Genomic DNA, 60948 nt, shown 5'->3' with positions numbered 1-60948 from the left:
AGATTGACAGAATGCCATAGCTCTCAGCAAGAAGAAGTGCCCCGAATGTGTTCGGCCATGAAGGAAGAAATGGATAGGGAGCAAGAAAGGTTTGAATGTAATTTCATGATGGAAGACCTCAACAAATACACTCCATAGAGAAAGAAATTCTTACGAGATAAGTAAAAGGAAATTTTGCGAAAGCATGCCACAAGGAGTATATTTCAAGATGATGAATCATCTTAAGGCTATATCCCTAGTCCACCACCACCAAGTCAATATGGTGGATATCATTATTAACTTTATGAATTATCGATTGTATTAAGTTTATGTGGTTTATGAATTGTCGTTTGTATGAAGTTTATGTAATTTATTAATTGTTGTGTGTATTAAATTTATGGCTTATTAATTATTGTTTCTATTAATCTAGATGCCTTCAATAATTATTGTACTTTGAAGTACAATAGATGTCTTCAATAATTCAAACAGCATTTAATAACTTTGACAACATACTAGATAAAAGATTTTGCACAAGAAGACACTTCAATTTATTACTAGAATATATCAACATAATACACTTAAAATTATTACATAAAATAACAAAATAGCACACTTAAATTTAACACAAGAACACAGAAATACACCAACATCATCAACGTTCACTTTCTCAGCGCCATATATGCTTAACCAAATCCTTGCAGAATGTGTCATGACCTTGAAGAGCTTGGATTCTATTTAAACATCTCATATACTCACTCAATGTGACCCTATCTTGTTGGGTCTCATATGTGGTAGTAGCGAGATATTCAACATCTCTTGTCATAGCTCTTGCATGTGTTGCTTAGTCGTCATCGACATCTTCGTCGGAATCTTCTTCAATTTCAATGTACTCATCTACCACAATCATGTTGTTCAAAATTATGCACGTCATCATGATTGAATGGAAGTCTTCGGCATGCCACAATCGTACAGCCCCTCTAACAATGGCCTATCGAGCTAGTAGGAAAATAATATATTTATAATAAAAACATTTCTAACAAAAACAATACAAGCAAAAGTGTTTCCTTCCAAATGAGCCCTTCAACTAGCCTGGTCACGTGGTGGGGATTAAGAAGAAATTGACTTGAGGTTCGTTTTCCAAAGTTTATAATGTTAAGGCTCATCTAAAAGTGCTTTTAAAAAAAAACACCAAATACACACTTCTTGTATGATACACTTCAAAAGCTTTTCCGGAATCCACTTGATTTTTATTAAGGATTAGTTTTTAAAACGTTTTCACTAAAAACGCTTTTAATCATTTTCAAAACACTTCCAAAACAAGCCCTTTGAGGACTTGGTTTGGCGTCCACAGTGAAAGTTATTAAACCTTGTATTTCCTATTGGTTTCTGATTGGCGGTGGTGTAAATTTGTAACACCCTATTCCCCTCTTATCACCGTCCAAAGAAAAGTGGCCAACAGGAATTTGAAGTCTCAACAACTAATTCTGGAAAAAAAAAAAGGCTACAAATCATAAAAGAGTGAATTTTGACAATCATACAACAGTAATTCAACTAAAAAAAGTTGCAGACGTCGGAGTAAACATCCCGGCCAAATCGCTTTTAATGTTTTAAGTTAACCTGATATTCTGAAAGGGATACGAAAATATGCAGCACATTATCAAAACCGAACATCTCCGGGCAGTATTGGCTTAAGGCCAGGACTCAGTCTCGCTCACTTATAGCAGTCAAGTGCTCATCAATCTCTTCGGTGGACAGTACTCTGAAGACTGGATTCTCCTTTACCACCACTCCAACCTGAAAATGGCAATGGAAAATTAACATACATTTTATTTGATAAAAGTTACTGCTGCTGCAAATGCATTATTATACCATCACCATCGCGATACTCAAAATTTACCATATATTAAATTCCTAGTTCCAAAGGGTTTGGCATATAATGCCCAAATTTTTACGCATGTAGGGGCGTGACATTGATAGAAATTAAGATATACAAAACCATTAAACATAGGATATTGAAAGTAACTTTGCAAAGCAGTTTTCCAGAGAGATCTCACACAATAACAATTTTTACCCAAGAAATATAATTAACAGAACACACTCCTGAGTAGTAGATAGTACACTTCGAAGGTATACGATGCCCAACTGGAAGCAGGTTGCTACAGGAGATGCAAAACTAGATTATTTTCAGACCCTCTTAGGCTCCTATGGAAAATTGAAGACTGAAGGGAAACAATTGGCTTGGATCTTTAGAGGCCTATGGAGTAAAGCACTTACGATCCCAAAGTAACAAACTAAATTGCCTTAGTAAAAGTTATGTGATATAATGTGAAAACTCAATAGAGTGCCATGTCAGGACAAGGTAAAACCTACGTGGGAATATAATGTAGCATCATACGAGCAATGAAAGTTACCAGTATGTCAACAATACATTTAAGGTTCCCATTACAAAACAGTAAAATTTCGAACACTATAAGGGGGTTTTCAAATACCTCAATTTCAGTGGCCTTGAAATCCTCTTGCAGAACTGATTGCAGGGCAGAAACACAAGTCTAAAAATGAAACAAATATGCGAAGTTAGAGGAAGGAACCCAAAATATTATTATTATTATTAGTATTGACATTCCTACTCTTGTTAACTATGACATAATCATAGTTCAATAGCTAACAGCCACCAAAATCTCCAGAATAAATTTAGTCTAACAATATAATATCTTATGCACCCTGTTCAATATATTATGATAAGAAACGTCTACCTGCACGGTCTCGTCATAAGAGAATGAAGGTTCATTCTTCATTTTCTTCTCCAAGAAATTAATGGCCTCTTGCTCTTTCGATCCAGCACTTGTCGCCTAAGATGCATAATAGTTGATCAGTTGAGAACTAGAACCATAGGGCAATGCTCTAAAACAGAGAGATATAACTATGGCAGAGTAGAGCTAATAGTGATGTCTCAAGATAATACATTGTTTTATGTCTCAAGATAATACATTATTCACTCTTTGTTGAAACTATCTACATATTACAGTGGTGCAAATTAACCTTTGTGCTTTCTATAAATGGAAAAGCATGCACTAAAGAGGGAAAAAAACTGCATGAGTGTCTGTTAATTAGAACCAAAATAGGGGTTGCTGCATACTTGAAACTTGTGGAGGTTCTGCTGAAAAATTCATTGATATTGCATACATGAAATTTGTGGAGCTAATGAAACACATTACCTTGTGACCAAAATAATGGCCAGCTGGGTCGCACTTGTAGAGCTGAGGTCCGAGCTCTTCATCAATAACCAAAACCATAGCCACTACGAAAGCAAACATAAATTGTAGACAAATGATAGCATCAGTAGAAGTGCAAAGGCAATTCATCAAGTTATATAGGGTGGAAGATGGAAGAGAAACAATTAATATGCATTATTGCATGATGTACTTTTATGCAAGACAAAAAGGTTATTAACTGCCATAGGAAGGACTGAATACTGACCTACTCCCAGTGGTCTCATATAAGCATGCTGAGTATATATTTGTGATTTGTCTGCAATCCTGTCATACAAATGATATCAATAAAAAGGTCCAAGTTGGTGTCAGTCCTTGCTCTAAGACTTTGAGTACTTTTAGAGTAGATTTCCCCCTGCTGGGGAGAAAAAACCTTTGCTTTTGGGCATTTTAACCTAAGATCCTTGTCTTGAGATAACAAATGTGAACACATATGCCAACCAAAAGAGGATACCTAGACATTGAAACCAAAAAACTTTAACCTAGGGAAATGATTCCCTATCTTTTGACTAGAAGACAAAAATCCCTTGAATTCTAAGCTTAAACAGAAAATGCAATTGCCATCACCTCACCATGAATTCTCGGCACCACAATAATTTCTTTTATCTGAAGGCCAAAATTTATATTTTCTGAGGAAAAAGGAACTAGATTTTTAAGTAATGCGGGTATCACTTGCATACTTACATGTGTGTGTGTGTGTGTGTGTGTGTGTGTGAGAGAGAGAGAGAGAGAGAGAGAGAGAGAGAGATGGAGGCATTTAAAATACATCCCTACACAGACAGTTTGTAATGAAGTAAACCAAATAATAAGCTATCAGTTACGGCAACTGTAGATTCAATGGGACCAGGGCATCCATTATGGTGTTCATCACTACATATCCAAGTAAGAGGAAGGGGTGAACAATTCTTACTTGAACTGGTAAACTCAACAAGACTTGCAAAAAAAAAAAAAAAAAAAAAAAAAAAAAAAAAAAGCCTAAATAAGTGCTAAACATAAAATGGATAAAACTAAACACTCTTTAACTTAAAATATAATACAAGATAGGAATACTGAAAAACTGCATGCTAAAAGTTCAGTTGTATTATAGTATAGCATAATAGTGTATAAACACTTAAGGTGATTACCATTTAGCCAACACATCCACAGGCATCTCGTATCCATATTTGAAACGAAACTCAGCTGCTTCATTCCTTGCTTGAGAAACGAGGGTCCTCGCATCAGCTACAAAATTACATGTCAAGAGGATGAACCAAATGTGAGTTTTTGAACTACAAAAGAACCAACTTTCGCCCAAAAATCAAATGTTCAAGTTAGAGATTCCAATAAATTTCAAAGAAGAAGCAAAAAGGAAACCTGTCATGCCAGTAGCCAGCAACCCTAGGAACTTTGTGATGGGGAAAAGATGTGTGACACTTGTCTGATCCAAAAGCTTGTCCTGCATTAATTTCATGATGTATTTCCAACCCGCAGAAATTCAGATCATGGTATAATACAGACTCAGTTATATTAATCAACAATACTCACCGGAACTTTCTTCTGAGTCACAACACATACGGAATCCTTTCCCCGGACACCAATTGAGGTGATCCCAGCAGCCTTAACAGCCTTAAAAGCATACTCTATCCAATCATCAAAAAACCAAACTCAGAACACAACATCCCTAATATGCTATGCAATATTGACAACATGACATAAAAATTTATCTTAATGTTACACCCCAAGCACATAAAATCAATAAAATAGTGAGATTTAAGTTGGTAATTCTCCTATTTTCCTCAGGTTTCTAAGCATCCAACAAAGGGATCAAGTTCAATAATCGAAATTAAGTCGACTATCTGCTCGTGACTCCAAGAAACCGAAACCCATACAAATTGAGCTACTTCATTTGACTGATGTATAAGTTGAGCTAGCAAATTTACACACCGACCAGAACCCAATACAAACAAATTAAGCATTCGCTTCTATCTTTTTTCCTTCTCTTTCTAAACTGAATGAGATTCATAATCTTCAATTTCTCCCCTCTTCTCCCCAGATTTCAGCATTAAAACAAAATAATAATTAAATGGGTTTCGATCTCGGTGACCCATAAAACCCTGAAAAACCAAAAACCCACAAATATTCCCTATCAGAGGAACTATCCAAGATTCAAATCGGAGAAATCGCACAGGAGGTATTGGTGATTATCTCATACCGACTTGGAAGAGACGACCTTCGGGTGAGAAAATCGTGATGTGGCGATCGTATCCGCCTCCGCTTCCTCGACTCATGCTTGAACTACTTCGAAATGCTGAGCTTCTGCTTCTTCTTCTTCTTCTTCTCTCTGCTTTTAGGGTTCCTCCTGCTTCGCGTATCAGGCTGTAATGGCCACTGCCGTACTGCGAGCGCGAGGGATTTTAATTAGAGGAGGAAACAATGAATGCTTTTTTCCCAAGTTAGCTGAGTGTTGAAATTCGATGAGCCATACGACGGCGTTGCATGGGGCGGGTTTTGCGATGGATCTCAATGTTACTTGTATCGCATATCTTTGGGCTGAGCCCAGAAAGTAAAGATGGGCTAAAACTTGGACCAGCAAGCTTAAGAAAATACTTGAATCACATGTCCAAATAAAAAGGTTTCCTCTTAGGACATGTTTATTAAATAAGAAATGAGTGAGAACGTAGAAATAAAAGAAAAATAAGGAAAGAATTCTCTAATTGATTTGATTTATGATATATAGGTGTTTATCTAAACTACATATTAATAAAATTCACTTTATCAATCAAAAATCAATGAAATTACAATTATAGCCTTTAATACATAACTAAAAAAAATGTGAAAAAAAGAAAAAAATGGGGGTATTAAGTAATTTCGGACAAACCACTTTTTGCCTTTTGTTTTTTTATTTTTTTTATTTTTAAAAGAAACCTCATTGCCATGTTACCTTACGACTACCCTCTAAAATTAAATATAAATAGTATTTAATAAAAACTGATCGTACGATGTACAAATGAACAAACACAATTGATTGATCCTCCAAATCATAAAGAGAATCCTCAGACGTCATCTTCAAGCAATCAAATGAGAGTAAAAAATGACTCTCGAATATCTACTTGTCTTTAGTGCCAAAGTTTATACAAAGGTAGTTGCTTTAAGTGGATCCATCGCTTGTGGTGGGTCTCCTCTTTAGTCAACATTTACACAAAAATCCAAACCTCGCTGGAGACGTAGACTTCGAAATAGGTATCACTCAGTTCTCAATCTCAAGTGGCATGCCACATAACTTTTATGAATTTCTCAATTATAAACGGGGAGAGATCCGGAGAATTTCTCAATTATAAACGGGAAGAGATCCTCTCCGGATCTCTCCCATAAAAGTTCACCAATCAATTAATTCGGACGTTTGAAATTTGATATAATAACTAAAATTATTATAACTTTTAAAAGGGCTTTCTGTTTTTAGCCGTTGGATCATATTTCAAGAACCCGGATTAATTGATTAGTGGGGGAGATCTGGAAGGGATCTCTTCCGGTTATAAACCTACACATGTCATATGTTGTTCAATGCTCATTTGGACGTTGTTACTTGTTAGGAAAATTCCAATTCACCCAAAAAATAATAAAGTTTTTTAGTCAAAATGGTTCATGACCTCAGATTTGAAATCAATAGAAATGGTCACTGAATTTGTCCACCATCAATCATTTTGGCCATTTCGTGAAAAATTATGTTAAATAAGAATCAAAATAACAAGAATATCCTCAATTTAATAAACGATAGACCAAAATGATTTGACAAAAATTAGGAAATTTTTATCATTTAATCATTCTTTAATGAAGATTTTTCATTGAATGACTAAAATGATTGATGGTAGACAAACTCAGGGACCATTTTAGCTTAAAAAACCAAATAATAATAATTGATTTTTCATCTCTAGATTAATATGCATAAAAAGAGTTGAAAAAAGAGTGCTAAAAAAATAAAACTATAAGAACAAAACGAACCAAAAACAACTACTCTATAATGTTTCATCTCCGATGGTGAAGGGACTATATATTATATTCCTCAATATTTTATTATTTTTATATTAAAAATATTAGGGTACAACACTTATACATCTGCTACTATGTACTGTTCATATTAATTAAACTACCATTTACACCTATATAAATATATTTTATGGAACATTTTTGATGTGCTAACAAGGTGTAAAGTTGTAGAATGTAAGATGAGTACATATAGATTATGTGTTGGGGTATTTACAATTTGTTTTACAAAGATATGATTTGATTGAAAAAGAAAATTAAAAGCATAAGTGAGAAGGTTATTAGTACTCTCTTGGTTGGCAAATTTTCACTATTGGGCCATCACCAATGGCCACACGTCAAACAACGGTGGTCCCATTTCATAAATGACTAGTGACCACCCTTCTAATTGCCGGATGGTATTATTGTGAAAAAGTTGCTAGTACTATGCAAGTTAGGCAAATTTCCGAGTGATGGGCCACCACCACCGGCCACATGGCAAACAACGACGGCCCCATTTCATAAATAACTAGTGACCACCCTTCTAATCGCAATTTGGCCGGACGGTACCATTGTGAGAAAGTTGCTAGTAATCCGCAAGTTGGACAAATTTCCAAGTGATGGGCCACCAACACCGGCCATGGGGCAAACGACGGTGGTCCCGTTGATACATGATCAGTGACCATCCTCCTAATTCAGCGGTTTGGCCGGACAGCATCATTGTTGAAAACTTGAAGGTGACATTCTAAGATGTGGTCCTTCCCATATTTTAATCGTGCGGCTTTTGTGGCATTTTCTTAACCACATGTTTCATGAAATTTAGATGTGCGATTTAATAATAAAGAAATATATTCTTTTATCGGAAGAAGCTTTTGAGAAAGTTGAAGCCAAGTTTGTTGGGTTAAAGCAAATTATTATCGTAATCCCACTAACAAACCATCATCATATTTTTTTTTTTTTTTTAAATAATTTCAATATAAAATGAAATAATAATTGGCTTGGTCTAATAAATCTAAACACAGCTGTCATTGCATACAAATTATTATCTTCAGCAGATAGCGCTTTACTGATCATAAGCAATAATGTTTATATACTTTAATAAGAGTTCGATTTCCATGGATTTTACGTCTTAATATTAAACAATTTCAATTATTAAAGGAAATGCTTTTGTAAGCTTTGTGTTAAAGAGTTGATCTTTTGTAATTAGTTTAGTTACTTGTTTCGGTCCTTATAATCAAGATGTAATTAGGATAATTATTTGATGTTTCTTTCCTTGTACAATATATATTTTCCTCTTTGGTGAGAAGAATAGTATCAGTAAATTAAACCCCAAGATAAGCCATAATTAGCATGGTATCAGAGCAGAGATCCTAGGGTTTTTGCTCTGCGTGTTCCCTCAAGCAAACCCAGCCTTCCCATGGAGAACCTGCCACCACTCCACGGTGGAAATAACCTCATCCTAACCGATCCTACCCCTATTCTAAACACTACTACCCTAACCGACCCTACCATGAATCATGCTCCACCTCAACCACAAGTTGTTACACAAATTGTTCATCATGATTCTTTTACGACTTCAATTGGCATCAAACTCAATGGTGCCAATTATGGAGTTTGGTCTCAAATTGTTGACATGTTCGTTGCTGGAAAAGACAAGTTGGGCTTCTTGTTTGGAAGTAATCCCCAACCACCTACCGACGATCCGGCCTTCACCAAATGGCGTACGGAGAATGCCATTATGAAGGGTTGGCTCATCAATTTTATGGAACCCAATTTGATTGGGTATTTTCTTCGACTACTGGCGGCAAAAGAAGTGTAGGACGCAGTTGCTCACACATATTATGACAGCTCCGATATATCTCAAGTCTACAATCTTACCTGCAAAGCCTATTGAATGAGGCGAGACGGATGACATGTGGAGACATACTATAGTGATCTTCAGTTTTTGTGGCAAAAGATTGATTATCGTCGACCCAATCCGATGAAGTGCATTATTGATATTGAAATTTATAATAAAATTGTTCAAACGGATTGTGTGTATACTTTGCTTGCAGAATTGGATGAGATATTTGATAAAATTCATAGTGATATCCTACGAACTGAGCCTCTTCCTTCCGTCGAACAAACCTTTGTCTATGTTCGCCAAGAAGGAATGCGACATGCTGTTATGAATACCGAATGACAGCTACCAAGTGGGCAACGATGGTGGCTCGGCTTGCAGCATGAGTCGTGGCTCCACCTTATTCTCGCATTCCCCAGAAGCCACATGCACTGAGCCTAAGACTGTAACCCCAGGTTACTGCCCCGAGCCCACCACAGGGCTCGCTCTTCGCTGCTAAAACGACATCACAGCGCACTGTGGCCCCTTGCCCTCCTCGTTCCAAACCACATATCCTGGCCGGTGGTTGTACTTACTGTAGTTATGCTTTTAATATGAATCATGATGATACTCAGTCTGGTTGGATCATTGACTCCAGTGCCACGGACCATATGACCTACGACCCCACTGATTTAGCTTATGATAAAAGTGTTTCTTATCTGTTGAACTCTAATAAAAGTGTTATTCCTTTTAGTCATGTTCACTCAGATGTTTAGAGACCATCTTCGATTATTACTTCATCTGTTATTTGGTGGTTTGTTACTTTCATAGATGATTGCACAGGGATGGCATGGTTATACCTTCTTTAAGCATAAAAGTGATGTGTTTTTGGCCTTTAAGACATTCCACACCATGGTTTAGACATGATTTTCTACTAAAATCTGGATTTTGCTTTCTGATAATGGCGGTGAATATGTTAGTAATGATTTTACACATTATTTAACTAATCACGGAATCTTCCACGAGACTACTTGTCCTCATACTCTTCAACAAAATGGGTGGCTAAGCGCAAAAATCGCCATCTTTTAGAAATGGCTCGCTCACTTTTGATTGGGGCGCATGTTCCCCGCTCCTTTTGGGATGTTGCTCTTCAGACAACCACTTATCTTATCAACCGCATGTCATCCAAAGTAGTGGATTTTCTTACACCTTTACAAGTTCTTACTAACTTCATGCCTTTACCATCAGTTTTGGTGTTCCCACCGTGAGTTTTTGGATGTGTTGCATTTGTTCATGTACATAAAAATCAACGGACGAAACTTGACATGTGTGCTCTCCGTTGTATTTTTATAGGATATGGATTACATCATAAAGGGTACCGTTGTTACCACCCTATTTTCCATCAGATGTATACTACAATGGATGTTACTTTTTCTGAGTCCGAGATGTATTACTTTTCAGCTTCTTCCAACCTTACTCTTCAAGAGAGACACTGCATGACTAGCAGGTTGGGACCATGGCTGCTACCACTAATATTCTGCTGCCACTATTAGCCGAGTCTGCAGTGGTTGCACTACTAGGCCAACCAACAGAATCAGCATCGCTGCCCACGGAACCAGCGGTAGGCACAACAGTGTTGTCCTCACCCACGACAATAGTGCTTCCATTTGCCAATCTTGAGACTTCTACTAATACTATTCCCCCTCACTTCCAAATATAGTACCACCAGATGACCATACTATTGAGAATATTTTTGAGGCAAGCTCTACTATCCCTGTTGATGTATCCGATGTTCCGACTTATCAATTAGCTTTCAGGCACATCCGGGGAAAATCACCTAATCGGTATTCACCGAAAACAATGAAATGCTCTAAATACCCCATTGCCAACTATGTGTCATCAGATAAATTATCAGAACCCGGCAAAGCGTTTGTACAACAAATATCCAATGATAACACACCTAGTTCCTTGAAGGAGGCATTATTTGACAATCGATGGACCAAGGCAATGGAGGAAGAGAGTCGGATGTTGATGGGTGTATACCATTAAGTACAAAGATGATGGGTATATTGAACGATACAAAGCACGATCGGTGGCCAAATGATACATTCAGACGTATGGTGTTGATTATCCAGAAACATTTGCCCCGGTAGCAAAGATTAATACGATAAGAGTGTTACTTTCATTGGCGGCTAACTTGGATTAGGCATTACAGCAATTTGATGTAAAAAATGCTTTCTTACATGGTAATCTTAAAGAAGAATTGTCTATGGATATTCCACCTGGTTATGCATCGGTTTCACAACCCAAAGTGGTGTGAAAGTTGAATAAAGCATTGTATGGATTGAAACAATTACCTCGGGCATGGTTTGGTAAGTTCTAGACTACTATGAGGAAGTATTGGTTCAAGCAGAGCAATTCCGATCATACGCTTTTCTTGAAACGTTGAATGGGTAAATTGACGGCACTTATTATTTATGTGGATGACATGATTGTTACAGGTGATGATAAAAAGAAAATCTCAAGGCTAAAAGATTATCTAGCAACCGAGTTCGAGATGAAAGATCTTGGTGTATTAAAATATTTCTTGGAGATAGAAGTAGCTCAATCTAAACAGGGTACATTTCTAGGGGTGTGATATCCACACACCCTTTTTACTTTTCACACACCCTTCTAATTTTCGGCCGTCAAATCGGATGAAATGAAGAAGATCAACGAATAGAAATTAACAAGAGGTGTGTGAGAAGTAAAAAGGGGTGTGTGGATAGCACACCCCTATTTCTATCTCAACGAAAATATGTTCTAGACTTGTTAGCCAAAACAGGAATGCTTGATTGTAAACCGGCTGACACCTCTATTGTCCAAAAATCACCATATTGTCGCGCACCCTGATCAAATTCTCACTAACAAAGATCGTTATCAAAGGTTAGTTGGGAGGTTAATTTATTTATCTCACACCAGGCCTGATATTGCATATGCAGCAAGTGTCGTTAGTCAGTTTATGCATTATCCGAGTCATACACATATGGGTGTGGTTGAACGCATCCTACGATACCTAAAATCCTCCCCAGGTAGAGGCATCATGTTTTCCAATAATGATCATTGCTTAGAAGGTTATATCGATGCAGATTGGGTAGGAAACATCACTGATCGATAGTCCACATCTAGATACTTTACATTTGTAGCAGGAAATTTAATGACTTGGCGAAGTAAGAAACAGAAAGTGGTTGCTTTATCAAGTGCAAAGGCATAATACAAGAGCATGGCAAAAGGAGTATGTGAACTATTATGGCTTCGAAGGTTACTCGCTGAGCACGGGTGTCCTTAGAGTCGGCCTCGGATTTGTTTTGTGACAATAAAGCAGCTATTGATATCTCACACAACCTAATCCAACATGATCGTACAAAACATGTGGAAGTTGACAAACACTTCATTAAGGAGAAGTTGGATGGGAATATTATTCAATTCCCGTTCGTAAAGTCATAGGATCAATTGGCAGACCTCTTAACTAAAGTTGTTGCGAGTCAAGCGTTCTACAACTCTCTCGTCAAGTTGGGCATGACCGACATTTATGCACCAACTTGAGGGGAAGTGTTGGAGAGTTGACCTTTTGTAATTAGTTTAGTTACATGTTTGGGTCCTTATAATTAGGATGTAATTAGGATAGTTATTTGATGTTTCCTTCCTTGTAAATCATCCTTGTACAATATATATTTTCTTCCTTGGTGAGAAGAATAATATCAGTAAATTAAACCCCAAGATAAGCCCTAATTAGCACTTTGTTGTGCATAAACATGTTATTTCAGGTTTATACATGCAAGCCCTTGCTAAGACCACTAAATTCTTGAGAAAAATATGTCACCTCAATACTTCAGACTTTTTTACGTTGCAATGGGAGTATCACACTAAAGAAATTTTACAACTATGAATTAATTAAATATGACATGACAACCAATTATTGCGGTATTTTTTTCTTCTTCCAGTTGGACTCCAAATTAAATAAAACAGGACAACCAATAATTTAGGCTTTTTTATTTCTTCCATTTGAACTTGGAGTGCTATTTTATAAAACTTGTTATTTTTGCAGCAGTTTTGAAAAAAAAGTGAAGACGAAAACTAAAAATAAATTAATTATCAAGGGGGGACCTGACATTGACAACTTATTTCTTGTCCAAAAATTGTGTGGTTGAGTGTTTGTAGAGGTGACTATGGGCACACTCATTTAATTTGATATCTCTATAATATAAAGATTAATTAATAATTATTATGATGACATAAAATGAAATCAAACTAAATACATTTGAATATGTATTTATTAACAATTCAATAAATTGATTTATCACCTCTAAATTACGTCCGATTGACAAATTATTACGTGAAACGGGCCCCACTAGTAACTAGTTAGTATATCCAAAAAATTCTACCTCGCCGCACTGGATTCACCCGGCATCGTAGCTGCTTGTGGCCCACCGATTTGTAGTTATGTCGTGGAAAGTTCAGCTACAGAAGATAACTACCACTTGTACCAGCGTGTCAGCCATTAATTGGCTCTTTCACCATTCAATGCTCCATTAAATCCACAGTTAATTAAAAAGGTTAATTTTCCCTCCACTGTGACTGTTCGTTTCCTCTTCGCCTTCACTCTCTTTCTAACTGCCCTTCAAAAGCCATAATCCAAAAGCTTCGAGCTTCCGTTATTCAGATGACCTTCAGAAACCTCACACCCTAACTCTACGGACACCACCATCGCCGCCGCAACCCAATCTCCTCTGGCGAAATGGCCGCCGAGTTTTCCAGCTGCGTCGAGTACGGCCTCGGCCTCTCCAAGCGGGTGTTCTACGGCAAGGAGTCCGTCCCCGATCCGTTGGCTATGACGAGGTCGTCGAAGTCGTTTTTGCCGGAGGCTCCGATGGTGTACGCGGTGGTTACCAACCCGGAAATCGTGGAAAATCCGGACATTCCGAGCTACCAGCCGTACGTCCACGGCCTGTGTCAACCGCCGGCGTTAATACCTCTGCATATGCACGGGATAGCTATGGAGATCGAGGTTTATCTGGACACTGCGTTTGTTACCCTGAGCGGCACGTGGCGCGTGCATTGTGTTTCCTCCGCGAAGAGGTGCGACTGTCGCGTGGCGGTTCCGATGGGCGACCAGGTAGTTGGAATTTTGACTAATGTTGACCATTGGAATTTCTGGTTCAGTAAAAACAAATGAAAGAAATTTTTGCTAAGTTTAATGGATTTGAAATTGGAAACTTTTTTTCAATTGAAATTTTTTTTTTTTTTTTCTGACTCAGTTAAAAAAAGGAAAGAAATTTGTGTTAGCAATTAGTCTAAATTAAGTTAATTGAAGGCTTGAAATTGGAATTGGAACGACTTCATTAATTTTTTATTTTTTATTTTAAATATTTGGTCCATAATTATATGTAATTTGAAGTTTTTTAGTATATATTTTTAATTTCTTAAGAAAAAACATGATCTGGCTAACAGGGTTCACTTCTAGGTGTTGAGGCTGAAGCCGCCGGAAGATCATATCGGACTCAACTGATCGCGGCAGAGGACTCAACAAATGGGGAGAAAGTGGGCAAAGATGGTTACTTTCTGAAACGCGAGGCATACACTTTAAAAGTCCCACAGGTTGATGGAGGCTCCTTACTTTCATTCAAGATCAGATGGTCTCAGAAATTGTTGTATCATGATGGCCACTTCTCCCTCAGTGTACCTTTTAGTTTTCCGGCATATGTCAATCCCGCTGGGAGGAATGTTTCAAAACGGGAGAAGATCTTCCTGAATGTGAATGCTGGTACTAACATAGACGTTTCATGTAAAAGTACCAGCCATCCTCTTAAGGTAAACTATTTTTTCGTAAGTTCAAGTAAGTCAGTCCTCGGATACACGTGAAGTGATGTTGAATTGTGATTTTCCAGGATGAGAGGCACCAAAGCGGTAAATTGAGTTTTTCGTATGAAGCAGAGGTGCAATCATGGTCAAGTGCGGCCTTTAGTTTTTCATACACTGTAAGGCTTTGAATCATTGATTTCATGATATGCATCAGCTGGGAAAGTTTTTTGAGCAAATGATGGTCACAGAGCAATCATCATACATGTGTTGATTATCTTGATTGGCAACTGTATTTACAGGTTCATACAAATGACTTGTATGGCGGCGTGTTCTTGCAATCTCCAATACTTAGTGATTTTGATGATAGAGAGATGTTCTGCTTCTATCTGATCCCCGGAAATAACCAGACTAGAAGGGTTCGTTTAGCCCTAACACCTATTTCATTCTAACTTTATGTAATGTTGCGTTGAGGTTGTATTCACATTATTATTCGTATTAGATGGTGAATTTTCCTTCATTTGGCTAAATTTCTTGCCCAACGTCCCAAATCAATTTTTATTTTTAAACAGACTTTTATAGCCTTTTGCAATAGTAATTCTAACTATATTGTAAAACGGGAAAAAAACTCTAACTTTGTATCGCTGAATTTATAGGTTTTCAAGAAGCAAATTATATTTATTGTTGATATGAGTGGAAGTATGCTGGGAGACCCTCTTGAAAATGCAAAGAATGCACTGTTGGCATCACTATCTAAACTCAACCAAGAAGATAGTTTCAACATAATAGCTTTTAATGGAGAGGTTCACTTATTCTCATCATCAATGGAGTTGGCAACAAACAAAGCAATTCTAAAAGCTAAGAACTGGGTTGACGCGAATCTTATTGCTAATGGTGGTACAAATATCTTGCTTCCCCTCAGACAGGTATCCCAATTGTTGAACACGCACTCCTAGTGACCACTGACCATTCATGCATATTCAAAATGATTTCTGTCTAATCGAGTTAAAACTATAATCTGTAATTGTTTGGAATGAAAAAACGGAAAGGTTTGTCCATACTTTGATTTTGCATTTTTCGTCTTTGTACATGCTATATGTGATCCATAACTGGTTGTTTGCACGTCTAGCATTCAACAACATCCATACCCCTTGAAGAGTATCTGACTTTGTATCCTGTTGTCTGGTTTGTTTTAGGCTATGATGTTGTTGGCCAAAACGGTTGATTCAATTCCTTTCATCTTTCTCATTACTGATGGGGCAGTTGAAGATGAAAGGGAGATTTGCAATTTTATGAAAGGTTATGCTAGTGCAGGTTCAATTTGTCCTCGCATATCTACTTTTGGCATAGGTAAGGATGTTGTTCGTTTACTTGTTTCCTTTTTTTTGGATCAAGATCGTTCAGTTTGATAAGTATTCTAAATATTGACAATCATATTACCCTTCCTTTCTAGAATTTGTAAATTAATTTTTCTGAAATATCATGCCAGGTTTATATTGTAATCATTACTTCCTGCAAATGCTAGCTCAAATTGGGAAGGGTTACTATGATGCTGCTTATGATTCAGGTCAGTTCCTTCCCTCTTTCTTTTTACTGTAATTTCATCACTGATCACCAAGATATAAGGTTGTCAATACAAAATACGATAAATATTTGTTTTGTTAGTAATGGTGCTAAGCTTGTGTTGGTAATGGTTCTAATCTTGTATGATGGTATAAAACTAAGGAATTTTTAGTCACACACACATACTCTCTCTCTCTCTCTCTCTCTCTCTCTCTCTCTCTCTCTCTCTCTCTCTCCCTCCCTACATTTATTAAGCTATTACTATGTACTTAAATATACTCTTTCGTTGCAGGGTCAATTGAATATAGAATGCAAAGATTATTTACAAGTGCATCGTCGGTGATTCTTGCCAATATAACCGTGGATGCCTTAGACTCTCTTGATTCACTTGAGGTATGCTAATCTTGGGCTTAATTTTATGTCCCATTTTGTATCTTGAGGTTTAACGATATTCGAGTCTATTTTGCTTGGAGGACTTTGTATATTACAACCTTTTCTTCTAACAAGTTTTCTATTCCAATTTCTAACGGAGTAGAATTCTCTCCCCTCCAAATTTCCTCCCCTTCCCTCCCCTCCTTACTTTCCTATTTGTCTCTCTCTATAAAGAAGTCAACACAAGATGTTGACGTGACTTACTCATGGCCATTCAATTAGGAGGGAAGAGAATCCCACTCCATATCTAACTGCATAGCGGCATGCTGTGTTTTTTGTTGTTCCTTGCAGATGTGTCCATCTCATATACCAGACCTTTCATCTGGAAGTCCATTGATCGTGTCAGGCAGATACGAGGGAAGCTTCCCCGAATCCATTAAAGTTCATGGTACCTTGACTGATATGAGCAATTTTGTCTTAGACTTGAAAGTGCAAAGATCTAAGGATTTTCCACTTGATCGGGTATGGGCCTTGAAACATGGATTCTTATGAATTTAACGTTATAAGAAATTGAAAATATTAAGTGGAATCAGTCGTCAATGATTTGCTCTCCATGCTTACTTCCCTGCAATACTCTTGGTATTGATGAACTTATACCTTTTTTTTCTCTTCAAACAAATGAACTCATTTTTTCCTGTTTTTCTGAAACAGGTGCTTGCAAGAAGGCATATTGACATGCTTACAGCTCATGCATGGTTATCGGGAAGTAAAGAGCTAGAAGAGAAGGTTTGTTTGTTGGCTTTGGATTTTGATGAATCCTTTTATCATAGATAAGCAAGAGTGGTTGGATAACCTTCTGCAACTGCACCGAATTGAGTACATATATTTTTCAGAGTTGGTAGAAATATGACGATTTTCTTAATTATTTTGTTGTTAGAAGCTCTGATTTATGTACTTCTTTTTACATCCATTACAATTGTTCAACCTGCTTTGCTTGTAGGTTTCTAAATTGAGCAAACAAACCGGGGTTCCATCTGAGTACACTTGCATGATACTGTTGCAGACTAATGAGGGGAAGAAAGCACCGGAATCAGTTATGATCCAAGAGGTACGCATCTTCAGCTCTTCCCGTGTTAGCTAGCCATTCCCTACCCTGTAATTTTCTAGGTCGATAAACAGTTCCCCCAAGTTCCTCGTTAGCGATCCGCAGAGAATGTTGTCATGAATTCTTTTAGGTTGGAAAGATATGCAGATCATGTGTTACCCTTCTAAGCTAAAGCGATTTAAGTTACCTTATTCCACCCTATCTAAATCCACCTCCTACCTGAGTCTCACCATCTATTGAAGCTGGAATTCATTATTCGTTTTCTAATAATCTCAAAATTGGTAACTGAGTTCCTGGATAACACTATAAACCAGTTTACGCTCGCATTGAAGTACTCTTATTGCTTAGCAACAGACAATAGAAGTAATCTCTTTGTTTCCAACTTTCATGTAGGTCTACAACAAAATTACCAAGTGGAAGAAGACGCAGTCGAGTAGCCAGAAGATGATAATCCTCGGAAAACTGGGCATTGGCTTTGGTAACTTGACTGCAACAGCTCAGAACAAAGCACCGGGAAGCGAAGAAGAGAAGGCGGCTGATGCCACAGAGCTCTTGTTGAAGGCTGCTTCCAACTGCTGTAGCCGAGTTCTCGACCGTTTCTGTTGCATGTGTTTCATTAGCACTTGTTCGCACATGAACAACCAGTGCGCAATTGTTCTCACACAAATCTGCACTGCCCTTGCTTGCTTTGAGTGCTTCAATTGTTGCTTCGAACTATTTTCAGGATGATGTAATGATATAGTATTTCTAGGAACCGAAGAGCAAGGCACAAGAATCTTATGTTTGTATATAACATCTGTTGTTTTTTTTTTAATATGGAACGGGATTTCCTCTATCATTTGTGTTGTATTCCCTTTGGGCTTCGTTTGGTGCGTATAACTGGATTTACTGGACTCGAGACGTATTGAAGCAACAAATGAATGTCAACTTCCCATATAGTGTTTAAGTTGAAGGTAGAAAACGCATTAGTCGTAAATGAAACTTATTCTTTCTTGGAAATTGACATCAATTTTTTATTTCAACATACATTAAATTCTATGAATCGTCTCGTTTAATCCTTGGCACCTAAATAGGCCAACCATTTCAAAAGCATTGTTATTAATACTTTAAAAATAACAATCCTTTTTTTTACTATTTCGATTGAAAATCTATGAAATTCAGGCTAACACCTTACTTGAGAAAACTAAACTATACTTGAGATCCCACGGCCACGATGATGAAAGTTGATATGTACAATATTACTTGTGTATATTTATGTAAGGGGTGAACAATTTGAGTAGAGCCTCGTATTAGCCATGTCATAATAATTAGATATTGAACTTATCATACACAAAAGTTGAATATGAACTCTTACAAGAGTGAACTTTAACTTTCATATTCTTCGTCAATAAATATTTTTTTTACCATCACGCCAGTTTTAATTTATTTATTTTTGTTGTGGCAATGTTTGACATAAAATATCAAAACTTTTTCCAAGTTTTTTATAAACAAATTTCGACATGTTTCTAATAAAAGCACTTCCAGCAAAACCGCTTAACGAGTAGGACTGCTTGCTAGTCTCCTGGGTAAGGATTTAGCAATTGTATTTCATTAACCTTTAGAACTTGAGCTATGTAGAAGTTTGGATCCGACAGTCTTTAATTTGATTTAAAAGACGTTCCTGGGAGAGTTTTTATTTATGCATAGTATCATTATACGTATCGGTGTACTAGTTCCTTATTATCTAACGGCTCTTTTATATAATGTTTCCAAAAGTATAGTCTGATGGAATTACAGAGGAGGAGAAGATAGCAATAATAAGCCAGATGGGTTGTATGATAACTACACTGATAAGATAAAGAATGCTATCTCGGATTCTGGTTTTAAAATCCTTGACGAAAGGCTCATCCAACTTGACGAGGATGCTGCAATGAGCTTCTATGCCGAGCAATCTTCGAGGAGCTTCTTTTCTGACCTAGTCAAGTATATGACAAGGTATCCATTGAACTGAACTCATGGAAATTATTCTTAGTTTTCTTGGCTAATTGCTGGGATGTTTAGAGCTAGCTATAAGATAAATTTTACATGTCAAAGGTATCCTTCCGATTTTTCTGGCATCTATGCCCTACACAAGTAGATGCATGCATTGCTTGTGCACGAACACATGTCAACGAAGGTGGCAGAACTAGTGAATTTTCTTCACCTCGTCATCTCGCCACGTGTCACGGGCCCAAAAAAATGTGCATCCCGCTTCAAAATGGGTAGTTACCAATGGACCATGAGTGAATCCTCCCAAACTAACTTCTCTGGAATGCGCATCGGAATAACCTTCAAACTTCTTGTTGATCTGAAGCTAGCCAATTCCAAATAGTCTTGCTTGCTTGTCTTCAATGGTTTGATCTTTCGGAGTTCAAAACCATATTGTAAGCCCTTGGTCGGAGTTCTGGATGCATAGCGAAAAAATTGGATGCGAGGCAGATTGTGCCTGTATATTCGAATATAGTGCTAAGTTTATTTTACTCAAGTCATTAGGCATGGTAGAGTAAAACACTTGGAATCCACTTCCGATAATGTAGGAAGTTAATTTCCGTTATTTTGTATAAATATCAATTATATCCAAGATGTGAATATTCTTTAATTATGCTGCACTTTTATCTATGCTTTAACACTGCATGCATTGTAATAAGGTTCATCCCACAGTGCAGACTCTTAGTTTATTTAACTTTAGGTTTTTTTTTTTTTTTTAATTTGTTCGTACTTTTTACACATGAGGTTCACATTAGGCTTTGTCGCTCTTCGGGTGTGGGCCAGCATACCTTGATTTTGGTATCCACGTGAATGCTCGGGTCGAGATGTGTGACCCAACACCTCCTCCACCTTCGCTACCATTGCCCCCACCGCCTCTCAACCACCATTATGACCCCTGCCACCTCCAACCACTATCGATGTCAACATCACCACCACCCCCACCACCATGGCCACCACCACTTCCACATTGTCTACGTCACTGCCACCTTAACCACCTCCTAACATCAATTGCAACCTTCACTCCTCCGCTACCATCATCATCTTCGCCGCCATTACTCCAACCACCATTGCCTCCTCCCCCTCCCACCACCCCAACCACCTTTAATTCCACTCTCGAAACAGCCACCATACCCATCACTACCACTGCCACCATCTTAAAACTTATATCTACTAAATGAATTTTTTTTTTTCTTTAGATTTGGTATCAGACACTTTTCATTGGTTTCTTTCCAAAAAAATGCATTCTCGGATTAAGCTAAAAGGCATGTTCTCTGATATCACAAAATGCAAATTTTTATTTGTGTTTCTTATTTTGTAAAACATTACGAGACATGCCTTAATGTATACCATTTCTAAGTTCCATTAAGAAATAGGTGAAACTTCAATATTCCATAATAGATGAAATAATTCAAAATTGATATCGTGAGACAATATTGGGTCTCTAGCAATGAGGATCCAATATCAAGATTTCTCTCCATGATAGATGAAATTATTCAAAATTGATATCGTGGAACAATGTTGGGTCTCTAGCAATGAGAACCCAATATCAAGATTGCTCCCCTTGACCCTGCCATAGGGCTTTCGGTGCCCATGATATGAGCTTATTACCCTGACGCTTGTGACCACGATGCTTAAAACCCTATCACTCGTGAATTTAGTCATGTGGAGTAAATCTGTGATTTGGCCCCAAATCTAGCAACCAGATTTGACGGTAAGAACTCAAACTCAAGAACCGGCACACATGATCGTACCCTAGAATCCTTAGTCGGCTCTCTAGCATATAAGAATCCGAGTAGTTGAGCTCGTGGGGTAGTCTCTTGCACATCGAGTGACACACTCCGACCGGATATTTAGTAGGTACCGAATCCAAAGCATTCTAGCCATCATCTGAATTCGTGCGACGAAGCCATGATATACATGAAATTATAGCTAAAGTTCTAAATTGAGATAGTTCTGCCAGAATTTTGGTGGAACTTCCCCTAAAGTAAAGATAAGTCCAAAATAACACCTGCAAGTGACTGCCTTTATTACAAAACATCATCTAAGGGCCACACCTAATGGGACGCTGACCGTCTATTACATGCATGATAATATGGTCAGAGCATGATTGACTTATACCAGTTCTACGGATAAACTGAGTGGATATCCTCCTCGATAAGAATATGTCAGAGCATGTGCAGATGCCTCAATGTCAAATTTGCTCACAACAACTGCTAATGATTCTGGTGGCATATCATACAGTATGATATATTAATCGTAACTAGTGTAAGCTGAAATATAATCATGTCATTACTGAGTAATCTTTAAGTAATGACAAGCAGAGAGTGTAATCATGTCATTACTGAGTAGTATACATTTAGACTCTCAGCTTGTCATTACTTCAAGATTATTCGGCAATGACATGATTATATTTCAGCTTACATTAGCTACGGCTAGTTTATGGTATTGTATATGTTATGCCACCAAAATCAGTAGTTGTTATTGTGAGCATATTCAACATCGAAATATCTACACGGGCTCTAACATATTCTACTTAGGAAGATATCTACTTAGCTTTATTCATAGAACTGGTATCAGTGAACCATGCTCTGAACCTTTTATTATGCATGTAAATAGAGGGTCAGATACCTATTAGGTGTGGCCCTTCAGGGATGTGTTGTAATAAAAGTGGTCACTTGCAGGTGTTATTTTGGATTTATCTTTATTTTAGGGAAAGTTCTGCCAAAATTTTGGTAAAACTATCTCAATTCAAAACTTTAGTTATGACTTCGTGCATATCATGGTTTTATCACCTATTTGAATGATGGTCAGCACGCCTCAACTTAGGTGTCCACTGGTTATCCGGTCAGGGTGTGTCATTGAGTCTTGTGTTCCAATAGCTCCCACGACCTCAGCTCCTTACACCACCCGGGACCTCAACTTCTTAAATGCCTATTCTAGGCTTGAGATTCTAATGCACAAGACACGAACCAAAACCTCAGCGCCTGAGACCAGATTCGAATTCCATCCTGATTACCTAAGATCCGACTCAGGATTCCAGTGCCATGGACCAAACTTGGGACCATGGCGCATAAGACTAGACTCGAGATCTAACGCTAAGGAACTGTTTGGCCCTGATGTATGGGACCCAACTTAGTATTTAAACTTGGAACTTCAATCACTTTGAAGTGCTTTGGTACTTCAAAATACCTCATCTTCAAGCACATGATAAGTTTTCGCTTAAAAGAAGTTGAGGTTCCACCATATAACAAATTTACAATATAAGGAGTATCCTAACTCCTTATCAAACTTCCGATATAGGACAATTATTCATATCTTCACACACTGCTCGTGTGTGGCGAATTTTCAACCATAATTTGGGTGACATGGAGAAACTATGACCAACGGCTTTACGTGTGGGCGAATCTGCTCTTGTATTATGAAAGAAATTAAAGTTCCATCATAAACTTAGGAATAGCCCAACTCTTTAGAAGCCTACACAATGTTTGATAAACTTTCGATATAGGACAATTCTTAACCTCCTCACCAACAAAATAATAAAGCACAACTTAGAGTTTCATACAAACTCAGTGTGCAATGGTGCAGCTTGATATAGACATGCATGCTATACTGGCCTTGAAACTTGTTTTACTCTAATCAAGCATTACCACAACCTACCAATACAATTCCAACCTATAGCTAAGACTATACCAACAAGGTCCTAATTAGCGGTAAAAAATAGTGGGTTTCTCAGTGTTTCTGATAGACAAGTCATAATTTATTACTTTCATGACAAATAAGATAATGTATTTTGATTAGTGAGAACCCTAAGGACCTTGTTGCAAGATGAAACATTTGCTTAGTCTTAATGCAATACACATTGTTTATTAATTTAATTGAAGATACAATGAAAGAAGAGCTAGTCAATAGACTCAATACAATGATGGCACCACACCCTTCTGGTGGATGGAAGTCCACATCTCATAAGACAGGTTTATGTTGGACTGAGTGTAGTAGTTTCCAGATTTAGAAAATTTAGTCCATACGTTTGCTTAACCCTAGACATCTACTAGATGCATAACCAACATGGCTTCTTTTCTCTTCTCCATTAAAGTTGAATCTTGGTGGGAGTGATTTTTCTTTTGAACTCCCTTTGCATTGGCCCTCGCCCTGCATCTCGAGAATAAAATTTCGAATCCTGAGCAACTTTCTTTGCATCTCCAACAATGATGACACATGCTTTGGATATTTTTACTAATGAATTCTTTCTTGAAACCACTATATAGTTTTAGTGGCGTTATTTGTCCAAAAAATGTTTCAGGTATATAAAAATGCATCACCATCCAATAAACACTTGTCACGTGAAGAATTGGTTATTAGAAGAGTAGTATCTCTCTTTTTGCTTGCATTTATATGGTATTACTTTGAGTACAGTATGTGATCACTATTCACTGACCATAGATTAAGAATTAGGGTGTGGTTTAGAGGTGGTGTATCAAATATATAAACCACAGAACATCCTACGCATAGCTCATTGAGTTCTTCAACGTGAGAGTAGTAATTAAGCAATGTAAAAATCGTACAAATCCCATCTCAGAGGCTGCACAATCTCACATGTTGGTTTGTCTAATTAATGTTAATTTGCACCAATGAAAGGGTTTAGTATAGCTAAAAGTTGTTTTGAAATTAGGGTTTAGGGTTTGATTTATGTTGCATCATACACTGTGAGAGTGACACAACACAAATACTCAGCCAAGTAAACTTTGTTAATCTCATTGTAATCTTCACTGTTTTCCTATGCAATCATGCTTAATAAAGATAGAGAAGATGGTAGTGATCTAGATAGAAGCAAATTATGCAGTAGGGATTTTCTTCTCTATTTTTGACATTTTTGGTAAAAGTCAACCCGCCATCCTTGGTACACGTGTTGGTCCGACAACACATGATGGGTTCACTTTGTCGTGACACGTAGCCAATTCCACTGTGGTGATCCACAATAAGACCATGCGGATGTCTTCATTGAATTGGATACTCTCTTCCCTCAGCTGCTTAACTATATTTTTAATTTATTTAATAAAAAGATCAGAATAAATAAAAATGTGCAAATAACTCATTGTTTTATCAGTTTTGAGATCCAATGGGACATTTTAAGTACGAATTTGAAGAAAAAAGGGGCAGTCGTGAGATTGTTTGGTATGTTGGATTCAAAACAATTAATATATCTGCCATATATATCTAGGTTTCCCTTCATAAATCACGATAGGGATTTGTAGTTGTGGATTGTTCTGTATCTCTTGTTGCAGAGAGATTTCTTCTGCTCATGTTCCAATAAGATTTTGTTTCCTAACATGTTCTTCATCTTAGATATGTATTTCCTGCATATCTGAGGACGGTGGTCAAAAGATGAGATACACTTGAAATATTTCTTGGGACAAAGTCCAAAATCCAAATCATTCTAGCATGTGTGGTATTATATGTCGTGTGGCCTTTTCATGTATGACAAGGAAAAAATTGTACATTTACATTGCTATAATTAAAGTAAAATAATTATATTTACTACAGAATCCAACTTTATTCTTTTGATGCCCCATATATGTGTGTGTGTGTGTGTGTGTGTGTGTGTGTGTATCGTTATTAGTTATATTTGTTGGCTTCGATATATTTTTATTGGCTACTTTAGATTTTTTTATGGTCTAATGATTGTCCATTAAGTTTTAAGAGATACTCGCATATTCTAACATATAATTTCAATAATTTCCGGCAGGGTGGAGTTGCACTTATCTGTATGCATTTGTCTATCCCTATTCCATTGCAATTGTGTGCTTATCCACATGCAACGAAGGATGCATGTGTCTATCTCGCCCTATTCTCAGATAACTTGAGCTTCTGGGGTCTAATCTAATGGTTGTCTTACATTTTTTTCGTTTTACGTAAATGAAAATTAAGGTAAAAACAAAAGGGTCCATGAAATTGTGAGAGAGTTTTCTGTGCCCTACAATATTTGAGGCAGGTGAGATAATGAGGCGCCAGTCCGGTCAGTGAGGGACATTCCCACGCCAGATCTTTCTTATAACTTGATCGACGATTGATGGTCTATTATTTATGACACCATACCCCCACGCCACCCCTTTTTTTTTTTTTCACCTTTATTCTCATCCAACATAATATATATTGCTAATCCTGCATGCTGCCCATACCTTCAAGTTCAGACTTATAAGCTAAACTGTTTGCCTTGATCTGCCATTTGTATTTCAATTTATCGTCGTAAATTTTGATCAAAAAGCTTTTGGCATATAAATTGTAGGCTCCAACTGTTATCTGCTGGCCCACTGAAATTTGTTATATATAGGATTCAAAACTGAATTATGTTATGGCGAAGAAAAAAACAAAATGAGTGACAAGCGCATAGTAATTTGCTATGTTTATAGACTGGAATTTTTTCATTTTTTATTTTAAACAAACGATATTATGTACGGTGGACTTTACCTCATTTAATTAAGAAAAGTAATTTGAGATTTGGTAATTCACGGGTTAAAAGATTATTTACAGTTATCATATATCCTGAAAACTGAAAATTGATGTTTTGAACTTTATAGGCTACTCAGGTTAACCTACTTTCATTTGGCATGTCAGTTTTAGGCCCGTAATATATGGACTCAAAGAAAATGACGAGATCTACAAGTTTGCAAACAAGCCTAGTCGAATTTTAGGCGAATTATCATTTAATGTGTTTAATTCGATCGGAATTTAATATTTTAGGATCTTTTTTATATTTTGTTATTTGTTTAATTTATTTCTTATTTGAATCTAGGGTTTGTTAAGACTGTTTAAACAACATTTAGGGTTGTATTTTTATTCATCTTATCATATCATTCAATTAAAATCAAGAGTTTCTCTCAAATTTATGGAGTTCCAGAATTCTTCAAGGGTGATTGTTCATGATCTGTTTATTGTGACACATCGGAAATGGTAATATTAAAAAGGTTTTAAGTAGCAATTTGATGCAAATGGCTGGGCAACATGCGAAATTGCAGCAATTTTTAGTCCAAAGTACAACTAATGTGCATGTATTTAGGTTAGAAGAAGCTTGTGGAACCACAAGTAGATAGTCAAAAGGGTTTAAGTTGTACACAAGTAGATAGTACAACCACAAGTTGTTTAGCAACTCCCCTTGTATTTGGAGAACTAGGTAGATTGTGTCCCCCTCACTAAGAGATTGATCGCTCCTCTGTATTTAGATACAATTCGCGTGTTGGTTATTCTAACGCAAGACTTCCACCCTTCTGTGAGTGGATCAGACTCAAGAATTTCTCTTGTATTGAGGACAATTTGGCCCCATATAACTCTCAATATAAAAATCTCACCTCTTTAAAAGGAGATTTATTTTTAACTACAATCTCTTTGAAACTCGATTTTAATCTTATTTTGCTCATTGTAACTTAAAATTCGCCACTTTACACCCTAAAACTCAAAATTCACTTCACTTTGCCCCCTGGAACTCGATTTTGATCTCATTTTGTCGTCTGAAACTTGAAAGTCATCTCTATAAAACTCATAATTCGGTCCACATTGCCTTGAATCTGTTAATATCTTATGTGAGTTTGATTTCAGTGCACTAGGCTAATTAATTTTTTTTCTTCTTCATATCTTCAATTTCTTTTAAACTTAATATTCTCTTATTGTTGAATGTTAATGCATAATGGTGATTTATAATCAAATTTATTGGGTGTTGGGTCCCACAGATTTATAATCAAATTTATTGGGTGTAGTATAGTCTTATTAAGTATTGGATTCCACGTATGTTAGAAGACGACCTATAAGTTTCAGGAAGAAGAGAAAATTTACGAGTTAAAGTAAAACAAATTTTAAATTTTAAAAAGTAAAATGATGACTTTTGAGTTATAGGTGTAAAGTGAGATTAAAATGAAATTTTAAGAGTCGTAACTAAAAGTTAACATTACAAGTAACTTGACTAATTGCGAAATCAAGATATCTGAACGAATTTTTTTTCATGTAACACACCACAAAAATTGTATAGAGATTGGTTCCAACGTTTAAATGAGAGGATAAAAAGGCTGCCATGTCGATCAGATGTTTCAGAATATATAATGTATCCGCAAAATCAGATTGACCCATGTGTCATTAAGTATGTACACGGATTAAATTAGATGAACAGAGAATTAAACAGAATGTTTTATAGGTTATATATATATATTATTTGCTAGTGGGTTTATATAAGAGAGAATAAGGTGGGAAAAGATTGGCTAGGTACAGAGATATGAAGCCACCCTTGTGTTTAGGAACTTGAACCAGTAGAAATTAATTAAACAAATCCCTTCTCATCTGTTCTTATTTGATCAGCTTGGCCATGAAATTCAACCAATCCCATTTTTGTTTAGTATTATAATCCCAAAGTTCATTTCTCATTGGCTTTTAAGATCTGCCCTCCAACACCTCACTTCTGCAAACAAGTTAACTTCCTCCACCTCCACTACTCTCCTCCTCCAACCCAACCCGTCTCCTCCACCACTTTTCTGTCAGAGGAGTCCAACCACCCACTTGTATCTTAGAAAATGAAGGTGAGTCTTTGTTTCTGTTACATAATTTCACGTGTACTGTTTATGTTTGTGTGTGTTAGAGAGAGAGAGAGGTTGGTCTGTTGTTTCAGCTGAAACATGCTTGGGAAGGCTGAGAAGTGGGGTTGTCTAATGTTGGTGGTTTCTGGTTTTTTTATTGCAGCTTTTTAGTTGGATGCAAAATAAGATCAATGGGAAGCAAGGAAACAAGAAACCAAATACAGTTTCTACTACAACCCGTAAGCGAATGATGTGATTTGCGTTTTAACCAATAAATTCTATATGTTACTTTTAAATGCCATGGTTTGCGTTTTAATCTGAATGATGTGATTCTTCCTATAAAAGTAGGAATTTTTCTTCAAGAAGCTATGCATGTTATAGTATCTTTTAGTCATTTCAGTCCAATAAGGATCTTTGTTAAAGATCTGTGATACAAAAAGTCACTCATGCGTGTTACATGAGTTGTGAACTTATAAAAAACTTACGTTTACTGCATTGACACATATTGTTGATGACACTGACATTTTTATTTTTACTTCAATAAATCAATTACAATAGAAAGAAAAATTAAAAATCAACTTAGATCATGTTAATAAAGTTTACATGTACTAGATTTAAGAAATCTAAATTTACAATGTATGCAGATATGAGGTTTCATAAGTTATATATATATATATATATATATATATATTAAATAGATCAACCTCCATTACAAGATAAAAAGAAATAAATAAAGCTGCACTATTTTGAATGTTCCTTAATTCTTTATGTGATTTGTTATTTATGTATTGTGTAGATTCTGCGAAACAAGAGCCACGCGAAGAATTCAGTGACTGGCCTCATGGATTACTAGCAATTGGAACTTTTGGAAACAATGAATTGAAAGAAAAAAATGCTGCTCAAAGCCAAGATATTCAGGAAGATCCGTCTTCATCCGAAGAAATCCTAGATAATTTCACACCAGAGGAAGTAGGTAAATTGCAAAAAGAGTTGATGAAACTCTTAACGCGAAAACCAGACATAGAAAAGCAAATCGCAGATCTTCCGTTGGACAGATTTCTAAATTGCCCATCGAGCTTGGAGGTTGATCGGAGAACCAGCAACGCCCTTTGCTCCGATTCATCAGATGATCACAAGGATGAAGATATTGAGAAAACTATTAGTGTCATACTTGGTAGATGCAAAGACATTTGTGCAGACAATAAGAAGGCAATTGGGAAGAAATCAATTTCTTTTCTTCTTAAGAAGATGTTCGTTTGTAGCAGTGGATTTGCACCAGCACCAAGTTTGAGACATACACTTCAAGAGTCGAGAATGGAGAAGGTATGTGCAAACTTACATAATCGTTTATGCACATGAAACTGAGTTCGAATCCCTCTCCCCGCAATTCAGATTTGTTACAAAAAAAACATCATAACACGCATTATAAAATATGTTAACTATTTACTTAGTTCCATTAACATCTTGATTGATCATCCATTATATGATTTTGGCTTTACAGCTTCTTAGGGTAATGCTTAACAAGAACATCATCAATCCACAAGGTGCTTCTCGAGCATCATCAATGAAGAAATACCTCGAGGACAGACAGAATCCAACAAAGAAGGGACATAACAATGAAGATGATACAAAAGAGAAGATTAATGATGGATGTAAATGGGTCAAGACAGATTCTGAATGTAAGTTCAGTTCAGTTTTTTCTCAAATAGCTTGATTTATAATTAATATGCTCACACTTTTGGGGAAAAAAATTAATTCAGGGAACCAAACTGCACAAAATCTGGATCTGATGGTTGCCTGTTTTTCCATTGCAGATATAGTACTAGAAATTTGAGGTGCCTATGTTTACTACCATTCTTATTAGTTATTACATGGTAAGAGAAACCCTTTTTGAGCATGCAGTTTATCATGTATATCATCTTCCCCACCTTAATATATGCTAATACAACTTTTTTGCAGCTTCATAAAGTATGAAATCAAATACTCGAAATTTCAGAGAGGCAACAACGAATCATCAATAAGTTCATCCGCAGTGGCTTCAAAGATGGTCAGAAAAAAAATGCATATATGTATGACTGGACGGCTTTTCCATTTTGGTGTCGGTGTTGATTCCCTTTTTTTCATGGTTGCATCTGTGGAAACACAATGCAATACCATGTTTTGAAGTTACAAGGGGACAAAGGGATTTTCTGTAGTCTCTGCTAGCAAATTAAGCTAGACAATCTCTACATTTTTCATCCTATTTTCTACACATTTTTCTCTGTCTTTTCTTTTCTTTTTTTGGCTGAATTGCTATCTTTGTAATATAATTTGAGGTGAATAAATATTAGATTGACATGAACTTATATGAAGACTTTGTTCATTATCAAACAACATATGCGCAAGGACTGAGTTTTTTTTTCCCTGCTAATATGGAAGAAAAGGTCCATGCATGACTATATAGATTGTAAGTTGTGAAGTTTTCTTTATTTTATCTATACAGATTACTATGATTTTTCCATCAGTAAGGTGTAGATATGACATACTTGTTGAGTAGGCATCCTTGAATTCGAATGACACCTTTGAAGTGATAGAATCTGCCATAGACAATCGATTGGGATATAATCCTTGTGTCTACACTCTTCACATATTGAATTTATAGGAAAAGATAGATCGGCGGAGCGATTGACAGATAGAGAACTAGTGCAGAAAAGAGAGAGGCCTGCATTTTGGGAAAATATCTTGATAGCTTTGTTTACTGTATTCTTACAAGATATATACAATTAGTAATGTTCTAAAAATCTCCGCCTAGAGTCACTTATAGACCCCGCCTAGGCGTTAGGCTACTGGTCACCGCTTCAATTAATCCCTAGGAGTTTGAAAATTAAGAAAGGCCGCTAGACCAGCTTAGACGCTTGCCTAAACAGCCTAGGCGCAGGTCCAAACCATCTAGGCACCCGCCTAGACTATCTAGGCTGCCCAAACCCGCTAGGTCGTGACTCCCACATAGACAAAAAATAGATAACTTACATTTTGCATTTTATTTATTTTTAATAAATTGTAAGAAACTTGTTAAATACTTAGAGGAACACACATTATATGCATGTTCCTTATGTCTTCATTAATCATTATGTTCTAAAAATTTATAATCTATATGTTATTCTATTTTGCAGTTTATGTATCATAGTGAAATTATGTATATTTGAAGTATAAATGTACACTTATTTATACGATCTATAATAAATTTACTTAAACAGCCAGGTCCCAACCTATCGCCCGACTAACATCTAACGTCTTTTAGAACCTTGACATTAGAGAGTTGACCGTATACAATACGGAAAACCCTATCATTGAGGACATAATTATCTACCTCTTCAAAATTAGTTGTATACAATTCTATCTTAGATAAATTTTGCTTAGAAAGTTTTAAGTCTTCCTATGATATAGGTATGTTACAATTGGACTCAACAACTTGGGTTTTTGGATCTGGATCTAACTGACCCATTAATTAAGGATTTTTTTATTCACCATTCACATATTGTTGAATACACTTCATATACTGAGTACTCCTCACATTTGCTTTTTCAATTACAATTTATCTAAATACACCCACACACTTTCCTATATTGCACTCACACCCCCACACACTCTATTATGCTTTCAAATATTTTAAACTTTTTTATCTAAACTAAAATAATCGTGTGGCTAATATGTATTTGGTCGTCACATGTCCTCAAAATGAAAACCTTAAAAGAGTAGGACTCCATCAACCTTGCCTATTCCATATTTTTTCTGTCTATTTCAAAACAAAAAATAAAACTTCAAAGCTTATAATATAGAGGACTATGAGTCGAAAAACTCCAATCGACGAACATTGTTTCTCGCATATAAAACCAGACGAGCTTAAAGGGGAATGAAGGTATGGGCTATGGCATTTCTTAACACCACTTAGTCTGCAAAGTACAAACTGAAAGTAAGTGATTAGATTGGGATTTACGCCCAAACTGTCAAGATTTGTTCGATTTTCTTATTTATAATTTTGTTGACACTAAATCGACAAGAACGTTGTAATGTAATTATTTAGCCGTAAATTATTACAAACTATAGGATAATATACACTAAATTAGGGGAGTGTTTGAACATAAAACACAGTAGATTGAAGAGAAAATATCTCTACCACCAAAGTAATTCACTACCTACTATTTAGCTGTAACTTTTTGCATGGATGAATTATAACAAATTCCATATCATAAATCAATTTTTGGGACATAAATCACAATATTCAAATAATAAATCAGGCAACATCAAAAGACTTATTTTTAAAATGTCCCTTATAAATTTACTTATTATACTCTAACTATGAAACCAAATATACTGATATTTTGCCAGCATTTCGAGCAACTCATCAACCTGGAATTCCACCTAAAGAAGAAGGGGCCACGGTAGGTGTTGAATCTTTTATTGGTACATGGACATTGTATGAACTGACAGTTTTACTAGTCTTGATCGTTACAAAGGTCGATGCCACCACAAAGAGTATGTTGTTAGAGAAGAAAATCAATTTATTGCTTATGTAGCTTTGAAACTCAATTTTAATCCTACTTTACCCTCTGAAACAAAAATATCACTATTTGCCACACTTTGGTGAGTTTTTGTCAATTCCATCAAGTTGGGTTTTAATATCTTGATGTAACAACCCGTTCCGAATTTTACGGCTCTATTCATTTTAAAAGAGTGAATTGACGAAAATACCCTAGAGGCGAGATTGTTGACTTTCGTTAACCATCTTTTCATAATGTGTACGAACTACTATTTTACCGTATTCTCAAAGTACTCGATGGTACGAATGCATAGTGCAAACGAAATTGAAATCGGAGTTACGAGAGAAGTTTTATGGAATTACGAATCTGAAAAACACTTTTGTAAAAATTCCTATTTTATATTTTATATATTTTTCATAATTATTATATTATTATTTAATTATTTTAATAATTCTAGTAGGATATTTTTAAATATTTTATTAATTTTTCTGGCCCACGAGGCCCACACCTCACCCAAACTCTCATCTCCTATTCGCCACGTGTCCTCCTTCTCTACCTCTCAAATTCCTCTCTTTGCGTAGTAGCTCGCTCATCTCTCTGTTAGCTCACTCTCTCTCATCTCCCGCCATTCATATGTGAAACCCAGTGAACGCCGATGACCACCACCACCATGTCGTCGTTACTCCGGCAAGCACCACCGCAAAGCCCACCTGACAACCTACGTCATAAACCCTGAACCCTGGACTAGACACTCTCTATCTCTCATTTCTCTGCATAGTGGCACTACCATTGTTCAAGATTCTTCCTCGACGATTTCTCACCATCCCCGGTGAAGCTAAACTTTGAAAACCCCCAAATGCTCCTTAGATTTTGTTTTGGAGTATGATTAGGATGTTTTTGAGATGTTTTAGTTTTGTTTCGAATCAGAGATAACTCGAAGAAAACTTCCTTAGTTTTCTGGCGAGGAACCCGACCTTTGCAGGCTTTTTCCGGCCGATCTCGACCTCGGCTCAACCTCATCTTGGTATACTCTTGTTCCTGATCTCCTAAGCTTCATTTTGACTTTTATTTCATTGAAAATAGTTAAGAATCGAGTTCAAACGGAGCTCGGGAATCTTCCTGGCTAAACTCGGCCCAGTTCCTGCTTTCTCCTTCTTCGGGTCCGGCTAACCCGCGAGCCTAAATGGTAAAGGTAGGTTCAAAAAACCGAAAACTAAAAAAATCGAAAACCGAACCGAACCAAACGAAAAATCAAACCCAAAAAAAAATTGAACCAAATCTAGTTGGTTCGGTTCTATTTTTGAGTTTCAAAAACCAAACCAAACCAAAATGTTGTAAAAAACGACGTCGTTTTATATTTAGTACTAAAAACGGCATGTCGTTCTGAAAGTTTGTATTCGTATTGGTCAACGACGTCGTTTAGTGACTTCAATCTGAAATCCTAAAGCTAAACATCGATCCCTCATTCCCTCACCCCATATCTGATATTCTCTCTTTCCCAGCCTCCACCGCTTTGCGATCCTTGATCCCTCTGTCTATCTATGTTTGGAGCTGGACCCTCTCATTCCTTCATTCCCTCATCCTCTCATTCCCTCATGTCTGATCCCTCTGTCTGTTAGTGACTTTAATCTGAAACCCTAAAGCTAAACATATATCCCTCATTCATTCCCTCATCCCCCCTATCTAGACCATTTCATCTCCTTCCCAGCCTCCGTCGTTCCACGATCCCTGATCCCTCTGTCTGTCTGTGTCTGGACCATCTCATCTCCCTCTATCTGTCCGAGTCTCGACCCACGACTTCGTTTGCAAGGTTAGTCTCATGGTAATTTCTCTCATGTTCTACAGATTTTCTTTTCAATTTCATGGGTTTTGCAAATTTTATTTTCAATTTCATGGGTCATGCAGATTTTCTTTTCAATTTCATGGGTTTTGCAGATTTTATTTTCAATTTCATGGGTTTTGCATACTTGTGGTGTGTTGATATTTTGCTTTATCTCAATTTCCAGTACCATCTGAAAAACTAGCGAATCCTGAATACCCAATAAAGCACAGGTTGTGATGCATTTTCATTGGGACAGTGCGAGATTTTTAAACCTAAATTTTGGCGCAAGATGTGTGCTTGTATAAAATAATTGTTAGAAACAAGGTACAATCTAAGTGTGTGTGGATGAAGGATGTTTGTTGTGCTTTATTCCTTTGTATTGTAGGTGCAAGATTTGTGCTTGTCATTCTAGATCTAAGTGCAGTTTGTATTGCAGGTGTGCTACCCAATTATTCTTGGCAAACAACAAATTAGTTTTAGATGCTTTTGCAGTTTAGTGATGACCGCACCGTGTCAATGTTCACAGTTCAATCATTACTCATTCAAAACATGTCCTCCAAACCAGTCTAAAAAGGTTAAGATCGTAAGAACCGAAAATCGGGAGTCTGAATTTGAATGCTATTGAAGAAGAAGGGAAAAAAAAAAAAAACAAAAACAAAACAAAACGAACCGAAAAAAACCAAAAAAAAAATTGAAACAAACCAAAATTTTGGTTCGGTTTTGGTTTTGGCAAAAAAGCAAACCGTTTCTAACCACACCCAGCCCTACTAAACGGGGCAACCCGACCCGAGAAAAAAAGCCCAGATTCACGACCTAGGATCTGGCCCATCCCATTTCCTAATTGGTGGAATATTCTCAGAATATTCCTTGTGTTGACTTTTTTTGAAATTTTCTCGGAAACCCTTCAAAGCTAATTTCGACGTCCCGAGTCCGTTTTTAACATCCATTTAGTGAAATTCCAAAGATTTAACGTAGTTGACTGGCTTGGCGTCTCGGCTGGCTTTTTGGGGTTGATTGTTGACTTTTCATTGACTTTTACAAAAATTGTGCAGGACCCTTCTTAACGTATTTCGACGCCCTGATCCCAAATCCACCCTCTGCTTTTCCAAATTTAATCATTTTAGTTGAGTTTTACTAATAGGTCCCAATATTATGCTTAGATGCGATTACTATTGGAGACTCCGGCTTTCTTAGCTCGAAATGATGTGACATGGCAAGTATTTGTGAGCAGGTCTTTTCTTTTTATATAGTGTATATATATATATATATATATATATATATTTAGTTTCCACATAAATATTTAATAATGAATTCTCTACGTGATTGCCATAATTAGTTTAATGTTTATAAGAAAGGTTATTGTCACATCCCGGCCCGAACGGGACCACTTCCCGGACCCAACTCCACCGTAGCACGATATTGTCCGCTTTGGGCCTCGACCACGCCCTCACAGTTTTGTTTCTGGGAACTCACACGAGAACTTCTCAATGGGTCACCCATCCTGGGAGTGCTCGCGTGCGCTACTCACTTAACTTCGGAGTTCCCATGGAACCCGAAGCCAGTGAACTCCCAAAAGGACTCGTGCTAGGTAGGGATGGGAATATATATACAATGATCACTCCCCTGGGCGATGTGGGATGTCACAATCCACCCCCCTTAAGGGCCCGACGTCCTCGTTGGCACACCACGACCAAGGTTAGGCTCTGATACCAAATTGTTTATATATTTAATAATGAATACTCTACATGATTGCCATAATTAGTTTAATGTTTATAAGAAATGTTCTTGTCACATCTTGACCCCGGCGGAACCACTTCCCGGGTCCGACTCCACTGTAGCATGATATTATCCGCTTTGGGCCCCGACCACGCCCTCATGGTTTCGTTTATGAGAACTCACACGAGAACTTCCCAATGGGTCACCCATCCTGGGAGTGCTCACGTGCGCTACTCGCTTAACTTCGGAGTTTCCATGGAACCCGAAACCAGTGAGCTCCCGAAAGGCCTCCTGCTAGGTAGGGATGGGAATATAGATACAATGATCACTTCCCTGGGTGATGTGGGATGTCACAATCCACCCCCCTTAGGGGCCCGACGTCCTCGTTGGCACACCACGACCAGGGTTAGGCTCTGATACCAAATTGTTACATCCCAGCCCGGGGGGGACCACTTCCCGGGCCCGACTCCACCGTAGCACGATATTGTCCGCTTTGGGCCCCGACCACGCCCTCACGATTTTATTTCTGGGAACTCACACGAGAACTTCCCAATGGGTCACCCATCCTGGGAGTGCTCTCGTGCGCTACTCGCTTAACTTCGGAGTTCCCATGGAACCCGAAGCCAGTGAGCTCCTAAAAGGCCTCGTGCTAGGTAGGGATGGGAATATACATACAAGGATCACTCCCATGGGCGATGTGGGATGTCACAGTTCTAATGTTAAGAACTATGAAATTATTTTGAATCCTGCTGAATGCACATGTATGCGTACTATTATGGGATGCTTTAATTATATTTGCGGTCATCAATAGTGTTATGGTTGACTAGAATTATCGATTACCATTATATGATCAGAATTATATTATATGTTCATCGTGTGCTACACTGGTGTTTGTACTCGCCTAGGCCAGGACCAGGCTGCACATGTATGTTCACGTCACACCGTACGTTCACTTTGTCATATAGGCAATTAGGACTTGTATGCGATGCACATAGCACAAGTCTTCACGTGATTGTAGTACTAGAGCGTAAACCATTATTACACCTAATCATGTTCACATCAGAATATCTCTGCATGAACTCGTGTGTCAGCATATGTCGATCAATTTGATATTCGTTTATGCGAGTTGTTGTGAATACCAAATTATTATGTGTTTATTCATGAGATATTGTAAAATGTTGTATGCTTGTGATTTTACGGTTTACGGTAAGTATTTTCATACTATATGTAGTATGTATATTTTGGAAATTATACTTGTTTTACGGTGAGGGCTTATTATGTTTTCGAAAAGGTTTTTACAAAGCTTTATTTTTAGGCCCACTCACCTTTTTTTTCGCCCATCCAGGTTTTAGTAGTTGAGCTTTCATGTCGACAAGGATTCTTAGTAAGTCTTGGTATTGGAGATTACCTTCGATGGTATATTTCTCATTCTACTTTTACTGTACTTTACTTATGCTCTGACATCACGTGTGAAATGAGTTCCTTCCCGCTTATAAGCGCACTCTTACATTTAGGCACTTTTAGGTTTAAATTTATTCACATTTTCCACCTCACTACACTGATGTGATATAAACTAACACACAAATTAAACCCTTTTTAGACAATTGTAGTATACGTAAGTAGGGATCGTTCTAGACCGAGGATTAGAAATGATACTAATCAACACAAATTAGACTTAAAAACACAAAACTAGACTCTAATGACTCAAAACTAACCAGACTGACTCAAAACAGCGCAAAACAAACAAATTGACTCAAAACAGGAACTAAAGGGTGATTTGGATGAATTCTAGACTTAACTTGACTCAAAATACTAACAGGGGACATGTTTGAACGAATTTTAAAACTAAACTAACATGACACAATGGCAGGGGGTTTGGTTTGGACGAAATTTAAAACTAAAACTAAGTAACTTGCAGAAAACAAACTAATTGATACTAAATTGAGGTGAGCGAATTGGCTGAAAGGCTAGCTACAGGGTCCTTCTCCACACATGACACATATGCAACACAAATCGATCTCCAATTACTATTCCTATAAACCATGAATGACAATGCCCCAAGTTAACCATGAACTACACAAATTAATCATCAGATTTTCCTAAATTCATTGAATTGGACTCAACGACGCAATCAAATTATTCTTATCAAGTTCCCTATATGAACTGCATGATAGAGATACATATAAAAAATTATTAAGTTCTATGAAAATCATAAGCATTGACATGGCATTCGTAACTCTGAAAAGCATGATACTCATGCTAGGAATTTACTTAACACAATCATGACTAGTGATTTCCACTACTTATAAATATAAGCTCATAACTATTAGGTGAAATTCCCTTATATTTTAGCATCAACTTCATGCATGCAAACTAAGTGGGCCTCCTTAATCAACATACAAGAATAAGTTATCAATCAAACAAATAAGTAAATTGCATTCACGATTTATGAAACAATAACTGGATGTAATCAATTCATATCACACATATGTTCATGGCTTTGAATTCACCTCTAGCTAAAACGAAATTATTTCTACATGTCTATCATAACTAAATAAAAACAATCTAAATTAAACATTGAAATCAAGTAAGGAAAGAAAGAACTCTGAGACACTCCAGCAATGGCAGATTCGGCTCCTCATCCAAATGGCAGAATTGGCTCATCCTCTCATTCCAAAGATGCGACACACTTATGTTTATTTCTCTATATTTTTCTCTTTAAAACTCTCCCCAAAGCTGCGGCACAATGATTTCTATATATGCAGACTCACGGCACCAATCCTTGGAAGACAAGGATAGGGCACAACACAATTCTAGGAGAAAAGGAATTAAATTGTTTTCATGATTTCAAGACTTCTAGAATCAGATATGCATTGTTAAAACATGATAAGGACTCCTGAATTCAGATAAAAATGATTTAGAATAGGCTAAGGGCTCCTTTTTGCAGCTGAAGATAAGTTTAGAAAATGTTGGATTAAATAGGATAATGTTTGGATAATATGAGATAAGATAAGATAAGACTGGATAAGATATGATAAGGTTGAATAAGATCTCCTTGTTTTTAGCTGATTACTTGTCTTCCAAGCCTTAATTTAATTCTTCCAGATTTGTAGCACATGTTTAGCATCATTTGTCACCAAAAACGTCCATCCATTATGCTTCATACACATGCTATCCAGTCCAAGTCCAAAACTACTCCAAATTGCTCCTTTTGACCATTTATTGTCATATTCACCAATTGAACCTAGAATAATACGAAAATAAACTAAATCACTATAATAAATGGAAATTAACTAAGTAAATGCAAAGAAATAAGATAACAAAGTCACATAAATATGCTCCTATCATACACTTTATGGCTTCGTCACCTTCTTGGTGTTGGCCAGCACAACTCGATTCGGAGTCCAAATGAACATTTCGGATTATGGTGTGTCACTGACATGGAAAGAATCTTACTGATCTCGCATCTATTGAGCAAAAGAGACAAGGGTATTTTTGTCAAATTGTCAAGTCTCCATGTCAGCATATTCAATCTTTAACTTGACGGAATTAACAAAATTACACCAAAATAAAGCGAATCTTGAGTTTTAAGATGTAAAGTAATAATATTTTGGCTTTTTAGCCAAAATAGTCTCTGAGATTTACATAACTCCTCACTTTGGTCCCTAAGATTTGAAATCAATACAAGCGGTCCCTGAGATTGTCCACCATTAATCATTTTGGTCATTCCGTGAATAGTCATGTTAAAAAAAGATTAAAATGACAAAATTACCCTCAATTTAATAAACAATAGACCAAAATGATTTGATAAAAATTGAGGGTACTTTTATCATTTTTTTTAATTTAATGGAGATTTTTCATGGAATGACTAAAATGATTGATGGTGGACAAAGTCAGGGACCAATTCTATCGATTTTAAATCTCAAAGGCCAAAATAACAATTTATACAAATCTCATGAACCATTTTAAATAAAAAGCCAAATTTTTTTGTTTCAAATAGTAAAGTGGACTTGAAGTTCGGTTGAAAGTAGGGGTGGGCACTAGAAACTAAAAACCGAAACCGAAACACGAATCAAATCGAACCTCACCGAACACTTCAGTTTTGCGGTTTGAAACTGAACCACATTGTAGGAAATGATTTGGTTTTGGTTTTGATTTTTGAAAACTGCATCGAAACCGAAACTGCATTTCATGTTTTAATTAGTTATTTGTTAGACTTAATACATTTAATATGTACATGTTATAATAATGATTATTTTTTCCAAGTTATATCCCTCATCAAGTTTGGCATCTCAATGTTTCTTTACAGGAAAAGAGAAAAAATTTATTACCAGTAAAAGCAACTAAGAACCCTAATTTTCAATTTACAGCCTATATAATAGACTAATCAGAAATGCAAATGAAAACTCAAAAAGAAACAATGATCATCAAATAAGAGTAGTCACACAAAGAAAGATACAAACACCTCCATTTGGGTGCTTTTTCTTGCTCACAGAGTCTATCATTTATGCAATTAGCTAGCTAGAGTAAAGAAAAGAATTCTCGTGTGGGCAGGTTAATTAATGTATTGTGTGGAAAATGAGACTGTGTTATGTGTAGATAAATATTATATTGTATATTTTTTCTCAAAAATCAAATCGAAACCGTTTGAAATCGTACCGAACCGAACCAAAAGATTTAGTTTCATTTCAATTTGGTTTCAAAACCGCACCGAACCACACCGTAAAAAAATTACAATTTCAATTGTGATTTTACTCAAAATCGCATCGAATCAAACCGTGTCTACCCTAGTTGAATGGCCATCTCAAAAAATAAGCCAAACCCAAAATAAAAACCAACAGGGGAATTACCAACACATTCCTAATACAGGTTGCCTAACTTCCATCCCACCACCATGTCACTCTCCAAAGTCCAAACCCTAGACTTGTGATTCTCCCCTAACAAATAAAATCACCCTTTGCCTCAATTACTCTGCATTTTCTCGCACTTCCCTCGAACCCCTTCTCTTTTTCTCAGCTCAATCCCCCCTCTCAAAATTTTCCGGGCCGACTGGATCTGAGTATTTTTTATTAAAACTCTATCCAGTCCCACCAATCCGGAAGAGAGGCCTCCAATCCTCTGACTCTCCTCAAATTCTAAGGTTTTTGGATCTGAAAAGGCTAGGATTTTCTTGCTCAGTTCGTTAAAGTTTCGGTCTTTTGTTCGAATTTCTGGTTCTCGGATTAGGAGTCGTTATTTTGGGGGAAAATTGAAGGGTTTTGGGGAGGCATCGGAGAAAAGGCTCAGCTGCCAATGCCATTGTTGGTTTGGAAATTGGTGAATTTTTCGGTGATTTTTGAGAAACCGAAAAAGTTTGAGTTTTTGAAGTTGAGAAGAAGCATCAATGTCTTGGGCAGGCCCAGAAGATGTCTACCTTTCCACTTCTCTTGCTAGCTACCTTGACAGTATGCTTTCCCTCTCTCTGATTTATACTTTTCTTCTGGGGTTATAATTTTTTATTAGTTGTATGAAGTTAATGGTAATTCTTTCTAGTTTCTAGTTGGTTTTACTAATTGTGATCTGACATGGTTGAAAGATTTGTTCTTTGACCATTTGGGTTTTTCTTCTGGTATTTGTTGCTTAAATTCAGATTGGTTTACAGGTAGGGTCCTGCTGAATAATTGTTTTCTTGTATTGAAGTTTAGCTGTTTGAGTATTCCTTTAAATCCCGGTTTCACTGTCGATTTTGAGTTGAGTACTAGTGAAAAGATTCTGGAGTTTAGCAATGGTGGGTCAACCAATCATTTTTTCACTGTCAAGGTGTGGTGATCTAATGCTGTTATTCATGTTGCAGAGAAGCTTCTTGTGCTGCTCCGTGATGGTCGAAAACTTTTGGGGATACTTCGGTCTTTTGATCAATTCGGTACTAACATTATCTTCTCTGTTGTTTGAGGCCAAATTATACTGTAACTTTAATGAAGATTCTGAAGTAATAGTTATTTCTGATTTGTAGCCAATGCCGTTCTCGAGGGTGCATGTGAGAGAGTCATTGTTGGGGATCTTTACTGTGATATCCCCTTGGGTCTTTACGTCATCCGTGGGGAGAATGTTGTTCTAATTGGCGAGCTGGTATGGTACATTATTAGTTGCTTTGTCATCTATAACTCAAAATATGCATCATTGAATAATGTTTATATCTGCACTTGATGTTTTAGGATTCGGAAAGGGAGGAACTTCCACCACACATGACTCGTGTTTCAGCTGCAGAAATTAAAAGGGTAAGTGTTGCCAGCTCGATAATCTTTATAAACGGTGTGTTGATATAAACTACCTCACTCTCTTCCTTTTTCCTTATTATCTGTATTGGTCTTCAATTGTTCAAGTTTATAGCTCTAGTGTTAAGGTATGTTTATGAAGTTGGAAAGCTGTATGGTTTTAAAACACTGGTTTTGACATAGATATTAAGAAGATTTGAGACTAAAATCCTCGATGGAAATTAGTAGGTGAATGGTGCAGTTTTGAAGCAAATAGTTGAGCACATTTAGGAAAGGACTTATGGGATGATTGAACCACTCGATTTAGTTACGCCTTAAGCATTATGTTCTGAAGGTACGCATACTATGAGAGGCGGGTTGGTGCCACTTGTTCTATCTTTATTAAAGTACACATAAAAAGCAAAGATCATGCACGTGCAGAAGTATGAGTGGAATCTCCAACTGTGCTAGAGCAGGGCTTGGTGACTATCACCCCAAATATTTTTGGTGAAGAGTTTCCGTTGGTAGGTGGAATTCTAAAGACCATTGAGGTCTTATCCCTTTTTTTCAAAATGATTTTTGGAAAAATGTTTCCCGCTTTCCTTTTTTTCGTTAATGTATATGGAATCACTAATTGTTTCTAGTTCAACCAAAACTGGGGTCAAGTAAATTTTTGAACATAGAGGCCGGCTTTCTTGAACGGGTTGGTTCTCGCGTGAGTCTGAATTAGGGGGGCTTTCCTGATGGTGGGGCACAGCAACTGTGGCTTAATTTCTCTCAAGATTATATGTAAATTGAAAGACTGTCTTTTCGTTTTCGGTTGACATCTTTGTCAGTTTTTTTCTGACAGTGTTTTTGTGATTTTTGGGTCTGCTTTGTTTGTTATATTTGGACGCAGTTTGCTTTATTACTTTAACGGAAACCTGTATTGATGATTAGCTTTGTAATTATGCAGGCACAGAAAGCAGAAAGAGAAGCTTCTGATCTTAAAGGTACAATGAGAAAAAGAATGGAGTTCCTTGATATGGATTAAACGAGTCGCTTGCCCGTCCGCAAATATTATAGCGGCTGCTATTCATTCTCTTCTTCTTCCTGTAGTTGGCCGATGTTCATAGATGGTAGATGTCAAATCTTCGAAAATTAGAATTTCAATGAAACAGTAGTTTAAATTTCTTTCCGTAATATTTGGCTGAATTAGTAGAAGTGTCCCTTTGCTTTAAAAGCTTCATTTTTTTTGTGTATTCAAAAGTTCTAGGGAACCCTGATAGTTTGTTCATAGACCTTTTGACGAAATAAAGAACATCAAAGAAGTATACTGGACAGCAGGAATATTTGTCTGTTGAGATTGCTCGTGTTTTCGGCCTGGACCCTTTACAGATTGATCACTAAATAGAGACTCAATCTAGTTGCTTTATGGTCCAGGCCGCGTACACTTGCAATTTCATCATCGAGTTGAGAATTATCTGACACCTAAGTATGGCAAGAATATATGATAACTTTTTTGGGGTAGTAATAGCCGATTCTCTTTTACTGTAAATCATGATTCGTTTTTGCTATTTCACCATCCTTCCACACTTTTATAATGTTCATATGGAGCTTTTTCAATTTCGTCTATAGTTTATGGTAGAGTCCAGTTTTATTAATGAGAAAACTAATCACCGCCACATTTACTTTCAGCATCATCACGTAACTGCCCACACACATTGTATGAAAACGAGCACATGTTTGGAGCTCTCAACTCGAGTTCGAATGCTGCCCTTAGGGCCACTAATTTCGTCTTTGCGTACCTCTCGACTCAGTAGACAAAAAGTACATTGTCATCTCATGTGTAACTAATAATAATTTAAACTATATATTAATAAAATCTTCTTCGTCAATTAAAAATGGTAAAAATATATTTTTGTCTTCTATCATAATAAAAAACTTAAGGACATCAACGTAATTTCACAAAACAAAATCTTGCTATTTTTTTTGTTTAAGCCTAATTTTCTCATCTCTAATTTAAAAAATTGAGAGGAAAAAAAAAACAAATAAACCTATCTCTCCACTCTCACGTTATCTCTCTCTCTCTCTCTCTCTCTCTCTCTCTCCTTCAATCTTAAAAACAAAAGTAAAAAATTTCATGCACACTTTGTGCGTGGTCATATGTTGGTAATCTAAATTACATACTAATGAATCCCTCTTTGTAAATCAAAAGAGAATAAAAATACATTTTTGTCTTTTATTACAACAAAAAAATTAAAAACAGTAACGTAATTTCACACTCTCCACTTTTCCTCTCTCTAATTTTATTATAAAAATAAATAAATAACCCTCTTTTCCTCTCTCCCTCTCCCCACTCCCGTATTATATTTCTCACTCTCTTGATCTCTTCTTTTATTTTAAGAATAAAATTAAAAAATTTCACACAAATGTGGACATATACTAGTAATAATAATAATCACACTCTCACCGACGTTTGTGCTGACTAACCGGCACTAAACCCACTCAGATGAAAACCACCCCATACGTGCATTCCACACGAAACTCTCTCCACCCAAAACGTTAAAACACTAATTAATTAATTAAACATACTTAACATGATCCCAGCAGCTCCTAAGTTGAATTAGCACACACGAGAGAGAGAGAGAGAGAGAGTGAGTATACAAAAACAGATCCGATTTCATTTCACAGACCACGCAGAGAGAAGCTTCCACTTCCTTCTTCTCGAGGTCTCTCAGATTCGACATTTTGTAGAATTGGGAATTTAGGGATTTGAATTTATAATGTGGTGCTCTCCAGCTCCTGCTCTCCTTGCGTTTCTGCTCTGCTTTTTGAGCGCGGAGGCATCGGTCCACAAATACGCCGCTGAGAGATTCGCCACCAAAGGCAGCGCCTTCGTCGTCCACGGCGGCAGCGAGGGAATTTACTCTTCTGCCCCTGCTCAGTCCGCCTCCGACTCAGTCAACGGCGACTCTTTCATACGGTAAAGTAAATCATAGAATTCCATTTCCCCATTTCACTCTCTTTGCTTCTCCAGTTTTAACTTGCAATTGGCTAAGATCTGATGCACAATTGAGTTCGTTTGAGTATTTGATTTATTGGGTTCGTAAATTGCTTGTTTAGTAAAAAGTCAGCAGCTTTTTTACTGGGACTATTCCAAGTGATTAACCCAATTCATGTGTTATTGTTGCACCCTGTTTGTACAAAACCGTTATCTGATTTGCTACTGTAACTTGAAACCAGCTTCGAAAAGGTTACGTTTCGGAGGAGCAGAGAATCTGCAAACCTGAGCTCATGGCCAGTCCATGCCATTGTTTTTGAGGTGGAAGATAGAGAGACCATTGGGGGTTCAGCTTATGGTGGTCAAAGAGCAGTATGTTGCTCAGGGGATCTGGCGAAATTGGGGGTGTGTGCACAAGGAGAGATCATTCACCGCCAGTCGACTGAGAATCCAGGTTGGCCCCAGGTTTTTGGTGTCTCATTTGAAGAATATGAGGAAGTTGCTACATTGCCGTCCAAATCCATACCAATTACGAAAACCGGGATGTACAATTTGTATTTTATTCATTGTGATCTGAGTATTAAGGATGTGGTTGTGGAGGGGAAAACTATATGGAAGAATCCTACTGGGTATTTACCTGGTAGAATGGCTCCTTTTATGAGTTTCTATGGGTTTATGTCCTTTGCCTTTGTCATACTCGGGATTGGTTGGTTCTCACAGTATGCAAGATTCTGGAGAGAAGTTTTCCCGTTGCAGAACTGCATCACTCTGGTAATAACACTCGGTATGTTTGAGATGGCTTTGTGGTATTTTGAGTATGCTGAATTCAACGAGACAGGCATCAGGCCAACTGGGATAACTGTATGGGCTGTTACCTTTGGGACAGTCAAGCGCACCGTAGCACGTGTGATACTTTTAATGGTCTCTATGGGCTATGGTGTTGTGAGGCCTTCCCTTGGTGGGCTTACATCAAAGGTGATTTTGCTCGGACTGACCTTCTTCCTAGCATCTGAGGTTCTTGAGATGGTAGAAAATGTCGGTGCAGTAAGTGATCTTTCTGGGAAGGCAAGATTGTTCTTGGTTCTTCCTGTGGCAGTATTGGATGCGTTCTTCATTCTTTGGATATTTACTTCCCTCTCTGCAACTTTGAAAAAGCTTCAGGTACCTTAATTTTCATTCCAATGATATCAGTGAATTATTAGTTTTTCAAATATAATCTGTTCAACTTATGTTTTCCGTTTCACCAAAATGAAAGAATAAGGGTGCTTGAAGTTGAATCTATGGGCAATATGAGAACCAACCTTTACTATTCATCTATAGATGTGGTATATGCCAGCTACATCATACATGTACTTGATTGTAATTTACCCAATCATCGCCATCAGATCTTAATGGTTGATCCTGTAACTTTCATGTTTGTGCTTATGCAAGGGATTAAGCGTGCTGCGTATTGTGAATCGAAGAGCTTTAACATACAGCTACCTTGTTGATTACTTTTTCTTGCTTTTGTTTTGTGACAGGCTAGGCGAATGATGGTTAAACTAGACATTTACAGGAAGTTTACCAATGCGTTGGCAGTAACTGTCATTGTGTCTGTGGGTTGGATATGCTATGAGGTAATCTTTTAACCTACATCCATGCCCTTTCCTAGGAAGAGAGAAAAGTATAAAGTTTTTGTGATTTGGTGGTGGATTTAACATGGTCAGGATAATTTTTACTTGCGCAAAATGATTTGCGTCTGTTGAATCCATTCACACGCAGCTTTCTTTGTTTTAAATTTGTTTAATTTAGTTATTACACGTTTGATATTTTTCAACATTGTACCTGCAGCTGTATTTCAAATCAAATGATGTTTACAATGAGCAGTGGCAGAACGCATGGATCATCCCTGCCTTCTGGCAAGTTTTATCTTTCTCTCTCCTATGTGTCATCTGCATTCTTTGGACGCCATCGCAGACCTCAACAAGGTAAAATACATGGCTTCCATGATTCTTCTTCGTTCATCCTAACGTTCAAAACTTTGTTCGTGTTTAACATGCCACATGGGACGTTTCCCATAATTTACTTGAAAACTCTCGAATCCTTAGGTTGGTACATGAATTATCTCTTTTATTAACTGCCATCCCAATGACATGTCGGTGGTGTTTCAACACTATTGAACGCGTCCTTGTTTTATCTAATGACCGTATCCCCACACTATTTTCCTTTTTTGACAAGATATGCGTACTCTGGAGATAGCGAAGAGTTTGACAAGGACGACACGACTTTGACACTCATAAAACCGGCCCTAACGCCTGCTAAGGATGCTGGTAGTGCGCTGGAGACTAGACCGGTGAAGAGCAGCAATGGGGCCTCAAATGGCGACGATGAAGAAGACAAGATAGAGTAAAAACAGAACCCAGCTGGAATATTCGTTGACATTGCAACAATTTCCAGCTGCTCGGGAACACATGTTAAACGGAGGAGCACGGATCATGGCATAGAAATTTGTATGTTGAGATTATAAAATTAGTTCGCGTAATTTAATGTTTGCATCTTAGTCCTTAATGTATTTGTTCAATTGGTTCCTGAATTTTCTCACGAGTAGAAGAAAGGTGGGTAAAGGAGATTTGTTGTGTTTCTTTGTGATAATATCATTGGCGGTTTGCAAGTGGTCGATTGTTCTGATGATTGTAGCCTTCGACTCATTGTGTTCTGCGTTCAAACTCACTTTCCTTTCCCAATGTAACTTTAAATAATAGTATCGCTTGTATTCAAAAGTAGAAATTTCATTGGCGGTTCACATATTTATTCAGTGCTTTCCCTCGGTTTGAGTTCATGGCTAAATCGGCATTATGCTTGCGGAGAGATTTTTCAGTATGATCGGTACATAGGATGGTACATCACGTGTCACTATACAAATGAGAGAATATGTGTGTTAAAAAGTTAATAACTTAAAAAATAAAATTTTTCACCACTTCTATTAATACACGTGGTGTACCACTTGTGTTTCCGTCGTAACTAAAAATTTCTCATGCTTACGAGGTAGTACACAAATTTAGTCGAAGATATTTTACTTTCGAGCAACGAAAGAAGCAAGATCACCGGTTAATCTTGTGCACATGGTTTTCAGGTGTTTGCGTAATTGGCAGCTGTTTCAACAACGGGAAGAGCAACATCACTGTACTAAGAGCTAGTTGCTATACTAAACCAACTAAGAGCTAGTTGCTATACTAAACCAATATCGTTACACTTTCCGTTATAAAATCACCCTATCCAAACTTCGCTACGTTCATGGAGTGCAATTCAATCTGTAATTATCAGTTTAGTAAGATACAGAAAACTATCAAGTGAAGTTATCAGCATATTACATAAGAAACAAAACCAATACAACAAAAGTTGAGTCGTTTAACGTACCGAAAACCGAAAGAGAGATGGCATAGGCACCTTAACCTGAAAACCGAAAGGGATAGAGGGACCAAGTAACTGTATGCAAAATACGCATTTTTCCCGACATGCCAATAACCTTCAAATGATTTTTCGGTTGAAATTTATGCGTATGCAGAGTGACGGCGAATATTTATACAAACAACTTTCGGTTAACATAAAACTAACTCATTCATTTCTAGAAAAGTTATAAATCTGAAGTGTGTTTCGGAAATCTGCCTCATCAAAAGCTAAAATATATGACATGGTATACAAGTAACCTGGAGCTACTACTATAAGAAGCGGCTTCTTGATATTAAAACAAAAAATGGAACAACACACACGCACAACAATTCGAATATGAACAAATGAAACAAAATCTAGATCGTGGTAGTAATAATAAATAACATGCTTACAGGGCAGAAGCATTCGGGCGTGTAGACTTAGCTGCTCTGTAGAGCTACAATCGAGATCTTCGTAAAACAATCTGACCTCCCCCAATCAACAGAATATTGAACTATGTAGGATTTTTAATGAAATGGGAGGCTCAATGAATCCCAAACTGACCAGCACCATCATCACCCAAACACTCCCCAAAAAATTCAAAGAATGTGTCCTAGTTTCTAAACTTGCAAAACTTAACTTCAATTTGATCACATTCACTGAGATCTCCTCCTCAAGTGCTGGGATACCGAGTACCCCTCAAAGAAATCCAATACAGCGGTCTCCAAATCCTCGGTCGAATACTTGATGTAGTTTTCCGGATGCTTCCCACTTTCTATATGGCTCCTGAACCGCCCAAGGAACGACCTGTATGCTGGGATCAACTTCTCTGATATAGATATCCGTAGCTCCTCCCTAAGCTGAGTATCCGGTATCAACCAAGTAGCTTGGGTCCTATGAACCTCCTCAAACATAGCATTGAAGGACTTGAACCTCTCTCTCAAAGCACTCTTTGACACCCCGGAAGAAAAACTCCCGCTAACATGTAACCCTTCATCTCTCAAACAATACAACACACCTACCCAAGTAGCTCTCTGGTAACTAGTAGCTGCCTGGCGGAACTTCCCGGTCAACCTCCTCAAGTAATCGTCTCCAATCATTTCCCGCAATTCCGGAGACCCTTTCACCTTTTGAACAATGTAATGAACATTGTTCATCATGAACAAGTGAGCTATTGAAGCATCCTTATAGTGCTTAGACTTGCCATCCAAATTAAATTGCAAAATCACAATAATCCAAATCAAATGCAGAGCCAGAGGGGTCTTCTCCTCCAACTCGGCGAACTCCATATCCGGAGTCGTGGGATCGCCGGAGTACCGCGACCCCGTGGAGGGCTTCGACACAATAAGCTCATGCAAAGTCTGCTTATAATCCGATATCAAACTGATGTAATTCATCACATACCGAGTCAATGGATGAATTGTTCCGCCGGGAACGGGAACCCTAGACGGTTCGCGAAGTACGGCATTCTCAAACTCAGATAGAATTCCCCTCGCTGCCTCCGCCAGCCTCGACAAGATCTCCACCGCCTGAATCCGAATCGACTCCGACGATTTCGATTCGAAAACCGATTCGATGTCTGGCATCAAGTCCATCAGAGCATCGTGCAAGTCGAGAATCTTGAAGAGCTTCTCGGGCGACCTCCGGCTGATGCTGATGGCCTCGGCGAAGTTGAAGAGCTGAATCGCGGGGCCCTTGACTGTCTCCATAAAGCAAGCGTCGTCAATGGCGGTGCCGATGCCATTAAAGATTTGCTCGCAGAGCTTCTTTTCGGAGGCGAAGACGGTCCTCACGCAAGCCTTGGCGGCGCGTATCCACCGTCGGATCTTGGTTTCCAGCTGCTCCCACGGCAGCCTCTGAACGTCTCCGATGCTCAGCTTCTCAATCCCCAGCTTCCGGAAACTCGAGTCCACCGTCCCCTTCCTGACGCCGCCGTAGACCTGAATACACTCGCGGAGGTAGCCGGCCGCAATCATCCGCTCAGCGATGTTGCGGAGATCGAATACCGCATCGGAGGGGATGAGATCGAGCTCGCGGATGCTGCTGGCGGACCGGTAGCTGCTAGTGTTCGACGAATCGCCGCGCTGGAGAAGCTCGTCGACGTCACCGGCATAGACGGAGGAGGCCTTAGGTGTGGTCAAACCGCCGTCGTCTTCAGCCGAGTAATCCTCGAACTCGGAGCTCGAATCAGCGACGCAGGAGTGAGTTGACGAGCTCGGATCGGCGGAGGAAAGCGAGTCAGGCTCGATGGGAGTGGTGTGGTTGAGGAGGATGTTGCGGAACTCGTCCTCCAACCGAGCCATGGCGATCTGGATGGCAGAGTTGAGCTTGGACTGTTCGCCCTCTGAAGAAAGCGTGGCTGAGGACAGAGAGCGTTGGATTTCATCGACGGCCTGTAAGTAGCGATCGATTTCGTCGCGCTGGCCGTCGAATATCATTCGCTCTCGGGCCTCCTCGGAAGCCGTGGAGTCCCAGACGAGAATAATATTCTCCGCCGCGTCTAGCTCTTGAAGCATAGGCGGCGGCGGTGGAGATTCCATGAAATGAAACGCAGAATTTCGAGCTCACGGCGGCGGCGGTGATGGTGTGGTGGGGTGGGGTGTTGTGGTGGTGATGAGTGGGGAATTGAAACTTTGGGGGAACGAATGGGGAAGTTGAGGGAAATAGGATGGTCCTTCAAAAAAGGCAGCTGTGGGATTTTGTTAAATTTCTGGTTTGAAGATTTTTGACAGTTTGGACTTTTCCTTACTTCGAGTAGCATGACTGTCCGAAACACTAGGGGAATTCTTTTGCCGCCGGTGTTTTACTCATAAAGGTGAATTTATGCTGTGAGTCGAGAGAGACTAGCACATGTCATTGTATTATTGATTCAGGACGTTTAAATAGTATTTGTTAAGGCTTCAAAAAGATGTGTATGTCAATTTTTATTTATTTATTTATACATGTTTAGTGTGATGATCAAAAATTTTAGTTACGGTTGGTTACGCGTAAATAGACTGCACTCATTACGAGTAGTAGATATGCACGGGCTCAGTGAACCCCTCTATATGAATCTACAGTCAGAAATCATTCTACATGTGACTAATCATGGTATTTTCCTTTCTAGTACAGTTATAACTCAGGATCGGCGTGAATCCTAACTGTATCATGGAGATGTACAACACATGATTAACCTTTTTTATTCTATTGTCAAATTATTAAATTGTTGACCGAGTACTATACTCTACTAATGTTCATCTTAAATTGTAAGTGAGAACATTTAAGTTTGAAAATGGTAAATAACAAGTTTGATGTCATATTTTCCATTATGTAATCCTCCTCCCAACTATTATTGCAAAACATCATTATATTATAAAAGAAAATTGGAAATTTGAGAAATGTTTGTGTACGGCAAACGCATAGGCGAACACGAGAAGGTTACCGCTTAGACGTTACCCAAGAGAACAAGATAGAAAGAGTGAAGAAGAATGAAAGGAAAACGGATGACAATATATAGACTTTGATTGGGGTTGAATTTTGACCATTCCATTCAAACTCTAAGCAATCAAACACGAATATTACTCTTCCGTCTTCAACGTACATATACTGACGGCCGTGTACTTGCTTCTTCTACCAAGGCATTCGAGAGTTTTTGAATAAATTGTCCCAATAATTCACAACACACAAACGAACTTGGTACTTTAAAGGAAATTTGGAAAGTGACATTTTTGTTGAATCAAAGTGAGGTTTTAGCCTTTTATTTACTCATTTAGAAATCATCATATCTTGTAAGTGTCTTATTAGTTAGGGTTTTTGTTTTTCAACTCACTACGTCTTGGATTCAATCTCTCTCCTCTCTCCCTTAGTGTTTTTGGACTAGTTAGTAATACAATAAAATAAAATAAATAAATCAGCACATCTTGACTCAGATAAATTGGTCAAAGCAATGTGGCCCTTTGCACCCAAAGTTTGAATCACTCTTGTATTAATAGAAGAATTAATGTAGAATATCGTTTGCATTAAAAAATTATTGAAAAAGAATCGAAAGACAGTCAAACTATACAATAGAGAAACATTTGAAAAACATGAAGAATGAAAGTACCAAGAAGCGAAGCGTCAATCTAGACTAATTCTTTCTCAGTTACATGTTAATTACCAATTAATATGATAATTTCTTTTTTTTTAATACATATGATATTATCTACACGGGTGGGGAGTGATTTAAGTCTCACATTGGGCTGACCAGAGTAATTTGATTCTAATTCAAATTTCAGACCTCTTATTTATAAATAAAGAAAAATATCATTAGATCGTAACATTAAATAACTAATGTGGCAATTTCTTATTTGTTATAAATAAACAAGGTTCAGAGTTGGCCTAGAAATAGAAGTACTAGAACATCAAATACCTAAGGAACTAGACATTGTCATTAAAATGTTTAAATAATTAAATTTGTGTATATAATGCATCCGCCATCAAGGCCCAAAGTAAGAGCACCAGTCTTCTTCAATTTGGGCTTGGGCCTCCCGAAGATACCAGCCCATGTATTTTTCGAAAAAGGCTTTCTAATCGCGCCAGCTCTGCATAATATATCATACATGCCAGCGAAGCACTGGCTGGCCTAAGTTTTCTGTTGTCTATAATTAACTAATTAATACACTAATTGATTAACTAATATAATAATAATAATAATAATAATAGTAATAAAGAACTTAATGATGAAATTAATGAAGTCAACTAATCTACTGAGGACATTCACGTGCATGCATGCTTTGCACGTGCACATGCAACATTTTGCACCTCTTTAAGAATATCAATCGTATAATTGCATTATTAGTAATTTTATTTTTTATACAACGATATTCTTACTCTAAATGAAGGAGATTGAACATAGTGAGCCAGCTATTGACAAGATATCGTCGTATCGAACTCAAAAAATACAAATAGAAAACGTCGTTATTCATGTGAACAAACTTGCGTGAATAAACCCGCAGTATGAAAAGTACAAAATTGTTAGATTATATTATTAGTTGATAATCTTAAATTAATAAAAATTAATGAATTGGTTTTGAAGGGAGCGTAACACAATATTTAAGCTGTAACAAGATCATGGAGCATATTTTTGTGGAGTTTTGTCTTTTCAATAAATAAAATATTAATTATTTTAGTATTTTTGGAGTAGTATATGTGTGCGGTTGGCTACGTAGAGGTTACCAGTACAGTACACTATTTGCTAGGAACAATCTAGAAGGGAGAAAAAAAAAAGATTCAATTTTCAGAGTTGCACGAGTCGTGCAGGCGGTATTCAAGGAGATCAAGCAGATGATTTCCTTGCTGTCTATCTAGAGGAAGGCCGGTTAAGTTTTAGTGGTGTTTCCCGTTTAAAAAGTGCATTATTCGTCATTTAGTACTACAATATAGTAGTATTCTTCTCGACTGATAAAAAGTGCATTATTCGTCATTTAGTACTACAATATAGTAGTATTCTTCTCGACTGATAAAAAGTGCATTATTCGTTTAATACATAATTTTCACATAGTGTCTTTAGTTACAAGTGAGTTTATCTCCTAATAATGATCTCTAGTTTTGTTCCATCAGTATTTTTATTTTATTTTTTTGTTCTTTTTTTTTTATTTTTTTATGAGAAAGTAATTCATTCGATGAGAGAAACTCCTTGTACAGCTGGTTCCAATACAATCAAACATAAAAGCATTATACAACTTATCAGGAATACTATACTTTCAAACATGCAAATTTTGTAACGAGTGACCCTGTCTAGCTAAGGTATCAGCTACAAAATTTGCTTCCCAAAAGATGTTAAACCACTTTATCAAAATTAGTAAAGTAACGTGTCTCAGTTAACAACCGCATTTCAAAAATAAAAGTTTTCTATTTTCTAAATGAAAATCGCAACCTCGACTAATGCTTAGACTGGTCCAGACGGGCGCCTAGGCCCTACCTACCTAAACCAGCTGGGAATTACTCAAGGCGGTCGATAACTACCTAGCCCCCAAGCGGTGTCTAGCCGACGCTAAACGAAGAGTTTTAGAACGGGGAATGGAGGAGAGGGAAACGACATCCAAGAGAGAGATTGGAAGCTGTCATGCCCTTGCTTGAACTTGGCCCAACCGGATTTGGGACCTTGATTCTCTGGAAATGGGCCTTAATGTGTGAACTTGAAAATTAATATTTTGTCATGGAATGGCTTACAACTGTTTCATCACGACATTTCTCTTGTTTTTATTTTTTTTTCTTTTTTTATAAAAAGGGACGCTTTCGTCAAGGCAGTCAATTCTTTCGAAAGTCTAAATTTTAATTTTTATTAATGTACTTTATTTATTAATAAGCCTCGGATATAATAAAAATCTAGCAGCAAATTACGATCTTGATTGAGTGAGCAAACTGAGCATTGGTAATTGTCGAATTACAGTACAAAAAATTAAAATTATAGTAAATAGTATAGATATTTAATTGGACTTTGAGTTTTCTTTGGCAAACCTATACTTCCAGCTGTATGATGTTCATTTTATTTTATTTATATTTTTGTTGTTTTGCAGCTGTATGGCCTGTAAACCAGAGAAGGGTTGACTTCAGTGGAAATATAAAAATATTTTTTTGTATTTGAGTAGAAAAAATGATTCAATTTCGGAGGAATCTAGCTTGAAATTATCAAAGAATTGGTTAACCATCTTACTCATCTGTACGAATGTGTTAGAATGGAATTCTTAACTCCGAATCCTATTTCGTAGCTATCGTTTTGTATATCAAGGTAATTATTAATTATAATTAGTGAATGATTAGTTCAACAATAGGGATTGCTCTAATAATTTGATTCAAACTCGTAATAACAATCATCGAACATGAAATCTCTCACTTATAAATAGAGATAAATATGACTAGACAATATTATTTTACAATCGTTTCGTTGAAAAAATAGTTTAGATATAGATGGTAGTTTAGATAAATAAATGGCAGTCTACTAAAGCTGCATTCTAGTTAAGGGTCGTTTAACAATCATTTCTTTGTAAAATTTTGTCCCACACTTTTTGGAAACTAAACAAATTTTCATCTTCCAGTTTTCTAAAAAAATGAAAACTAAAATGATTATCAAACGGTGATTTTACAAACGCCAGCCCACGCTAATTATCCAACAACCATGCTTGCCCAAAAACTATGGAAATCTTCTACGCCCAACAAGGTCTGCACAATCCAAAACTGCACAAAAACTTTAGCCGCCCCTTTTGGGATGGGAATGAGTCGGATCGGGAGATGACAATACCATATATGCCACGACGATTAGAGGAGAGCTTCATTGGATTTGTGAGGCACCATAAGTTATAGCGAAATGTGTTTTCCTTGTCAGAGTTATGAAAATAATATTCTAATTACAGATAGAGAAATTGCTTTCTGTATTTCATTACTTAATGAAGAAGTAATTACAAATGAGTATATTTACACTCTGCTGAGTAAGCTTGGTGACTAATTACACTTGATTAACTAAGTAACGCAAGGATTAGTTACATAACAGTTGTAACCAATTTACAGCTGTCCACACTAACTAAAATATCTAAGTACGAGGTGTCTCTTTACACCCCCTCAAGCTAATCAGAGGGGAACTCAGAGAAAGCTTGGACTGTAGAAACTTGAATCTGGCCTTGGATATTGACTTAGTATGAATATTAGCAATTTTATGTTGAGTACTGACATACTGAACTCTAACCAAATTTGCCAAAACTAGTTCTCTTATATAGTGGTAATCTATTTCCACGTGTTTTGTGTGAGCATGACATACTGGATTACATGCCAAAGAGAGGGCAGAGACATTGTTACACCAAAGTTTAGGAACGTTAGAGGGGCTATATCTTTGAAGATTTTGCATATCCATGTTAAATCTGCAACAGTATAGGCTAGTGAACAGAGAAGAGAATTTTTTTTTGTTTTTGTTTTTCTACTTTGGTCCTTAGATGTCACTTTACAAGAAGGTAAAATTGGTATTAAAAACTATTAAAAAGTGAGTAGGTAGAAGAAAGCGGGGAGACTTTATCATCACTCTAGGGACATTTTTCTTTTGCATCCAATCACTTTGGGACAGTGGCAAAGCCAAGAATTGTTGAGGAGAGATGCGAAATTTGAAAGGGCAAAAGGTCCTAGAAAATATTGACAACTGTTCGAGGTCTAAGTCCATGGTCTGCAAGAGGATTAGACAATACTTCATTCAACTTGGTGACCTCACTTTATAGAGAACTATCCATAATATTTGAATGAGGATTTGTACTAACCAAAATATTTGAATGAGGATTTGTACTAACCAAAATATTTGAATGAGAATTTAGACTACCCGAAATATTCGAAGGAGAATTTGGACTAACCAATATTTGAAGGAGAATTTGAGCATCGTTCATATAATGTAATTCCATTATATAATTGTCTAATGAGCAGGGTTCTACAAGACGTTATGCGCTAGTCAAGTAACGTGATGTGTCCTAATGCCCAGCGCCTAAGTAGACTAAGCGAATTTAACTAATTTATTATATATCGTATAAATAAGTGATATTTATTATATAACATAAATTACATAAAATATTATTAATTATATAACATATAATATATAAAAATTAATAGATTTTCCTTAATATTTTGGTCAATTATATCATGAGATAAAAGCTCAAGTGATTATAAGCTTGTAATACTTTACGAAATGTTGCTTGAAACTCGTATGAATTTATAGTGAATTTGAAGAGGAATAATTGGGTCAAACATGCGGCCTAAAACACATTGGCAAAGGTGGACACATAGAAACGCGCAACTTAATCTATATACTATTATTAAGAGAATCATTGTCAACATTTTTTCCTTTTTTTCTATTTTACCCTCACTTTTGATACACACTATTGACAAAAGGAGGGCAAAATAGTAATTTTGTACCTTTTGACAAAATGACAATCATATCCTTATTTTTCCTATTTTACCTTTTTTTTTTCTTTTTTTTTTTTGAGAAAATGACAATCATATACTTATTTTTTCAATTTTACCCTCACTTTTGATACACAATATTTACATAAGGAGAACAAAACGATAATTATGTAATATTAAAAAAATATATGCACTTATTAAAAGAAATTATTCACACACACACAAATTGTGTACCCTCTGCTAGTTGCAAATAACTAACAGAACAAATTGGGTAACTTGATTACACAACAATTGAAAAACAAAAACAAAATGGCCAAAGTTAAGAGGTCGCGTATGGAAGTGGGAGAGAGTTCTTCTTCCTGATCTCTTCTTAGTTGGAACTAAAGCTACAAAAGTTGCAGATTTAGTATTCTTTGGTTTTAGAAATTAAAATAAAACTTTGATTCCGAATTATAAAATACTCGGACTAAAAGATAAATATGGCGAGAGCAGCGCAGTAGCAGCGACAACATCCTTCATTTAAGTATTCATACACTTTCCGTGCAGGAGGGGCGGATTCCTCACTTATCTATGAATTCCATAATAATCAAGCATATGTTAAGTGTTATTTTTTGTTTTGGACTTAGTTAATGTTATGTTTATTAATTAACTATAGGTCAATTAGACCAACTTCAATGGTGGGCTAAAAGCCAAATTACCCTCCAAAATTTCCCCCCAAACGCACTCCAACCCAAGGGGAAATTTTGAGCTAAATGCTAAATGCTAAACCAATGCCAAATTCCCCCTGAAATTTAGCCCAGAAATCAGGGTGGACTCTACCCAATATTTATCGGAATTTAAAATTTTTTTAGATTAAAATGTTCATAAAATTAATTTATGATAGTCTACATATTTATTTAAAAAAAAAATTAATTTAACAAAAAAAATAGCCTAAATTCATTCTTTAATAATCCCGGGCTAAAATTTTATGGTAGAATGGTTGGAGTAGAAAAACTGTTTTTGGGCTAAAAGTTAAATTTTTCGGGTTAAAAAATTTGACTTTTAGCCTAACCATTGAAGATAGTCTTAGACAAGCCCATGATTTTCAGACCTTTATAATTGGATAAAAAAATGCATTTTTTTCATAAAAAAAGAATAAAAACCTTGACTCCACACCCTTGAAGCTCATGATGTATGCTACACTGCAGCTTTTATTCTGCAATTTCACGAATTCAAACCGTGCGTTGCAGTTTTAATTTTATAATAGTCAAATTAATTTTATTTTGAATACTACTATTATATCATAAAAAATAAAAAAAATTGGAAAACTGGTGGTTCTTTTACAATTCTTTTTAATGGGAGGTGGCACTGAGGGCTACGAAAAATAACTAGTTGAGATAGAAAATTGACAATTGTGAAAATCAAATCCAACGACTAATACACTCATATTATTGAGTGTTACGTAGCATTACATTATGTTTGGATGAATAAATTTAAGATTACTAAGAAATTTTAAAATGACGGGATTTTATTTTCTAGAATTTGTGAATTTTCTTGTTTGGTTAACTTAAAACAATAATAGAATTGAATACGAAATTTGTTATTTTTAAATTCTCAATTTATAAATTAAGAAAGGACATTTATTTACATGAAATTTAAACTTGAGAATTGGAGATCCCAAATTTCTTCTTCTTTTTTTTCCACGCGAAAATTCTAAATTTCTTATGAATCCAAACAAAAGAATTAGTGCATATAAATTTATAAATTCTGACTTTTATTTAAATTTCATGTTTATTTTTTTCATCCAAACATAATGTTAAAGTTGCACTCGTTTTCCCAAACACATACTAAAAAGAGATGGATTTGGATCCTCTCTTGAGCCCAAGGAGAGGATCATCCTGATCAAGTAGTGTGGACCGTTGAATTTTTATCCAACATCTATAATTAATATAATTTTAAAGGAATTTTTCTGTTTATAACCGTTAGATAAAAATTCAACGATCTACATTGCTTGATCAAGAGCACCTTCTCATTGGACTCATGAGAGGATTCCAAATCCAAAAGAGACCACATTTTATAATACCAGATTGAAAAAACAAGCATTCAAACCCAAAAGTTGAAAAAACGAGTATGGTGATTTGTCCCTGTCACTTGGCGTTTTCTGATTTTCTACGATGTCGACTCAAAAGACTTTGAATGTTTCATACTAAACTTGCAGTGCAGCTTCTTTAAAAAAAATTAAAAAAAAAAAATAAGTATTGTAGTGCGGTAGACAGACACAAGGAAATTTCGTGTAAGTTACCACTAACCAACCAACCAACCATATGATATGAATGCCTGCTGGCTTCGCTAATACGAGGCTAAATATTAAACACTTAAATCGATGATACTACATAAACAAACGACTAATGTGTAACATGTGTTGTGGTCTAAAAATTAAAGAAATTTTAACGAAAAACTTTCGGTACTGTTTATTTTAACAAAAAATCATATTTTCACATTAAAAAGTTAATCATGATACTATTTATTTTATTCTTATAGTTAAAACTCAAAAATTTTAAAATCTTTTCATTAGTTTTTTTAAAAATTAAATGAATTTCTAATTTTCTTTACTTTATTCGGCAATATATTTATTAATTATTGATTGTTATGGGTGATGGGTGATGGATGACCCGACGTTCCACTAAAGAGTAAAGAATGATATGAAAGGTAGTAAGGTACCACGTTTTCTACATGCTTGCTACTTTGTCAAATTTTTCCCTCTGTGGAATTGGCTTGGTCAACAGAAAGCAATATGTACAAATGTTTAAGCGGAGAAATTTCTGTGCGTTTTTCATCCCCATGACAACCGGTTGACACCCTAATTATTTGCTTTAATGTGTTTCTTGA

The 60948-nt window shown here is 36.8% G+C and overlaps 6 protein-coding genes across 6 annotated transcripts; 4 read left to right on the top strand and 2 right to left on the bottom strand.

The window, feature by feature from the left end:
* Window positions 1-1441: 1441 nt before the first annotated feature.
* On the bottom strand, window positions 1442-5661 carry LOC137739094 (proteasome subunit alpha type-6-like). The gene is made up of 9 exons (XM_068478582.1): window positions 5440-5661; window positions 4773-4867; window positions 4602-4683; window positions 4373-4469; window positions 3457-3515; window positions 3195-3277; window positions 2733-2828; window positions 2469-2528; window positions 1442-1773 (listed from the first exon to the last, which is right to left on the bottom strand). The coding sequence occupies exons 1-9, from the start codon at window positions 5513-5515 to the stop codon at window positions 1681-1683; spliced, it is 741 nt and encodes a 246-aa protein (XP_068334683.1). The 5' UTR covers window positions 5516-5661; the 3' UTR covers window positions 1442-1680.
* An 8003-nt stretch (window positions 5662-13664) lies between these two features.
* Window positions 13665-18897, top strand: LOC137739468 (uncharacterized). Its single transcript, XM_068479042.1, has 12 exons — window positions 13665-14221; window positions 14557-14916; window positions 14994-15083; window positions 15207-15323; window positions 15561-15830; window positions 16101-16254; window positions 16394-16471; window positions 16760-16860; window positions 17191-17361; window positions 17551-17625; window positions 17840-17947; window positions 18338-18897. Exons 1-12 carry the CDS (start codon window positions 13844-13846, stop codon window positions 18671-18673), a joined length of 2238 nt encoding a protein of 745 aa, XP_068335143.1. The 5' UTR covers window positions 13665-13843; the 3' UTR covers window positions 18674-18897.
* Window positions 18898-28503: 9606 nt separating this feature from the next.
* LOC137740560 (protein DEEPER ROOTING 1-like) lies at window positions 28504-30340 on the top strand. Its single transcript, XM_068480403.1, has 5 exons — window positions 28504-28509; window positions 28670-28745; window positions 29303-29829; window positions 30008-30185; window positions 30321-30340. The coding sequence occupies exons 1-5, from the start codon at window positions 28504-28506 to the stop codon at window positions 30338-30340; spliced, it is 807 nt and encodes a 268-aa protein (XP_068336504.1).
* An 11465-nt stretch (window positions 30341-41805) lies between these two features.
* LOC137740052 (sm-like protein LSM1B) lies at window positions 41806-43947 on the top strand. The gene is made up of 5 exons (XM_068479841.1): window positions 41806-42008; window positions 42398-42466; window positions 42557-42672; window positions 42759-42821; window positions 43753-43947. Exons 1-5 carry the CDS (start codon window positions 41948-41950, stop codon window positions 43828-43830), a joined length of 387 nt encoding a protein of 128 aa, XP_068335942.1. The 5' UTR covers window positions 41806-41947; the 3' UTR covers window positions 43831-43947.
* A 1431-nt stretch (window positions 43948-45378) lies between these two features.
* On the top strand, window positions 45379-48560 carry LOC137739267 (uncharacterized). Its single transcript, XM_068478821.1, has 5 exons — window positions 45379-45762; window positions 46023-46941; window positions 47301-47396; window positions 47611-47747; window positions 47998-48560. The coding sequence occupies exons 1-5, from the start codon at window positions 45563-45565 to the stop codon at window positions 48167-48169; spliced, it is 1524 nt and encodes a 507-aa protein (XP_068334922.1). The 5' UTR covers window positions 45379-45562; the 3' UTR covers window positions 48170-48560.
* Window positions 48561-49409: 849 nt separating this feature from the next.
* LOC137739266 (exocyst complex component EXO70A1-like) lies at window positions 49410-51864 on the bottom strand. The gene has a single exon (XM_068478820.1). It carries the CDS (start codon window positions 51726-51728, stop codon window positions 49845-49847), a length of 1884 nt encoding a protein of 627 aa, XP_068334921.1. The 5' UTR covers window positions 51729-51864; the 3' UTR covers window positions 49410-49844.
* Window positions 51865-60948: the final 9084 nt, after the last annotated feature.

The sequence above is a fragment of the Pyrus communis genome, chromosome 7 (assembly GCF_963583255.1).
Source record: "Pyrus communis chromosome 7, drPyrComm1.1, whole genome shotgun sequence".
NCBI lineage: Eukaryota > Viridiplantae > Streptophyta > Magnoliopsida > Rosales > Rosaceae > Pyrus > Pyrus communis.
Note: the sequence above shows the minus strand (reverse complement) of the source record. Positions and strands in the feature narration are given on the sequence as shown.

Bases quoted from the DNA above. Each gene is read 5' to 3' on its own strand.
- LOC137739094 (XM_068478582.1), bottom strand. From the start codon at position 5,515: ATGAGTCGAGGAAGCGGAGGCGGATACGATCGCCACATCACGATTTTC. The intron at 3,278-3,456 runs GTCAGTATTCAG...TTGCTTTCGTAG, and splicing joins TATGAGACCACTGGGAGTAG to TGGCTATGGTTTTGGTTATT. The intron at 2,829-3,194 runs GTAATGTGTTTC...TATGCATCTTAG, and splicing joins GCCATTATTTTGGTCACAAG to GCGACAAGTGCTGGATCGAA.
- LOC137739468 (XM_068479042.1), top strand. From the start codon at position 13,844: ATGGCCGCCGAGTTTTCCAGCTGCGTCGAGTACGGCCTCGGCCTCTCC. The intron at 16,255-16,393 runs GTAAGGATGTTG...ATATCATGCCAG, and splicing joins CATATCTACTTTTGGCATAG to GTTTATATTGTAATCATTAC. The intron at 17,626-17,839 runs GTTTGTTTGTTG...CTTTGCTTGTAG, and splicing joins GTAAAGAGCTAGAAGAGAAG to GTTTCTAAATTGAGCAAACA.
- LOC137740560 (XM_068480403.1), top strand. The intron at 28,746-29,302 runs GTAAGCGAATGA...TGTATTGTGTAG, and splicing joins TACAGTTTCTACTACAACCC to ATTCTGCGAAACAAGAGCCA. The intron at 30,186-30,320 runs GTAAGTTCAGTT...TTTCCATTGCAG, and splicing joins GGTCAAGACAGATTCTGAAT to ATATAGTACTAGAAATTTGA.
- LOC137740052 (XM_068479841.1), top strand. From the start codon at position 41,948: ATGTCTTGGGCAGGCCCAGAAGATGTCTACCTTTCCACTTCTCTTGCT. The intron at 42,009-42,397 runs GTATGCTTTCCC...TTCATGTTGCAG, and splicing joins TCTTGCTAGCTACCTTGACA to AGAAGCTTCTTGTGCTGCTC. The intron at 42,467-42,556 runs GTACTAACATTA...TCTGATTTGTAG, and splicing joins TCGGTCTTTTGATCAATTCG to CCAATGCCGTTCTCGAGGGT.
- LOC137739267 (XM_068478821.1), top strand. From the start codon at position 45,563: ATGTGGTGCTCTCCAGCTCCTGCTCTCCTTGCGTTTCTGCTCTGCTTT. The intron at 46,942-47,300 runs GTACCTTAATTT...GTTTTGTGACAG, and splicing joins CAACTTTGAAAAAGCTTCAG to GCTAGGCGAATGATGGTTAA. The intron at 47,397-47,610 runs GTAATCTTTTAA...TTGTACCTGCAG, and splicing joins TGGGTTGGATATGCTATGAG to CTGTATTTCAAATCAAATGA.
- LOC137739266 (XM_068478820.1), bottom strand. From the start codon at position 51,728: ATGGAATCTCCACCGCCGCCGCCTATGCTTCAAGAGCTAGACGCGGCG.